Genomic DNA, 72,089 nt, shown 5'->3' with positions numbered 1-72,089 from the left:
CTGCATCACTGGATTTTCCACTTCACTGAGTTACTTTCATGATCATACAACATAAAGTAATACTACCCATGTTAACAAAATCATGGAACAAGCATATTTCTCCATATACCATTAAATCTCTTTGTTAACTTGAAAAAAATAATCAAAAGATATGATTATATTTTTATTTCTAATTCCTCTCCTTCTATGTTGAAACATTACTAACTAGGATTTTGTTCACATCACTACAGGAAAACAGATTTTGTCAAAATCACCAAGGTCTGTTGTAGTAATTATCAATTCTTTATTTTTATTTTTTATTGATTTTTTAAAAAATAATTGACAGCAGAATGCATTACAATTCTTATTACACATATACAGCACATTTTTCATATCTCTGGTTGTATATAAAGTATGTTGACATCAATTCATGTCTTCATACGTGTACTTTGGATAATGATGTCCATCACATTCCACCATCCTTGCTAACCCGCTGCCCCTTCCCTTCCTCTCCCACCCCTCTGCCCTATCTAGAGTTCATCTCTTCCTCCCATGTCTCCCCTCTCTACCCCACTGGGAGTCAGCCTCCTTATATCAGAGAAAACATTTAGCATTTGTTTTTTGGGGGGATTGGCTAACTTCACTTAGCATTATCTTCTCCAATGCCATCCATTTACCTGCACATGGCATAATTTTATTCTCTTTTATTGCTGAGTAAAATTTCATTTTGTATATATATGCCACATTTTTTTTTATACTTTCATCTACTGTAGAGTATCTAGGTTGGCTCCACAGTTTACTTATTGTGAATTGTGCTGCTATAAACATTGATGTGGCTGTGTCACTGTAGTATGCTGATTTTAAGTCCTTTGGGTATAGTCCGAGGAGAGGGATAGCTGGGTCAAATGGTGGTTCCTTTCCCAGATTTCCAATGAATCTCCATACTGCTTTCCATATTGGCTGCACCAATTTGCTTAAATGAATGATCAATTCTCATTTTGTTTAATCTACCGAAGTCACCACTTTCTCCTTTTTAATACAGGGACCTGCCAGGATTCCCTGTTTTCTCTTTTACTTCATTAACCATTTATTTTCATTCTGATTTGTGGGCCTTATCACATCTCTCTGTTTTCCAAATTTTAGCATGCACCAGGGTTCAGTTGCTGATAGTTCCCTGTTACTGTCACTCCCTTGATAATCTCATGATATGATTTTAAATACCCTCTATACCCTAAACTCCTGATTCTAGACCTTTAGCTGAGCAACTCACTGCATTTCCAACCATTCATCCAACTTCTCATTATATATACCTAATCCATATTTCAAACTTAACCAATCTCCAAATAATTTCCTCATTGCATAACTTTTCCCCGCCTGTTCTTTCCACATCTTCTCCATCTCAGTAAATATAACTCCTTTCCTAACAGGTGCTCAGGTAACAAACGTGGGATCCTCCTTAATGCCTCAATTTAAAAAAATACACCAATAAATTTGTTAACAACTCCTACAATTTACACATGTAAGATGCAATACTAGAGTTTTATATTAAAAAGTCATACCATGTTATTTCCTTTCCCCACATTCCCTGATGATTTCCCATTTATATCAGACTAAAAATTGTAGTTTTTAGAATTACCTTCTGGAACTTCTCTGCTCTGTTTCTGATCATCTTCCCCTTATTCATTGCTGTAGCATGCTAGTTTGACTCATCTAACAGGTTCTGAGTTCATTCTATGAGGTCAGCACTTTTGAGATAGTATGGACAAAGTTTTAAAAAAAAAAAACAACTTCTGATGGTCTCCTTGGTTTTCCTCAGACAAAACACACATGCTGATGTAGCCTTCTTGTTTGTTATTTCTGACTATAAAACTCTGCCATCTTATATTCAAGTGGACAGCTCCTTTCTTTCCTCAGGCCTTGGCTGTTGTAATACCTGGATGAGTCTCAGTTCTTCCTTCTCATTGCGTTATAGTATACTTACACCTTTTGTTGTTCTTCATACTATCATTCACCAACACACCCTATATTTCGTTTCTATTGGGTTATTTTATTTCTCTACACATTAAAATATGTAAAAAAAATTGTGGCAATAAAGTACAATAGAAAAGAGAAAGGAGAAATATAAGTTCTTTTTAAAATCAGGGGTATAAATGACACAGATGAAAAATTAGAGCTATCTACATACATTACAGTGTTTTTTCATTTAAGCGTACATTGTTCTGTTCACATGCCATTTTCACCATTATTAAGACAATAGAAAGCTACTGAGTTTCTTTGGGCTCCCTTGTGAACACTAACCCTTCATCAACAAAAAAATGTTTTACCTGACTTTTAGAGACCCATAAGAGAATGGTGCCAAATAAAATCCTCTGATTACTTGATTATCAAAATATTTTCCAAATTCAAGCACAGTACATGGAGCCAAAATCGTGTCTAGGATAAATAAGAATTAGGGTCTTGAGCTGAGAGGGTCCAAGTAGCTCTCTGTTCTGTTCATGGGAAAGAGCCAACGCTAATCTAGTTATTAGCTTAATTAGTCACTCCAAAACATTTACACATGGTCAAATATAGTCAGATAGTAATGGATGAGGCACATCTATACTGAGGCTCATCAGAGCTCCTGCACCATGTATTTTCCCCTCACAGCTAAACAACTTATGTGGATAGAGAAAGTGTACCTAGAGAGAAGCAGGGAACTGGGTCCTTAAGTTGTGCCTAAATGCAATCATTTAAATGTCAGTGTTTGCATAATTATGAAGTGGGTATTTCTTTAAAAATCTAATAATTTGGGACTTCATAGCTATATTATTGAGGGTTCTCTAGAGGAACAGAACTAAGATTGGTTTACACGACACAACCAGAAGCTGGATAGTCCCATAACAGCTGTCTGCAGTTTGGAGGGCTGGAGGAACCAGAAGTCTGAACCAGGAACCAAAACATTTCCACATGGTCAAATGCAATCAGAGGTTTTATTTCAATTTACATTTATATCTTGGTTTACTTATTACAACATGGTATGAGTATCCTCTAGATAATCTTCAGCCTTTATTGTTTAAACATCTTTTCATTTTAGAGCTATCTACATTACAGTGTTTTTCATTTAAGCGTACATTCTTCTGTTCACGTGCCACTTTCAGGAGTAGAAACCATGTTTGGAAATTAGGTTACACATGAGGATAACATCTTGTGAATCTATCCATTTCATTGGAGATCTGTGACTATAATTTGATAAACTATTGCCAACCTGGAAGATGGCTTTAATGTTGTTTTTAAGTAACAGATGGTAGATATTGTTCTATCATAATATTATTTTTAAATATTTTTGATGTTTTAAAAATGCATTCATAAAACAAAGATTGTGCCAGTGTCCTCTAACATAATAATTCGTTCTTTACTGGATTGATAGGGAATTAAAGCTCAAATTCTCATCTTAACAGTGAAATTTTTGAAAACATACTCTTAGTTTATCTACCTTTCCAACCTCCTAATATATCGCTTAACCTAAATTTGACTTAGTACAATGAATTTTACCATTTCATAAGTATTTAACTTCCATATTTCCCAACCCATGTGTTCCTTTACATATTTTTGTTTACTCGTCTTTTAAATTCAAAATCACATTCCTTCTGTAAAACATTTACTGATTTTTGATTCCTTCTTTCTCTCTTTGGAATTATTTTACTGTGATTTTGCAAAATTTTATTGAAATTTTTCTTCTTACACGAATCACAATCTTATTTGAATCAAGGGAACTAAGTTTTTTAGCAAGCCTTTCCTTCCCACCAGATGTTATGCTCCTTAAACAGAATAGTGAGTCCTTATACATTTCAATGTCTAAGCATCTAACATAGTTATTCTTGACTTGAAGACAATTTCTGGGAATCATTGGAGACATTGTTGACTTTCATGACTTGGAGAAATAGAGTAAGACTGGCCTTTAATGAGTAGAGGCCAGAGACACTGATAATCCCTCTACAATGCAGCACAGGATAGCTGCTACAACAAAGAAGCATCTCTCCCAAAATGTTAAAAGTGCAAAGGTTAATAAACCCTGTCCTATCATTTTCCCCATATATAATTTTTACCATTATCTCTACTCACATGAAATAAGTTTGCCAGATATGGGGAATCTGAACAGTTTTGATTAAATGTGAAAATTCCCTTTAGGTTTCTTTTTTTCCTTCTATACACTATTAACTATGACTATCTTCATTTTAATAGAATTTATCAGAACATAGAACCCTAGGCTCACAGCTTTTTTCTTGCTCTTCCACTCTCCTACCAACATAAGAATAGAAAAGAAAGAACGGCAATTAAGGAAAGATGACATGGTTGTACATTATACTATATTAAAAGAAATATATTGTGATAGTCTCTTCTACAATCTGCTGGCCTTCCTGTCTCACCCTATGACTCCCATCACTAGAGACAAACTCCAGCTTGGTTAGCACCTTTCATATGCATAATTGGATTTATTATAGGGCCTTGAAGATTTTCCAGATAGGTTAAAAATTTTAATGTAACATAAAATATCTTGAAATATAAAAAATATAAAATGCCTTAACAGGTTTACCCTATAAAAACAAACCACATAATAAGACTGGAGAAGAAGATTGTGTGTTATAGGGCTTGGGTTTCTGACCTGACAAAGAGCAGGAAAAAGTGGTATGAAAGGTATGGGCACAGGTTCCAGGAGCAAGAACATGGAAGTATCAATCAGGACATTATCTCTTCTTTCTCCTGCATAGTTTTTTTGTTTGTTTGTTTGGAATTAGGGATTGGACCCAGGGATACTGAGTCACATGCTCAGCCCTTTTTATTTTTCATTTTAAGACAGAGTCTCTCTAAGTTGCTGAGAACTTTGCTAAATTGCTGAGGCTGGCCTGAAACTTGCAGTCCTCCTGCTTCAGCCTCCCAAGCCTCTGGCATTACAGGCGTGCGTCACCATGCCCAACTCTCCTGCTTGTTGATCTCTTTCTTGAGGTAAAGTACTATATTTTCTCTTCAGTATCTAAGTAATTACTTTCTGAACAGAAGGACAAAAAAACCCAATAAAGAATAAAAGAAGAATCTAGGTGCAGGGGGTATAAACCTGTAATCCCAAAAGTTCCTGAGGTAGGATAAAAGTTCAAAATCAACCTCAGCAATGTAATGAGGCCCTAAGAAAAACAGTGATACTCTGTCTCAAAAAATAAAAAGTTTGAGGATGTGGCTTAGTGGTAAAGTACCCCTGGGTTCAATCTCTGGTACCAAAATTTGGGAAAAAAAAATAGAAGATTCATAAAATTTATACTTGTCATGTGTTACAGGATTTGTGGGTACTGAAAGTAAAGTCCATGAGGGAGACATCAAGAAGATCTCCTGCCTTTTAGGCCAGTGTATATCCAACAATTGAAAAAAAAATGTAATTATGTATTTTTTTCCATGTGACAACACTTCTTTGTTTACTATGCAACTAAGTTTCTATTTGGAAAAAGTATTACAAAAAATTTAATTACTTAACAAACATGATTTTTTTTTGGAAGAAACAAGACTTATTTTGAATGGCTGAAGACATTTTTAAGAGGAGGAAATGGCTAAATACATACAAAGCAGAGCTGTTTCCAAGATAATACATAGTAATGTTGAAGCAATGTAGCATCAGCAATGGTATCTGACTTCTCCTGAATAGTAAGCAATGTCCGAGACTGAAACCAAGGGAACACAGCAGTGAAGTAGGTAACGAGAAGATCAGTTAACTCCAAAGAGGTTTCTGTTTTTTCTTGGAGTAAAGAAGCAAGGGGGCTGGCATGAGGGATCAGTGCCTTCCCCTGGCCAGTTCTTAAGTACCCAGCAAAGAAACTGTCTCAGGTTCAGTAGTTAGGACAAAAGTGAGAATGGTGGAAGTGTCATAAAGTCACCTGATGCTTTCTGTAAGATAATCATACCTCTTTCTGCATGCTGTCACTCACAAGGCCTCAGAGGCTGGGGAGGTTCAGATAGAGAAGTATCTCCCTTGTGGCAGCAGTGGGATTAGAACTCCGAGAGTAACATGGACCTTCAAAGAGGGTTCCCAGATCAGGGAGAATGGTAGCAGTCATGCATAAAGGAAAGCAAGGTTCTAGCTGAAGAAGTCTACAGTATTGGGAATGAAAGAAAGGCAGCTTGAAATGCAAAAATTTAGGATAAATATTGAGGTTGTTATTTTTTATTTTATTTTTCACACTAAACTTGGATTTAAGGCGACAAAATTACAGTCATGCCTAAATAATGATAACTGTGACTATGTTTCATGATTCTAGTGGCCTGTTTCAACAAACCAGGAGCAAAATCTAGCCAGGGGCAGTGGTGCATGCCTGTAATCCCAGCAGCTCCGGAGATTGAAGCAAGAAAATCAGGAGTTCAAAGCCAGCCTCAGCAAAAGTGAGATGCTAAGCAACTCAGTGAGACCCTGTCTCTAAATAAAATACAAAATAGGGCTGGGAATGGGGCTCTGTGTTTGAGTGCCCCTGGATTCAATCCCTGGTAAGCCCCTCTCCCCCAAAAAAGAAGCACTGGAGCAATATTTCAAAAATAATAACACTTTAAATTGACTTATTCTTGAAAAAGGCAAAGAATGTAAGATTCAGGTTATTGGTTGTTTGCTGTGTGCTTTGTAGTGTATTGAGTCAAAGAATATGGATGGGTGCAGCAAAATGTATCACCCACTTTGGACTCTGTCACATATTTCAGAAATATTGAGTTTAATATAAAATTTGTTTTCCCTTATGGGAAAAGTATGCGAATTTCTTCATAAAACAAATGCTGTTTACTGCCATAAAATACAATATAAATATTTGGCCATGTCTGGTAAAGTCTATAATTTGACCTTAAATTTAAAAAAAAAATTCTAACTGTAAAAAGAATTATTATGTGTTTCAAGCAATGGCCATCTGGAGGTGAGGCTTATCAAATCAAAAACAAAGTTTTCCAGACCAATATGAAGATGAGAGCTTTTTGTGTAACTGAAAGAGACTTATAGTTTCAATTCCAGTATGTCATCAATCTGATCCTTGCAGCAAGAAAATACTACAGTAATTGAACATTCGCAGAATTTCTTGCAATACTTAAAGAATCATGGTTTCAGGGCTAATTGCCCTAAAATCTGGAGGTGAATCAGGAGAATCACCATCAAGATATACTTTTCTACAGCCAAAAGCAGATAGAGCACTTTAATGGCGACTTTAAGAAATTGCTGGATTTGGGGTATGGATTAGAGTGTGAGTTGGAATCTCCTGGGTACCTGAGTTTTAGAGAGTCTCTTGTACTTTCTTGGGCTTTCCTTAAAGGATCTGACAGTGCTATCTTCTTTGTCTCCGCAGGGAAAGGAGAAGAGTAATCACTGTGAAGTATATACAGAGGGTCTTTTGACAAAGGCCTGCTATCTTCTGTGAGTAAGGACCCTAAAAATAAGATGAGGCACACCCAGGTAGTATAGGATAATCTCCTTGCTTCAAATTCACTTGCTTTCCCACTTTTTTTTTCCCACTGTTATGTCTAGATGTTAGGTATTTCCCAAAAATTCATTTGTGAGACAATGCAAGAAATTTTAGAGATAAAATGATTAAGAGGTTTGACTTTATCAGTGCATTAATCCCCTGTTAGGCATTGTGGTAAATATAGGCAGGTAACTGCTGAGAGCCACAGCTGAGTCGGAATGGCCCCTGGCATTTTGCCAATAGTATTGGTTGACAGGCGAGGCATTACTATCCACCTCGGCTGCTACTTTGGAGTCCTCGTGGGGATTCCCAGGAATTCCCGGAGAGTTCCCATTGGTTGGGGAAGTGCAGGAGGAGGGATTTACAGAGGGGATATTTCCGGTGGCTGGTTCCTGGATGAGCCACGTGGCATTTGGGAGAATTCCCCCTGGGAGCCTGTGTGGAGTGTGCTGGTAGAGTTCAGAAATAAAGTTTGTTCCTGCTTCAGTGGCTCGTGATTTGTGCCCAGCCAGACTGAGGCAGGTAACTACAGGCAGGAAGGGTGTGGCTGAAGGAGGATGGTCCCTGGGGGCATGACTTTGGAGTTTATATTTTGCCCTTATTGAGAGCAGCACTCTCTCTCTCTCTCTGTCTCTCTCTCTCTCTCTTTCCTGGTGCCATCCTCCCAGCTGCTTTCCTCTGCCACACTCTTCCACCATGATGTTCTGACTGACCTCAGGCCCCAAGAAATGGATTAACCATCTATAAACTGAGACCTCTGCAACTGTGAATCCCAAATAAACTTTTCCTCCTCAAAAATTGTTCTTGGCAAGTCCTTTGGTCACAGCAGCAAATAAGCTAACTAAAACAAAAATTGGTACTGAGAGTGGGTTGTTGCTGTGACTAAACTTACCATGTGGTTTAGAAGCTTTTAGAACTTTTTTGGAATTTGTGGGAGGAATTTTGGAGAGTTTTGCAATCAAAGCTGGAAAAGCTTTAGAATGTTGTAAGTGGACCTTAATGTGCAATTCTGGTGGAACTCAGAAGACCAGAATGCAGATGAGACGGTACACAGTGAAGATAGGTCTCATGAAGTTTCAGAGGAAAAGGAGGGTTCTGTTAGAAAGTGAACTAGAGGCCATTTATGTTGTGTTCTGGATAAGAAGTTGTTTACATTTTGCCCATGTCTGAGACTTTCTGTGAGACTGAATTGAAAGGTAATGAACTTTTTAATCTGGCAGAAGAAATTTATAGGCAGCACAGTATTCAGGCGGTGGCATGGATATTGCTGTTGGCTTTTTATGATAATTAGGAACAGAAAGCAGAAAGATTTGAAAAGCTTACAGTTTAGCCAGAAAACCTAAATGTAAAATATAAAACTATAAAATTTAATTTTTATTATAAATATTAACTTATATTAAATGTACAAATTAATGTTTTTCACTGTGATGTTTGCAGACATGCAGGTATTCTGCTTAATTATATCCTCCCCTTCTTTCTGCTCTCCATCTTTCCATCCTCTCTCCCCAGGCTGGTGGGGTCAGGGATAGGGGAAGTCCTCCAGCTTTATTCTCAGCCTGAGCAAATTGTTCTTAATTTTATGGGTCCCCCCAATATCAATCTGTTTCAATAAGATATAAATAAGCAAGAGGAGAAGTCTAAAACCTTCCATAGGGTCATGTTGGGATATCAGTATGAGCTCATGTTTCATTTAAAACCTGAAGATATAAATGGTTACATATATAAGTACCCACAGTTGTGTCTACATCCAGGCATACATTGGCATAGTTCCTTGCTCCGTGAGGTGAGTGAGCCAAGAATCATCAACATTTCAGTAGCAGTGAACACAACCTATACCCAGATCTTTCTATATTTCCTTCTCCAATACAAGGAATCAAGATTCTTTGGGAAAATTATTAATTCTGGGACTGGGACAGAAAATATACAAGATGAACTTGAGCCTAAGCATTTCTCAGTTCCAGAAAGTAAGAAAAGTCAACAAACAGAACTGCACAGTGATGGAATACTAGAGTCGATGAGAGTGCTCCCTTTGGCCAAAACTGAAGCAATCTGAGCAACAGAAGTTTTAAAAATAATATTGTATTATAAACCAAAGGGGAAAAAATGTAAGAAACTATGAGTACTTACATAAGTAAAATTTACATACATAAATCAATGCAAGGGAAGAGAGAAATATCTCTGCATAAGAATTTAAAATGATTTATGTACATATTCCTTTTTCAAAGACTCTGAGCATAATTCCCTATCCCTCAAGTGTTTAATAAGCACCTTTCAAAGAAGGCTGCATGGAAATAGGGGAAAAGAATAACTTAAACAGAGAAACTCAACGAATATGACTTTATTTAGGTGATCAAAGTTGGCATTTAAAACGATAAGTCTTGCTGATACCATGTGCCTTTGACATGATGTGGGGAGATTGGCCTTTGCCTATGCAGTCTTCCTCCCCAAAACACAGCTCCAGGTTAATCTTAATTTAAAAAAAAAAATCCAGTTAACTTTAATTTCAAGAGATATTCTACAAAGTTCCTGATTAGTACTTCTCAAAACTGCCAAAATCAATCAACAGAAAAGTCTGAGGAATAGCCTGACAGGAGTCCAAAGAAGATATAGCACATAAATGGAATATGATACCCGGATGGCTTCCCAGAACAGAAAAAGGACAAGAAGTAATCGACATAATTTAATTAAGTATAATAAATGTGTCATCTTAATATAAGATGTTAATAAGACAGGAAATTGACGAGCAGGACATGAAAACGCTCTGTACTATCTTTACAATTTTTCTGTAAAGCTAAACTGCACTAAAATAAAGACATAATAATAGTTCTTTTAAGAAAGTGAATGGTTTGCCTTGGGCCTGTAACCTACACTTTCATCTTAAATCCTTTTTCTCAAAGGCAATTAAAGATAATTGCCTTATTTTTTTCCATAACCCAGTTACTATTTAGGGAATATAAATTCACAATTTCCACCTTTGTTACTTTATTAAATTTGAAAGCTAGGATTGTTATATTTTTTTCTCCTTAGATGCAGTTCCTATTTTATAGTGAAAAAACTTTTCTATTGTTCGTGTTCCAGAAAAATGAACACTAGTCAAAGCTTAGTCTTTATTCTTACCCACTATGTATTTGACTTGGACATAGCATTTAACACTGGAGAAGATATCCCCCAATTGTTTAATGTACGGTTTAATATCTCTTTATTTAAATCCTATTTCATATATATATGTGCATATGTGTATACATTTTAGAATTCTATATACTAAGAATTAAAGTGATAAATACTTGCCTTCACCAGTGTTTATGAAGTCTTTGCAGATGTTTGTGTTATTTTAAATACTGAAAAGAGTGTGGATGTTTTTAGCACTATAGCTGTTAACTTGAATTGTTCACAGACCTCAAACAGGTAAATGTACTACTAAATTACCTCATTTAATAATTCTACTAAATACATAAAATTAGTACTTAATATGAATATTTATTAGTTAACATTTATATTTACTGTGTCTCTGTGTCTGGTGAAGTTTTTTTTTAATTTTTGCTTTTTTGGTTTCTTAGTGTCAGGAATCTATGTAAGTGACATGTTTAGAAGTGGGATTGAAAAAAATTATATTTGGAAATATAAGAAAGCTTCACAAACCAAAGGTCTGCACACATAAAATAAATAAATAAATAAATAAATAAATAAATAAATAAATAAATAAATACACAATGGTTATCAGCTTCCAAAGTCACAGTCCTCTCTGACAATGAGTCTCATAATAAGGTAAGTAGGTAAGTGTTCCATAAATACTGTTTCATAATGGTGAAAAGGATGGTTATTAAACACTTCTTCTGTGTATAATAAATTGAAACATGATCAGAATGTTTATATATCTCAAAGTAGAATTTTCCTTTTGTTATCTGGACTCAGATTACAAATTTCTACTTGTTACTTTTTTCTCTTATTACTTGATCTAATTTTAGATAAATACATAGTTAATGTGTGAAAATTAAGTGCTTTAATTTTTGCAAGATGGTAAAAAGTAAAACATTATTTTCTTTTAAAGAAATTAAATACATTTATTATAATATGTTCCTTTCCACCTGAAAATATTTTGGTGCATCTACAATGTTGCTATATAAAACTGCAACAACACTGTGTTCTAATAATAGGAAGAAGAATGATCACTTTCTAGAGCTTTCTGTTTTTCAAAAATTATATTTTTAAATTAATAGCTTAATAAAATTGCATCTTATTTGGGTTCACAGTTATGACTCATTTTTACTATATAGAAATAATGACTAGTATATTTACACAAGTGGGCAGAATTTTCAAAATATAATTACTTTTATTTTATTCTCATATGGACATTTTATAAAAATATGATTTATTACCCTTTTTATTTTCACTTCTATTTCATATTTCAATTATATATTGCTAGAATAAACATATGTATCAAACATATTAAAGCATAAGTATATGTTATCTCTGATTTCTTAATGTTAATTATTTTTAATATCTTTGTTGTTTATAGATGTTGATAATTTTGGACCATCCTATTGATACCCAGATGGATATTTGAGGAAAATATTATGTAGCCTTAGGAAAGAAGCCATTGGAAGTAAGCATGTTATTACAAGAAGGCCCTTTTCACTTTGCATTAATTTTTATTCTATTTAAATACTTCCCTGGAACCATTCTTTAAATATAAAATACTGAAAGGTTTTGACATTTTTGTTTAAAAAGAGAGACTTAAAATATATTCTGTAAAATCAACTAAAAAGTATCTTTGCATATCTATTACTTGCTTAGATTAAGATTTTTATTTTCTGTTTCACTGGTAGACAGTGTTTTTATGATTACATGTAATATTTGTAAACAAGGGTTCGGGTTGTTCAGAACACATTCTGGGGTTCTCTTTCTTGAACCCCAGCTCCGTGACTCTTGCACTATAATGAGAATGGATTCTGTATGAAGAAATGTGTTTCACCAGTCTTTTACATTGATGCCATCATAAATGTAAGTGATGTCTAACCATGATAAAATGGCATGTCTGGTTTTCTGATTTTCCCATTACTGACGCCAAGGCATTTGGAACAGTCCGTATTGTATCCACACTGCCATATCCCCTAATGTGTACTTTCACACAGAGCTTCTCAAACTTGATGTTCATAAAAATGTGCATCTCCAAATTCAGCAGATCAAGGATGAGATTTGATACACTGTATTTCTCACAAACTCCCATATGATAACTGATACTGCTGGTTGGAGAATCAAATTTAGGATATTAATGTAATTTATTATATTAGAGCCTGAGAAAGCACCATAGTAAGAGCACTGTTCAATTTTCTTTCACCTAAATTTTTTTTTAACCTAGAACTATTATTTTCTTCCTAGAATCCTATTTGGTACCTCTGGGAACTAATGTTCCACAGAACACATTTTATAACTCGTTCCACTCAGTCAGTGACTCTCAATATTTTCAGTGGATTACAGTCATCTGAAGGACTTGTTAAACTAGAGATTTTCTACCCTGCCCTTAAGTTTCTGATCCAGGAGAATGAGGTTAGACCTGAGTAGTCACATTAATAAGATTTCAGGTAATACTAATGCCAGTGTTTGGAGACCACTCCTAGGGAATCATAGCTTTAGTTTCTCTAGGTTCTGCACAAGTGGCAAGTTAGATCAGCAGAAATCTTCACATCTATTCTGTCTCTTTAATATCCTCCACAAAAGCAATTTCTTCAAGGTTATGATATAAGATTATGCTTTTGTTTTTAATATGTTAATGTTAAAACAATCCATATGGAGAACCTGGAATACCACTTTATAAATATCTTTTTGAAAAGACTGTCCAATATATAGGTCAGCTTGCTTTCAATAAAAAGAAATGGGAGATAGTCTTGGTACTATTTTCATCTACAAAGAACATTTTTCTTTCTCAGTAGAGAAGAAAATTGTATTTATAAGACTATTGTGCTATATATAATCTTTTTCTCTTCTCTAAGACTCAATCCTTATCCTATGTCCTTTTTAAAAATTAAATTATTTTATAATCCATTTGTTTTATACCACACTTCTCATATTCTTCTTTTTTAAAAAAAAACTTTGAACAAAATTTTTATTACACAAAGGTTGTCACCTAAGTGGATATTTCTCTATTTTGTACACAATTTTTTTTTTTTTTTTTTTTAAATTTTCCACAGAAAGGCTGCTTGTGAACTTCTCATCTGGTGATAGAAAGTACTAAAATCCTGATTTTAGCAGAATAGTAGTAGAAAGCTTTGGTGATTTAAGTTGAAAGCAGTATGTTGGTACATGGCTTTTGCATGCAGTATCAGGGATGTACAAATGTCTTTTTATTTAAAAATACCAAATATATTATCTGTCAGGGCCGCAGTCTGGCTGGGCACAAATCACCGGGAGCCACTCAAGCAGGAACAAACTTTATTTCTGAACTCCCCCAAATGCCAACCACGTGGCCTTCTCCGGGACACACCACACACCACCGAAACTCCCCAACGAAACTTCACCAACCAATGGGAAGGCGCCGAGGCAGCAGGGGCTGCCCTATTGACACAGCTTAACTTAATTACCATCATCTTAATGACTCCCTCTCAACCATTACTTCTGGCAAAATGCCAGGGGCCATTCCAACTGGCTGTGGCTCTCAACAAGCCCAAGCTGCCTTGGGCTTCCTGTCACAGTGATTAATAATGGTAAAGCACTATTCTGAGAATTAGAACATGCCACCTCCTATACCACTTCCCATTCCACCCATCCTGTCCATTCAGCATCCTTTTCTTCTTTAGGAATTTCTGTGACTGTAACTTCTGCTGTATTTAACAGAGAACGGATCCAGCAACATCCAATAAGGCAATTCTTACACCACCATTGTTGGGTCAATGATTCCTTTTTCCATCATATTCACAAATCTTCAAGCATAGCAGCATAACTAACTTCTGAGGAATTCTGAACTATTTTTTCTTAACTATTAAAGATCCTTCAACACCTGCATTCTTAGCAATGGCCATTGCAGAAATTTTGTGTGTTCTTCTAATGATTTCTATACCAATTTTTTTGATCTTCATTTCCTGGAGTTAGTGAGTCTAAGGCTGGAATGCAATGAAAACAGAACACAATCCCCACCCAGGACAATGCCTTCTTCAATAGCAGATCTTATGGCATTGAGGGCATCTGGAACTCTCTTTTCATTCACTTCAACATCACTTGGCCCACCAACCTTCAGCACTGCTACTCCATCTGAAAGTTCTGCCAGTTGTTTATTGAGTTTTTTCTTTTCATATTCACTAGTCATAGTTTCTAACTGATCCATGATTTCTTGAAAAAGCTTTTCAATTTGACCTTTATCGCCTTTTCCTTTCAAAAGTACAGCATCATCTTTGGTGATAATGAACTTTCCAACTTTTCCTAAGTCATGAAGCTAAACATCTTCAATATTTAGCATCAAACCCTCTTCACCAAACATTACACCACCAGTAGCAATAGACTTATCTTTAAGTTGGTTCTTTCTGTTGTTATCAAAACCTGAGGTTTTGAAGGCCACAACCTGAAGATCAGCTTTTAGCCTATTCAAACAAAACAAGTGTATTTAGAGTTTCTCCATCAATATCTTCAGCAATTATGACCAAGCCTTTACAGTGAGCATTGGCAATTTCAAGAGCAGATGCAATGAACTGAATACTAGAAATTTTCTTTTCACTCAAAAGAACATAAGCATCCTGGAATTCACATTTCTAATCTTTTGATGTATTAATAAAGTATGGAGAAATATAGCCTTGATCAAACTCCATGCCTTCAATAATTTCTAATTCTTCTTCATTGAGTGTTTTTCCATCCTTTACTGTGATCACACCTTTTTTCCAACCTTTTTCATAGCATCAGAACTGATGATACCAATTTTGGGGGTCTTCATTTACATAAATTAGAGAAATGTGAGCAACTTCTTCAGGAGTTGTCACAAGTTTAGACTGCATCTTAAGTTTGGCAATTAGAGCATCAACAGCTAACATCATACCTCTTCTAATTTCCACTGGATTGGCATCTCTACTAATCATCTCAAAGCTTCCATGACAATAGAGTATGCCAGTACAGTAGGAGAGGTGGTGTCTTGCCAAAGACCCATGCAGACGAGACCAACTGAGTTTAAAAGAGCTGGCTGCAACATTAAGCTAAGAAAACAGCAAAAATATCACGCAACACAGACATGAGATTTTCAAATCAAGGGCAGAAAGGCTCTGTGACCTTAAGGGTCAGCTCCCATGTTGAAAAGAGCACTGAAAAGAGAGAAAGTGCACGGGGAATCCCTTTATTTTATACCTGGGACATCATAGGCTGGGATAAAGTTTCAAGGGTGGAGTCTTGGTCTGTGATGGCTTGTGGTCAGCAGATTGATTGACATCTTGGCAAGTCACACCCATCTCAGGTCCTGTGTGGAATCTTAGGCAGAGCTAGAAACGAAGGCACATCTGCATCACGGGATCACTCCCAGACAGGGAGCCCACAATGCTGGACCTATCCCCTCATTTGGCTACTTTGCACAATAGTTCACACACACAGCCCATAGATGGCTCACAACCATGGTGACTTCCCCAGTCTCTTCATTTGTATTGTTTGCAACATCTTGAACAAGTTTAGCTCTAATATTTTTGTATTTATCCTTTAAATCAATTGACTTTGCAATAGTCACACCATCTTTTATTACTTTGAGATTTCCCCAACTCTGTTCAGTAACAACTGGTCTTCCCTTTGGGCCTATTCATAACACCTACAGCATTGGCTAAAAGTTATACACCTGGAAACACTAAGGCTCAGGCATCCGTACCACATTGTACATCTTTGGCATAAGCCAGAGTAAGATGAGGAGCCCGTGCCCTGGATACTAGTCTCATCTGGCCAAGGACTGTGGGTAATGAAAGCAGTTCTGCGCGGCTTTGGCAGGGAGTGCATGCCATTGGTGGTAAGTGAGGAAGGGCCTCATACTCTTTCTAAAACAATAATTGGGTTATAAATTATATCCACCACAACTATCAGACTTACACATGTATTTATTAACTTTATTATTCAAGTAGAACTTCAATTAAAAATCGCATCTAATATGGAATGAGGTATGGGACTCCATACCCCATCTTCCAGAAACCTCATAGTCTCAGAAAATATTTATATATTGAGTTTCTTTTATCTGAAATTTGTGGGAAAAGAAGTGTTCTGGATTTTGGACATTTTTTAGATTTTTGAATAGTTTCACATACATAATAAGATTTGGTATGAAGAAGATCCAAATCTAAACATAAAATGCATTTATGTATTCACATAGGCTGAAGGTAATTTTACAATATATACTTCACACACATAAGCTGAAGATAATTTTATATGATATTTTTGTTGTGCCCATGTATTGACTGCTATCTGTTATATAAGGTCAGGTGAAGCATTTCCCAATTGTGTCAGCACTCATGAGAGTTTCCAATTTGGAACTATTTTAGATTTTGGATTTTCAGATTAGGGATGTTTAAGCAGAGCAAGAAAAAATAATTGTAGCATAATAGAAAATTATAATGAGTTCTGATTTAAACCAGTTTCTATTTATAGAATAAAAATGTCATCCCATGCTGTTTGAAGCAAAAAAAGCATAGATAAGAGGTTTAGTTTAAAAATTCATTCAGGTAATCAATAAATTCATTTAGATAATCAATAAATTCCAAGGTTGCCTGAATTATGTCTGTCCAAAATTCATGTCAAAGCCCTAACCCCCAGTGTGACTGTGTTTAGAGATAGTACTTTAAGGAGCTAGTTAAGGCTAAAAGAAGAATAGGCGTGGAACCCTAACCCAGAAGAGAGAGAATCCTTAAGCAAAGAGAAGGAGACACCAGGAGAATGCACACAGGCTGTAAGGAGAAACCTCACCAGACACCATCTTTACCAGCACCTTGATGTGAGGTTATCAGCCTCGAGAACTATGGGAAAGTGCTCCTATTTAAGCTTCTTGGGGTGTGTGTGTGTGTGTGTGTGTGTGTGTGTGTGTGTGTGTATTCTGTTAAAGCATCCCAAATAGACTAATATATATCCAATCATTTTTGTTTTAGAATAAGTTAATTATGCTCTCTCCCATGATCTTAATCCCAAGAAGTTACTATCATCAAGAAGAGCATGACTACATTATCAGTTCATCTCCCCCAAAGCATCTGCTGCTTGGATTCTTCAGAAATCTTTCCTACTTCTACCAAGAGGTGCAACTTGATCCCCTACCTTTGAATGTTGCCTCTCATTGTTAGCCTGTTAACATAACTGTGGGTTAATTTACAAGTTAAATCAAGGTGACTCCATCTCTGCCCAGACACCTGACCCTACTCCCTTCCCTCCTGCACCCCTGAAAGAGCCCACTCACCCAAATTTTGACACCTGCACCCCCCACCCGCACCCTGACCACAGTGCTCACTGAAGTTAGCCTACTTTCTGAGTATGTACAGGGGCTAACAGTTCCAGGAGCTGGTGGCACTGTGCCTGCTCCTCCTGCCCCCTCCTCTTTGCAGTTCTTGAGGTTTTGAAGCTTTCCACCTGCAATAGCAAGGGCTAAGCCCCTCTGCCCACCCCCACCCCCACCCAGTGCATAATCTGACTTATAAAAGTTTGGTTGAGAGGAAATCTGCTGTTGTTCTCTCTGTGAAGAGGCAATCTGTCATTTCCTGACAATAAACTTGCTTCTGCTTAGCTTCAGTGTGTTTTGAGCGAGTTAGTCCTGTGCCACTTTCCTAACACTCATGACATCCTTAGCCAACAAAATCTGTGGAAGGTAAATTCTGGAAGGGCAGAGACTATGGCATAAAACTTGCAGCTTCCACTTAGTCCTCTTAGAATACTTTCTCTTGGAGTCAAATTTCCAATCTATGAAGCAGCCCAAGCATCCTGACAGAGAAGACCTGGGAGAGAGGAACTGTGTCCTGAGCCAGCAACCACAGCTGAGTCCTCAGCAGCCAGCCAATACCAAGCTGCCAAACATCTGCAGAGCCCCTTGTAAGCAAATCCTCCAGCCTTGCAAGCTTTCCTGGATAAGACCATGTAGAACAGATACTAAATGTCCCCACTGATACCTGATCCAACTGCATATTTATGAGGAAAAGAGCAGTTTACTATTCAGTAATAGATGATCAAAGCATCAACCATAATTACTTAAAAAATGAAATGTCTGTCCTCCTCCAACAACTTCACACTGTTAAGAATACCATACTCAGAGCAACTCACTACATGTAGACACTAGCCCCTGACATATGTGATAAAGACAAAGAAGTCTAAAAGGTATTTAAGGAGTTCTAAAAATTACAGAATTTACACAGGTTATGTAATATAATAAAGAAAAGAAAAAAATGTAAATTTGAGTGCATAAAAGTAGTAATTGAATAAAAATTAAAAAGTTTTCAAAAGTAATATTTCCTATCACAATTTTTTTAAATTGAGGATTGAACTCAGAGGCACTCAACTGCTGAGCCACATCCCCAGCCCTTTTTTTGTATTTTATTTAGAGACTGAGTCTCACTGAATTGCTTACACTGCCTTGCTCAGTTGCTGAGGCTGAGTTTGAGCTCTCCATCTCCCTGCTTCAGTTTCCCGAGCCACTGGGATGATAGGCATGCACCACCTTGCCTGGCCCCCAATCTTATGGTGTACACATAACAGCACCCTATAGGACCTGCTTTAAAATTTTGATGTAACTGAGACCAGTTAATAGTGCAGTATAGGTGCACACACACCTGCACATATGCAGATAGCTTTCAGAATCCATGAGAATTGGTTCTAGGAATCACTGAAGACTCAATTTTCTAATATGAAATGGTAGAGTTTTGCACTTAACTGTGCACATCCTCCTATATGCTTGAAGTCATCTGTAGATTACTTACAACACCTAATGCAATCTATTAAGGCTATGCAAATGTTGTTAAATAAATTATTTAGAGAATAGTAACAGGGAAAAAGTCTGTACATACTCAGTACATATGTAATTTTTTTCAAATGCTTTTTTATCTGTGGTTGTTTGAAGTCATGGATGTGGAATTCATCAATTTTGAGGTCTCATTACCTTGGTTTCTGGAAGATGGTAAAGTAGGAACACCAGAAATCTGTCTCCCCACCCACCCGCCAAGGCAATTGCTTGTACTAGCAGAATTTGTTTAACCATTATGGAACTTTGAGTCTGCTGAAGGCTTATAACTTCCAGGTGAAGGCTTGAAAAGTAAACTGCAGTTAATGTTAGTCAGTTTCCCTACCCCAAGCCCTGTGGTAGGTAGCTGTGCATGAGCTCCTGAAGCATCTTGCACACATCTTGCAGTAGCCTGGGTGTGCAAAAGGAACCATGTCCTCAAAAAAAAAAAAAAAAAAAAAAAAAAAAAAAGATTCTCTGTTGTGACCACTGATGGCTGCTTCTGAACACAGATATGCAAGGGGGTGGCAGCCCACACTGTTGTAAGTACTCCTTTCTCTGCCTGAATGATTCCCAGGAGATGAAAACGGACTGATGCCACATACTGCCTCTCTATTTTCCCTCTTGGGACTCAGACACAAAAAACTAGAACATTAACAAACAAACAAACAAAACTGCATATACTGAGGAATTAGAAAGTCAGTGCAAATCAGGAGAAGGCCTGAGCAGACCTTAAGTTCATACCTCAGGCTGAGCCTCAGCACAGAGACAGCTTTCAACAATTAAAGTCAGAAACAAACAAAAAATAGGAAGGCCCAGGGAAAGAGAATAATCTTATTTCCAGAGTTACCACATTATTACATTCCAATGTCACATTTTCAACTACAACCAAAACAAGATCACAAGGCCAAAAAGCAACAGGGAAGTCAGTTTCCATGCCACAACATCCCCTAAGACCAAGCCTAATTCTGAAAAAGGGCCCAACTCTCTTCAATTCTATGAAGGTTGAGAGAATTGAGGAAGCTACAGAACACAAGTGTGAACCAGACAGAGGTTGAGAACTTCACCCTAGGAAGGAAACTCCGTGACATGAGAGTCTAAAGAGAAACAATATGCACCATGTAGAAGGTGCCACAAGATGTGGCTTAGAGAACGGGTAATGGTCATAACACAAAGTACAGATCTTCGGTGTAGGGGAAACAGCCTCATGTTAGAAGAAGCTGCTACGTAGGATGTTCATAGCTAGAGCAGAGATCATTGCCTGGCTTCAAAGGACAGGCTAGCTCTCTTGTTGGTGACTATAAATTAAAACCAATGTTTATTTACTATTCTGAAAATCCTGGGGACCTTAAGAATTATACTAAATTTATTCTGCCTTTGAACCATAAATGAAACAACTGAGTATGGATGACAGTATATCTGTTTACAACATGATTTACCAAATATTTTAAGTCCACTGTTGAGACTTCGAGCTCAGGGGGGAAAAAAAAAGTTTCTTTTCAAACTATTTATGCTCATTGACATTACCCCTGGTCACCCAAAAGCACTGATAATGGTACACAACAAGATTGATATCTGTCTACACAACATCCATTCTGCAGTTTGTGGGCCCAGCGATAATTTTGAATTTCAAGTCTTATTGTTTAATACATTTCATAAGGCTATCACTGCTACACATAATTACTCCTGTGATGGATCTGAGCAAAGTATAACTTTCTGGAAAAAAATTCATTATTATAGATGCCATTAAGGATAATCATGAGGGGCAGGGGAAATAGCTTAGTGATAGAGTGCTTGCCTAGCAAGTGCAAGGCTGTTGGTTCGATGGGTAGCACACAAAAACAAGCAAAATACACAAAAACAAACAAAAAGGGCAAACTGTACATTAGATAAAAACTATAAAATCTTTGTTGGTGTGGTGGCATGTCCCTGTAATCACAGCAACTCAGGAGGCTGAAGCAGGAGGATTGCAAGTTTGAGGCTAGCTTTAACAACTTAGCGAGGCGCTGTCTAAAAATAAAAACTAAACAGGGTCAGAGATATAGACCCTAGGTTCTATCTCCAGTATCAAAAACATCATCATCATTATCATGATTGTCCTGAATCATCCGAGGAGGTTAAAAAATCAATATTTTAAGGAGTTTGGAAGAAGCTATTTCTAAATCTAATGGATGACTTTTATGGGCTCAAAATTTCAGTGGAGGAAGTACCTACTGTCAGGAGCCGTCCTTGGGTTGCATGTGGCTCACCATACATGAAAACCTCGTGGATAGAGACATCTGGTGTCTGGGAATGACCAGTGGACGTTTCCTCAATTGCCCAGGGACAATGTGAATCTCTATCCTGCTCTACCGAGGCCCGAAAAGCACCTGAGCTGGGTGTGACTTGCCAAGATGTCAATCAACCTGCTGACTACAAGGCGACCTGTAGCAAGACTCTGCCCCTGAAACTTTATCCCTGCCTTTAATGTACCTCCTTAAATAAACCACCAGAGCCATTTTGTCTTTGTCTAGTTCCAGAACCCATATGGACTAGATCTATCAGGGCCTTCGCTTTCTGTAAATATATTTCTGAATATTTGTGCTTTGTTATTTACTTGTTATTTTAGATTATAAACTTTAGGGTGGCTTGGATTATCCTGGGAATGATATATGCTGTTCGTTGACCCCCATCCCATCCCCATAACCTGCAATTGTGGAAATAACAAGAGAACTAGAATTAGAAGGGAAGTCTGAAGATATAAATGTATTGCTACAATTTCATGATAAAGATGTAATAAATGATGAGTTGCTTTTCATGAACAAGAAAAGGGAATTATTTCTTGAAATGATTTCTTCTCCCAGTAATGATGCTATGAACACCTTTTTTCTGAAATGACAACAAATTTTTTTGCAATATTACATAATACTAGTGAAAAAAGTAGTAACAGGGTTTGAGAGGACTGACTCCAATTTTGAAAGAAGTTATACTGTGGGTAAAATATTACAAAATAACATCAAATGCTACTGAAAAATCTTTCATGAATGAAGGGCAGATTCATGTGACAAATTTCATGGTTGTCTTGGCTTAAGAAATTAACCAGTCATCCCAGACTACTTCTTCCTTTTTGTTTGAGGGGGCAAGTGGGGTACCAGGGATTATACTCAAGGGTACTCAATCACTGAGCCACATTCCCAGCCCTATTTTGTATTGTATTTAGAGACAAGGTCTTGCTGAGTTGCTTAGTGTCTCACTTTTGCTGAGGCTGGCTTTGAACTCATGATCCTCCTGCCTCAGCCTCCTAAACTGCTGGGATTACAGGCATGCACAACCTCATCCAGAGTCATCCCAGGCTTCTGCAATGAATAATCAGCAAAAAAGATTGATGCTTGCTGAAGGCTTAATCACTAGTAGGTTTTTAACAATAAAACATTTTATTTTATTGCTAAAATGTTATTGTAAACTTAATGAATTACACTATAGTATTACCATGAGTTCTATATGTGCTGGAAAAGCAAAAAGTTTTGTGTAAGTGCTTTATTGTCCTATTGACTTTATTGAGGTATAATATCTCAGTAGGTATACCTATATTCCTAGCTTCATGCTTTGCATTAATAAAAGATGCAATTGACAGGGAAAATATTTTCCCATTTATTAGACTTCCTCACTGGAAATTATGATAAATAATCCTGTTTTTTTTTCCTCACAGTTTTCAGCTTAGTTTATATTTGATTTTATTACAAACCCAATATATCATGCCTCAACATTTACCTTTAGTCAACAGTTAGATATTAGTCAAAGGCATTGGCATTACCTGTATAGAACAAATATTTTGGTTTTGGCTTTCTCCTAGTTTACAAAAAGGAAAATATTCTATTAAAAATAATGTTATCACCTATAATAAAATTCTATGACATATTCTAACAGATAACTTTGTGTTAGTTTATGTCAAGGGGAAGTTTATCAGCTAAGCAACTAGGTCAGTTTTAAAAGAGACATGGATTTTGTTAACAGGCATTTCTCTTTCTGATTTCTATATATGCTTTACAATTTGCCTCATGAAAATGTTGCTAGTTGGCATCTGTCAATCATTCAGAGGTTTTACAATAGGCATTGAGGTACAGCGTGATGAAAAGAATACATTTTCAACCTTAGTCTTTGGGTGCTGGCATAGCGGAAAGGAGACCTTTCATGAAACAGTGAGAGGTGGTTCTTCAGGGAAAACAGTGTGTGGTGATGCCCGCAGAGGGAAGCCATCTGTCTGAAACTTGAAAGCAGTTTTACAGTCCCTGTTGCACTACTGATTTCTATCTTAGAGCAGTTATTCAAGAAAAAAGAAAAAGGAAAGAAAGAAAGGGAAATAGAGTGATAAGCACAGGGTAGAAAACCGTCAGTATCACAGCAGAACCAGAGGCAGAGAGAAACAGACAGGAATCCTGGGAGGGACTGACAATGACGCTTCAATGTTTATCCAGCTGACTCTAATTAGGCACTTATCTCACTTGTGTAGAATTTAATTTTCTATTTCTTGGGTAATTAACAAAAACAAAAGAACCAACTATTCTTTAAAACCTGCTTAGTGGTCTAGAATACTCAAGATGTGTTTTACAACTTTTTTTTTGATTTGTAGACTATTTCTTGCTTTTTGGACTTCTGTGTTCTCATACTCATTAGGCAAATTTGTGGAAATGAAACTCGGACTATTCCCATTAAAAATGAAAGGAGAAATCACAAAAAAACTGTAAGTGTGTTTTGAGAAATGTAGTTTCCAACTATTAAATCTATAATAATTTATCATACAACTTCATACTTACTGTGCAATCTAAAACTGAATAGGAATGATGTATTTCTAAGTAGTTAAAATATTTCTGTCTTGCTTTCTTGAGAAAATGTACTTTATTTTAATGGAATGTCTACCATAAATTCTAAAACATTACTCAAGTAAAATAGTTTCCAGCAGTTTTGTTCCAAATACATCAAAAATCTTGGTTTGTTTGATAAGTTCTGTGAAGAGGAGAAAAACAGTGCTTAAAAAGACACCAGACCTGAGGAGAGGTAGAGGTAGAAAGGACAACTGACATAACTGAAACAATGCTAGTCATACTAGTAGAAAGAAGAAATATGTGTTTGGAAAAGAAAAATAATTGAGATATGTATTTATCTAAGTGAAATGCAAAAGAAAGACTGGGTGAAAATATTTAATAAACTATTGAAAACATACAGGTGAAACTTAGAAGATGAAGAAATTCAAGCTTTTCACCCAGAAGAAATGAGTAAAGTTAGGGGAGGAGATAAAAAGGGAGGGAAACATAAAAGGAAGAGATAAAGATAACAATGGAGATAATAAAGAACAGGGAGGGGAAGAGGCTGTTGGTTTATAGAAATATTTCAGAGAAAATGACTTATACAGGGAAGTATGCAGGGTATTAGTGAAAAGAGGGTACTCAATAACAATGCATTTCATGGAGATGTCAGAGACATGGAGGTTAAGGGAGATGTTGGATGATATGAGAATCCCCTTTAATAGGGGAGAACTTGACTGCATTCCAAAGTAACAGAGTCAGTCTCTTTATGTAGACCTGATGAGTCTGTGCAGGTAAACCATTCATAAAGAACAAAGCACACATATTTTATTTTATTTTATTTATTTTTTTAATTAATTTTTATTGTTGGTTGTTCACAACATTACATAGTTCTTGATATATCATATTTCACACTTTGTTTCAAGTGGGATATGAACTCCCATTTTTACCCCATATACAGATTGCAGAATCACATCAGTTGCACATCCATTGATTTACATATTGCCATTCTGGTGTCTGTTGTATTCTGCTGCCTTTCCTATCCTCTACTATCCCCCCTCCCCCCTCCCCTCCCCTCTTCTCTCTCTACCCCCTCTACTGTAGTTCATTTCTCCCCCTTATATTTTTCCTCCTTTCCCCTCACTTCCTCTTGTATGTAATTTTGTATATCCCTGAGGGTCTCCTTCCATTTACATGCAATTTCCCTTCTCTCTCCCTTTCCCTCCCACCTCTCATCCCTGTTTAATGTTAATCTTCTTCTCATGCTCTTGTCCCTACTCTGTTCTTAGTTACTCTCCTTATATCAAAGAAGACACTTGGCATTTGTTTTTAAGGGATTGGCTAGCTTCACTTAGCATAAACTGCTCTAATGCCATCCATTTCCCTTCAAATTCTATGATTTTGTCATTTTTTAATGCAGAGTAATACTCCATTGTGTATAAATGCCACATTTTTTTTATCCATTCGTCTATTGAAGGGCATCTAGGTTGGTTCCACAGTCTTGCTATTGTGAATTGTGCTGCTATGAACATGGATGTAGCAGTGTCCCTATAGTAGCACACATATTTTAAATAAGTCTTTACATGTTTGTACTTCAAATAAAATAGAATGCATTTATTAAAGAAGTTGGGGCCTAATCCCACATGATGAAGATTAGGGCCTACCTTTTCTTCTGTTAGATGCAGAGTCTCTGGTTTAATTCCTAGGCCCTTGATCCACTTTGAGTTGAGTTTTATACATGGTGAGAGATAGAGGTTTAATTTCATTTTGTTGCATACGAATTCCCAGTTTTCCCAGCACCATTTGTTGAAGATGCTATCTTTTCTCCAATGCATGTTTTTGGCACCTTTGTCTAATATAAGATAATTGCAAATTGATGGGTTAGTCTGTGTGTCCTCTATTCTGCACCATTGGTCTACCAGTCTGTTTTGGTGCAAATACCATGCTGTTTTGGTTACTATTTGCTCTATAGTATAGTTTTAAGTCTGGTATAGTGATGCAACCTGCTTCACTCTTTCTGCTAAGGATTGCTTTAGCTATTCTGGGTCTCTTATTTTTCCAGATGAATTTCATGATTGATTTTTCTATTTCTATGAGGAGTGCCATTGGGATTTTTATTCGAATTGCATAAAATCTATATAATGCTTTTGAAGTATGATCATTTTGATAATATTAATTCTGCCTATTCAAGAGAAAGGTAGATCTTTCCATCTTCTAAGGTCTTCTTTGATTTCTTTCTTTAGGGTTCTGTATGTTTTCATTGAATGGATCTTTCACCTCTTTTGTTAAGTTGATTCCCAAGTACTTTTTTTTTTTTTTTTTTAGGTTATTGTAAATGGGGTAGTTTTTCTCATTTCCCTTTCTGAGGATTTGTCAGAAATTCTTTTGATTTATTGGTGTAGATTTTATATCCTCCTACTTTTCTGAATTCATTTACTATTTCCAGAAGTTTTCTGGTGGAGCTTTTCGAGTCTTTTAGGTATAGAATCATATAGTAAGCAATAGTGCTAATTTAAGTTCTTCTTTTCCTACACATATCCCTTTAATTTCTTTCTTCTGTCTAAGTGCTCTGGTCATTGTTTCAAGAACTATGTTGTATAGAAGTGTCTTGTTCCAGTTTTTAGAGGGAATGCCTTTAATTTTTCTTCATTTAGAATGATGTTGGTCTGGGGCTTAGTGTAGATAGCCTTTATGATGTTGAGATATGTTCCTGTTACCCCTAGTTTTTCTAATGTTTTGAAAATGAAGCGGTGCTGTATTTTGTCAAATGCTTTTTCTGTGTCTATTGAGATTATCGTATGATTCTTATCTTTGAGTGTAATGATGTGATGAATTACATTTATTGATTTTTGTATGTTGAACCAACCTTGCATCCCTGGGATGAATCCCACTTGATCATGATGCACAATCTTTTTGATATGTTTTTGTATTCGATTTGCCAAAATTTTATTGAGAATTTTTGCATCTATGTTCATTAGAGATATTGGTCTGAAGTTTTCTTTCTTTGATATGTCTTTGCCTGGTTTTGGGATCAGGGTGATATTGGCCTCATAGAATGAGTTTGGAAGTGCTGCCTCTTTTTATATTTCCTGAAATAAATTGAAGAGTATAGGTATTAGTTCTTCTTTAAAGGTCTTGTAGAACTCGGCTGTGTAACTATCTTGTCCTGGGCTTTCTTGGTTGGTAGGCTTCTGATGTCGTCTTCTATTCATTATTTGATATTGGTCTGTTTAAATTGTGTATATCTTCCTGATTCAATCTGGGCAGGTCATATGACTTAAGAAATTTGTTGATGCCTTCAATATCTTCTATTTTATTGGAGTATAAGTTTTCAAAATAATTTCTAATTATCCTCTGTATTTCTTTAGTGTCTGTTGTAATATTACCTTTTTCATCACATATGCTGGTAATTTGAGTTTTCTCTCTCCTTCTCTTCGTTAGCGTAGCTAAGGATCTGTCAATTTTATTTATTTTTTCAAAGAACCAACTTTTTGTTTTGTCAATTTTTTCAATTGTTTCTTTTGTTTCAATTTCATTGATTTCAGCTTTAATTTGAATTATTTCTTGCCTTCTACTGCTTTTGCTGCTGACTTGTTCTTCTTTTTCTAGGGCTTTGAAATGTAGTATGATGTCATTTATTTGTTGACTTTTCTTCTTTTAAGGAATGAACTCCATGCGATGAATTTTCCTCTTAGTAGTGCTTACATAGTGTCCCAGACAGAGATTTAGATATGTTGTGTCTACGTTCTCATTTACCTCTAAGAATTTGTTAATCTCCTCCTTGATGTCTTCTTTAATCCATTGTTCATTCAGTAACATATTATATTTAGTCTCCAGGTGATGGAGAAATTTTTATTTTTTATTTTTTCATTGATTTCCAATTTCATTCCATTATGATCTGATAAAATGCATGGTAGTATCTCTACTTTTCTGTATTTGCTAAGAGTTGCTTTGTGGCATATTATATGGTCTATTTTAGAGAAAGATCCATGTGCTTCTGAGAAAAAAAGTGTATCTGCTTGATGCAGCTTGAAATATTCTATATATGTCCATTAAGTCTAAGTTATTGATTGTATTATTGAGTTCTATAGTTTCTTTATTCAACCTTTGTTTGGAAGATCTATCCAGTGGTGAGAGAGGTATGTTAAAGTCACCCAAGATTATTGTGTTGTGGTCAATTTGACTCTTAAACTTGAGAAGAACTTATTTGATGAACATAGCTGTACCATTGTTTGGGGCGTATATATTTATAATTATTATGTTTTGTTGGTGTATGGTTCCCTTGAGCAGTATATAATTTCCATCTTTATCCTTTTTTATTAACTTTGGCTTGAAGTCTACTTTATTTGATACAAGGATGGAAACCCCTGCTTGCTTCTGCAGTCCATGTGAGTACTTCCCTAATAAGACTCCTATAGTGCAAGAATTAAAACCAAGAATCAACAAATGGGATGGAATCAAACTAAAAAGTTTCTTCTCAGCAAAAGAAACAATCTGTGAGGTTAACAGAGAGCCTACATCCTGGGAGCAAATTTTTATCCCTCACACATCAGATAGAGCACTAATATCTAGGATGATTAAAGAACTCAAAAAGCTAAGCACCAAAAAAACCAAATCACCCAATCAAAAAATGGGCCAAGGACCTGAATATACAATCAATCAAAAAATATATGAATAATGTTCATCATCTATAGCAATTAGAGAAATGCAAATCAAAACTACTCTAAGATATCATCTCACTCCAGTTAGAATGGCAGCTATTATGAAGACAAACAACAATAAGTGTTGGTGAGGATGTGGGGAAAAAGGTACACTCATACATTGCTGGTGGGACTGCAAATTGGTGTGGCCAATATGGAAAGCAGTGAAGATTCCTTGGAAATCTGGGAATGGAACCACTATTTGACCCAGCTATCCCTCTCCTTGGTCTATACCCAAAGGACTTAAAAACAGCATAGTACAAGTCATAGCCACATCAATGTTTAGAGCAGCACAATTCACAATAGCTAAACTGTGGAGCCAACTTAGATGCCCTTCAATAGATGAATGGATAACAAAAAAAAATGTGGCATATATACACAATGGAATTTTACTCAGCAATAAAAAAGAACAAAATCATGGCATTTGAGGTAAATGGATGGCATTGGAGAAGATAATGCTAAGTGAAGTCAGCCAATCCCCCCAAAACAAATGCCGAATGTTTTCTCTGATATAAGGAGGCTGACTCATAGTGGGGTAGGGATGGGGAGCATGAGAGGAATAGATAAATTCTAGATGGGGCCAAGGAATGGGAGGGAAATGGAGGGGGTAGGAGATTAGCAAGGACAGTGGAATGTGATGGACATTATTATCCAAAGTATATGTATGAAGACACAAATTGGTGTCAACATACTTTATATACAACCAGAGATATGAAAAGTTGTGTTGTATATATGTAATAAGAATTGTAATGCATTCTGCTGTCATTTATTTTAAAAAAAATCAACAAAAAAAATAGAATGCATTTTGGTGGTGTTCACTTACCAAATCAGAAAATTGTGAAGTGCCAAATTGTGTAAAATTCAGTATTCAGCATCCAAATATCTAGAAAACTGATTGTGTGCTTGAGTAATGAAAACTTGATTTAGGCCTCAATGAAAATACAACATGGTTATGTAGAAAAGACAACAGAAGACACATTAATGGATTGGGAGACAGGTTTTCAAAAAATAAATGAACAAAGGCACAAATGCCAATGGAGGTATGAGACAAGAAAGTTATAAACCTTATCAAAGATTGGTAAGTATGTGGAGAAGCTCTGAAAATTAATTTGGATGAGACATGTGCTAAAGAATGTAAAAGACTTTGAAAGTATAACTAAAGGTTTTGCATTTTGTAATTATATAAACTAATTCTTATTAGATAGTCACTAGTATAAGAAAGTATATGACTTGAAAGATTACTTGAGAGTTTAAGGAGAGAATGTGGTGGTGTTGGTGGACAAGGAAGGAAGATTCAGGTTGGAAGCCCAGCTAGAAATCAGGGATTGATCAGACCACAGCTGGTGAGGAACTTGTAAGAGGCAGCAGCCATGGGAAGAGAAGGGGGACAACTAACTCTCAGTCTTACAGTCAAAAGATTTAAGCAAACCATTGTACTAGAAGGTAAACAGACTGTGTGATGGTATGCTTGTCCAACGTGTGCATTTCATATTTAATTGCAATTAATAAGTGAATTGTCAATTAAGCACTACATGCTTACATAAAGCATTTCAACCAACAGCTGTTAAGTATGTGCAAAAGACTGAATAAAATATACTGTTTGCCTCAAATGGAATAGAGAAAATCATCTAGGGGATCATGATTCTGGGAATCAAATTATGAGATAGCTTCTCCATTTAAAGACTAGGAATAATAAAACAATTTTAGATACATACTAGGGTTTTTTCTTAGGTATTAATACATTTATTTATTCAGTTATCTACTTATCAGAATTCCAAAGTAAAGATAGGATTAGTGAAAAAAATAGTAATTCTGCTTTCTAATTAATTAGGATTAGTGAAATATTCATAATGGTTTATGTGGCCAAATAAAAATTAAAAAATATAACAAACACTAGCTTTTCTTTCTTCTTTTATACTTCATTTTATTTTTTTAGCAACATGTTGTTAAATATTAAAACCCGTCAACCAACTAAATTGGTGAACTTGAAGAGAATCTACTTTAAATTTTAGAAAAACTATTTTTCAGATTGGATTTACTCCCTTCCTGTTTATCTTACCAACTATACTACCTTTCTTGTAGTACTGACATTTGTGCATACTCCTTTGTGACTCCTGCCTTCAGTTTTTCATCCAATCTGATCCTTAAATACAGTTGTACCTCTCCTGTATACAGGGCCCATGAAGTCCTTCTTGAAAATTTTAAAGAGAAAAGTTTTCTCTAGCTCATTCATTTTTTTATGAAACTTGGTTTAATGTCTTTTTTTAAAAAAATTGTTTATTTAGTTGTTAGAAAAAAATGCCCTGCTCTTAAAATTTTTATCTCTTTTACTTTGCCTTTGACACATTATGCAACTATTTCATTTTGTTTATTTGTAAGCTGAGCCTGTATCTCTTGTACTATACTCCCCTGAAAAGTCAAATGCCACTCAATCTTTTTGTTGTTGTTGTTGTTAGTACTGGAGATTAAACCCAGGGACCCTAAACCACTCAGCCACATCCCTTTCTCCCACCCTTTTTGTAGTTTATTTAGAAACAGGGTCTTCCTGAGTTATTCAGGGCTTCTCCCTAAGTTACTGGGATGGCTTTGAATTCAAGATCCTCCTCCCTCAGCCTTCTGAGCCACTGGGAATACCAGTATGTGCCACCAGGGCCAGCTTCACTCAATATTTAATAATTAGATCAGTATTTGTTTTCTGTACTGTGGAAGTATTTTGGTTTTTCGTTTCAAGCAAATTACATCCATGAAATGATTGCAGAAATTGTGGTGGAGTCTATTTCTTTTTGAGACATATTGAGGGATTTCAGTAAGAAAATAGTCATTGTTTCATTTGCAAAGTGAATTCAGGAACTGTTTAAATTCTTTACAGCAAATAGGAACAAAAGCTTATGAGTAAAACAGACTCAATATGAGCGTCTATAAGAGAGAAAAGTATTCTTCTCCTCCCAAGCAAACATTTTCACTGCTAAGTTTCATTGAAAGCTAGTTTTTTGTGTGTGAAAATGGTAATAATAGAGAGTTATGATCTCAATAGCATGAAACATTGAAGCCAATTTTAATTAAACTTTTTATGAATATGATATTGATTATATGTTTGATTATCTATGAACATTTGTAAAGTTGTAAGAAAACATAATTAATGCATATAATTTAATAATATTTTGGGAATTACAATGAAGTGTCTGTAATTTCAAGAATGGATTTGTGTTATTTTCTTTATATTTTCTCTTTCTGAATATTCTCTTTGTGACTTTTCATGCAACTACTTAGACTAAATATGCAGATCATTCCATCAAATTGAGAGAGGAAATAAGGTTTTACTTTCATCTTAATCTGAGATATGTTTGTTTAATATACTATAAATGGATATCTATTAAAGTTATTTTTTCTCCTAGCATTTAATTTTTTCCAATCTAATTTAATAAAAACTATCCTTGCCACATTTGTCCACAATTCTATTTTGTTCAGTTAATTTTAAATAACTTTCAATGAAACTGATTTCAAATTTCCATTTATCACATAATAATAACATATTTTTTTCCCTGAAAAGTGGAAAGAAATGTACCTACCTATTTGAGTAGCAAATACAGATCTTCAAGGGAATTTTATAGTGCTTAGTTTCTTATTTATGTGTGATTATGCATTTGATAACAGGGAAAAGGGTTTATTTTTCCATAGATCTAGCTCACTTTGCAATAGAAGTTTCCTCTGTTATGCATACATTGATTAATTTTCCCAAATAGTATATAGTAACCTAAACATATCTTCCCCATATATCACTAGGCACATAGCTGACCCTTCCTGAATGAATGTGGATAAATAAAAGAATGGATAGCAATAAAGCAATAAAAACATCCTGAATATAATCTACTAGAAGAAACATAAAAGCAGCAATGGAGAATTGCAAAGCAACTGATAGGAAATATTGTTAGGATTTAAATAAGAATATTAAAATGATGACAGCTTCCTTAAGAAGGGTGTGCAGCATAAATACTTTAGGTACCTAAGAGACTCAAAATCTAAGAATCACAAATTAGTGGCTAATCATCTAGTATAATACCCTTGTTCTTTAGATGATAAAATAACATTCTGGAATGTTAAGGGAAAGAACTTAAGGTCATAAAATTGATGTGTGCCAACCCCGAAATCATGATTCATAACTCCTGTCACCTGACTTAATATTAAATATTAAACCAATAAATTAGTTTATTTTTAAAGTTAGAAAGATGTTTTATACTAAGAAAATACATAATATACATTATCAATATAATCCAAGGGCATCCTAGTTAGTAGCTTCCAACCAACAGTGACAAGAAAGATGCTATCTTAGGTCATTCCATCCCTAGTGAAATTCACTGGTTCTAGCCACATGTGTGAATATAGGAAAGACCAAGGGAAGAACTGCCTATCTCAATATTCCAAATTGCCAAAACACTTAATAATTAGCTAATGAATGGTTTCATTTTCAATCCACTAAATTCAGGTAATTTATTACAGAGTGAAGCATACCTGATTATTAAAAAATAATTGGTTATTTTGGTTCATAATGCATACATATTTGCTTATCATTATACACTTTTAAGTAATAATGTGCAAGAATTTTATTACCTGTTTTTTTCCCCCTTGGCATCATAGGAAATGACAACTGTATATTTTTTTTGCATGGGTAAAAAGTTTGTCTACATTATTTCATATTATTGGACCTTTTTTTTAAAATTTGGATCTTAGCTTTTTAAAAATTTTTATTTATTTATTTTATTTATATATGACTGCAGAATGTATTACAATTCTTACCACACATATAAAACGCAATTTTTCATATCTCTGGTTGTATACAAAGTATATTCACACCAATTTGTGTCTTCATACATGTACTTTGGATAATAATAGCCATCACATTCCACCATCATTTCTAATCCAATGCCCCCTCCCTTCCCCTCCAACCCCTCTGCCCTATCTAGAGTTCACCTATTCCTTTCATGTTCCCTCTCCCTATCCCACTATGAATTAGCCTCCTTATGTAAGAAAAAACATTCAGTATTACATTTTGGGGGGGATTAGCTAATTTCACTTAGCATTATCTTCTCTAACTCCACCCATTTATTTACAAATGCCATGATTTTATTCTCTTTTATTGCTGAGTAAAATTCCATTGTGTATATATGCCACATTTTTTTTAATCCATTCATCTATTGAAGGGCATCTAGGTTAGCTCAACAGTTAAGCTACTGTGAATTGTGCTGCTCTAAACATTGATGTGGCTGTGTCCCTGTAGTATGCTGTTTTTAAGTCCTTCGGGTACAGACCGAGGAGAGGGATAGCTGGGTCAAATGGTGGTTCCATTCCCTATTTTCCAAGAAATCTCTGTACTGCTTTCCATATTGGCTGCACTAATTTGCAGTCCCACCAGCAGTGTATGAGTGTACCTTTTCCCCCAAATCCATACCTTATTGGATCTTTAAGTTGGTTCTAGTTTCAGGATATAAGAACTTGGGGGCACATTGCTGTGCAAAAATATTTATACATGTTTTAGGTAGCCTTTTCACTGCTGTGACTAAAAATAACCACCAGAATTATTGTAGAGGAGGAAAGTTTATTTGAGGGCTCATGGTTTCGGAGGTCTCAGTCCATAGACTGCAGGCGCCATTTCTTGGGGCTAGAGGTGAGGTAGAATATGATGGCAGAAGAGCGTGGCAAAAGGAAGCAGCTCACATAATGATCAGAGAGCAGAAAGAGAGACTCCATTCTCCAGATACAGAATATATAACCCATAGCCACACCCACAATGAACCACTTCCTCCAGCCACACCACACCTGCCTACAGTTACCACTGAGTTAAACCCATCAGGGATTAATTCACTGATTAGGTTAAGTTTAACCCAATCATTTTTCCTCCAAACCTTCTTGCATTGTCTCATATGTAAGATTTTGGGGGACACCACATTTAAACTATAATAATACGAATATCTAATTACTTCTTTATCATAAATTCCTAAAGTTTTGTTTCTAAGTCAAAATGTTAGGCTGGGATTGTGGCTCAGCGGTAGAGCACTCGCCTAGCACTCGCGGAACCACATAAAAATAAAGGCATTGTGTTGTGTCCATCTACAAAAAAGATTCTCTCTCTCTCTCTCTCTCTCTCTCTCTCTCTTTCTCTCTCTCTCTCTCCTTTCTAAAAAAGAAAGAAAGAAAGAACACTAATATTTTTTTAAAAAGTTAGAGGCTGAGTCTGTGGCTCAGTGGTAGAGTGCTTGCCTAGCATGTGTGAGGCACTGGGTTCAGTTCTCAGCACCACATATAAATAAATGAATAAAATAAAGGTCCATAAATCTAAAAATGTTTCAAAAAATGTTAAAATTATTTTAAGGACTTAGACCTTGGTCCATGGTGCTTACCTTCCAGGAACATCCCAGTATATATTTGCAAGTGGTTCATAGAAGTTCCATTTTCACTAAGCTTTCATAAGGAATTTTCGCTATCTGTATAAAACAAAGGAATAAAGTATCTCATTAAAATTTTGTACTGAATTCCTATTGCTGTGCTGACAAACCGCCATAAGTTTAGTAGTATATAACAATGTCTATTATCTTATAGTTCTGGAAGTCAGAAGTCCAAAATGGCTCTTAGAGGGATGAAGTCCAGATTTCTGCAGAGATGCATGTCTACTGGATGTGCTGGGGAGTAATCTGCCCCTGCTTATTCCTGCTTCTAGTAATTGTCGGCATTACTTGGCTTGTAGCTCTGTCACCCTGATTTCTGTTTCTATGGTCAAATTTCCTTTTCTGACTCTTTTGTCTCCACTTTCTATTTTAAAAGCACTGTTTTGATTTCATTGTGCCCATCTGATAAGTCCAGGATAATTGCCATATTTTAGGATCCTTAATTGCATCTGTTGAATTCTTGTTGCTACATAACATATTCATAGGTACTGTTGATTAGGAGATGAACATATTTGTGGGGAGGAGGGTCATTAAGTGGTCTACCACAAAACTTCTCTTTGAATCATATACTTATTGATTATTGGACTTCTATCTGCTTTAAACATTTTATATTAATTATTTATTTAACAACTTCTTATTTCTTATTATAAGAAATTATTTTATGGGGCTGAAGAAAAGGTATGAAATATCATAACATAAAATATTCAATGTTGAAGGATAAGTAAGGGTTTGAGATATAGCTCAGTGATAGTGCACTGGTCTAGCACACACAAGGCCCTGGGTTTGAGCCTCAGCACCAAAGAAGAAAAGGAAAGGAATATGTAAAGTTGAAGTAAGTAAAAGTTAAAAATTGGAGCTACTATGACAACTGGCAAACCAAGAGCTATATTTATGCAAAGCCTCACTGTGCCAAGAGCACAGATACACCAATATTGGCACTTGCAACTAGATCCCACACCTTTTTTAATCCTCACCATCATCAGTGCAAGACCACAGTTGAAAATGTCACCTTAGCTGTTCCCATTGGTTCCACGTATCTCAGTCTTGAGGATGAAGATACCCACGCCATTGCTCCTTCACTAGGCTGCAGCTCAATTGTTGCTCTCCTATCCAGCTACTACTGTACTCTGGAAAGAATTTGTCTTTCTCTAGAATAACACCTAGCATCCTCAAACTGCAAAACCCCACTGTGCCAAACAGTGACTGTAGTCCTACTTCACTGTGTTGAAGCAATATTGAGAAGAAAATGCTTGCTCCTGCCATGTGTCGCCCATTGTCATCTGGGTCCAGACCAGCATCACTTGCACCCCAATTCTCATAAAATTCCTTTAAAAATAGCTTCTAAAGCTTTTTCATGCCACTCGAGAAGGACTTAGAAGGTAAAGTCCAATATGAAGGCTTGCTCTAGGTCATGTCCCATCCTTGTTATGTTTCTTGTTTGCATTTTGCCCTTCACATACCCCAGAGGAGTTCATAGTTCATCATTTTTATCTCTGAAGATTTTAGCAGCCAGAATGAAAAGTAAAACAGTAAGTTATGAGGTTGCCAGGAACCAAAACAAAAACACAAATTTATCTCTTAGGAAAAACACCATTACTTTTGGTATGGAGACAAGTGAAATATTTCTTCTGTTGGTTCATAAAGGACAATAGTACCATGCAATATAATTGATATGACGAAGGTAAATTTCTTACAACAACTTTGGGTGCTGTATGTACAGATCAAAACAAATACATAAACAAATACAGCATTTATAAGAGTGAATTTTAAAAGTATCTCAAAAGATGTTTCCCAAAGCATGGTCTATGGAATATTGGTTTCATATGAAATAATAATAAGTACATTTGTATGCTTTGGTGTTGCAGTGGAAAGAATAACTTTGAATCCTGCATACTTTTGAAAAATTTAAAAAGCAGATTAGTTTGTCCTATAGAAGAGAATTCTGTGTCACGTAGTTGAGCTCAGCTTGTCTCTGACATTTTATCACCAATATTTTTCTGTGTATTTCTCTGTGGCTAATTTTGGGGATATTTATCTTCACATGAACAGAGTTTGAAGAGATGGGAAGGTAGTACATTTTATAGAAAGTCCTCCATAAATATTCTCACAAAGTTTTGAAATTTCTTGCATGGAAGCAAGTTTAAGGTTATGTTCTGGCAAATTCCTTGAATGCAGTTGTTTGCAAACAGGATTGGCTTTCCCTAGGATAACAGGGCACTCAGTACAATACCACCAAATTCCGAGGAGAGGTCTTAACTTCAAACTGGAAAACACATTTTGTATGAGTGTGAAATTCTAGAAGAATATATTTTTCTCTAAACTTTGGTATTCACTGTTGCTCTAATTTTACAAATTTACTCGTGTAGAAGAAAGCCAGAGTTTATTCTGATTTGTGTTTTTCAGTAACCTGGTTTTAGTTTCTTCACTTTTGCCATCAACTGCTCATGGCTCGTAATTTCCCCAAACCCTTCTTGTGTGTTTTGGGGAAATGGAAAACTATTTTGTGCTATAAGTTTGTGTTGTCCACAAAGCAGGATGGTTTCCTTTCTGCTTGATGTTTCACTGGCGCTCTGGGCTGTTTTCTCTCAGGATTGCCCATCAGGATGCTTCTGCTGCATTTCATCAACTCTGGCACCTTCTTGTCATCAGGGCCAACTCTGTGCACCTTCCTGATGAACTTGAGGAGGAAGTGAGCTTCTTCTGCACAACTCCAGGGAAGTCTCCAACTTCTAGAATGAATGGTTTTTCTTGTGACCATTTTGTTCCATTCCACTTCTTTCCCTCTTGGTATCTCTTACCTCATGATGATGAAGAAGAAGAAGATGATGATGATGATGATATTTAAATTCAGCCTCTTCTACCCTTTTCCTTATCTTTTTGTTGTTGTTGTTTAATTGTATTCTTTTTTTCTTTTTTGTTCCTAGAAACTGAGAAATCCTATGATTCTACAAAGGATGCAGATGCTTCTAAATGTTTTATCTTGATTCTTTTTGCAAGTTGTTCTCACGGCTGTAATATTTCATTGAACCTATGATGCCATAAATTAGTCCCAATGTAAGATGCATTGATATTTTTTTGTACAACTAAGAAAAATGTTACTAACAAAATTATAACATAAAATTTCCCAACACATTCATTTTTAGCTGAATCCCAATTTCAGCCATGTTAAAACATATATGCAATCTAATGAAATACAATCCTTCACTCCCCTAAAACTTCAATGTATTATTGCTGAGGTTTCTCTATTTTTTTAAATAAAAGCCATACATTATTTGTGGCTTTTATTTATGGTAAAGAAAATTTATGGGAGACTGTTGTTTCAGATTAAGCTCCTATATAATTGGACACAAAAGACCAGGCCAAACCTGGATAGAGCCACTTATTCTAGGTGCCTGACACATAATCAAACAGAACTTGGAAACAGGGAAAGTTTCTTAAAAGTAGAAGATGCACAGAAGCCAATTAAAGAGACCAGTCAAGGAGGCATGATAATAATGTCCCCTTTACTTTTTATATTAGGAAATTGTTGTGGTTTGGGACTGTTCCCCAGAGGTCCATATGTTAGAGATAGTCACCAGCCTGCAGCGCTACTAGAAACTTAAGAAGTAGAGCCTATTGATAGGTCTGGTCACTGTAGAGATACCCTTGAATGGGATATTGGGATTCAATCCCTTCCTTTTCTTCTTCTTCTTATTTTTTTTGGTTCAAGGCCATGAAGTAAAAGAGTTTTGCTCTACAATATGCTCCTTGCCATTCTGTGCTACCTCAACAAAAGTCCCAAAGTACAGCAACCGTGGGCCAGGGACTGAAACCTTTAAAATTATGAGCCAAAATAAATCTTTCTTCTTTTTAAGTCAATTATCTCAGATATTCTGTTACAGTAATCATAAGCTAACATAGAAAATAGCTTTGAAAGAATTAATCTTTTTCTCGTTTCTTATTTCTGCTTTCATCAGCCTTTTTTGTCTATAAAACTAGCCCTTCATGGATGTGCTTTTCCTTTTAATAGATAGGATGCTGCCCGATGATTAATCAATAATAGTCAATTCGATCATTAAATTCAATTTGTTGAAATTTTATGACACTTATTTTTGAAAAACAAAATTTACTGGACTCTACTTGACAGCAGAAGGACATATAAATCTCCCAGGCCTCTATCACTATACACCTGGGGGCAAGCATTCAGTAATGGAGCACTCATACATGCTACCTCTCAATCTTCCCATGTACTCGTCTTTTGAACTGGAACTAGGGTTTTGTGTTTGTTGTATTTTATAGTATACAAGTCTAATGGTGCTCTATCTCAGCTCCTTCGGACATTATTCAAATATCACATTCTCAATAAAATTTCTATGATATCTTTTCCCAAATGTCTCTAAACAATTTTTCTGCTTATTTTTCTCCATAGCAATTCTTGACCTCTATACATTGTCTGTTTCCTCAAAATAGAATATGTTTCATGTATTTTGTTCTCTGTATTCATTGTTGTATCTCTAGCAAATGGAGAAGCCCAGCTGTTCTCCCCAAGCTGCAGAGTAGTGGGCTGCACCTCAGGCGGTGAGCAAGAGCCCACCAACTGTGATGGTATGGGCTTGAGTCCTGGTAAGTCAGGGTGTGCTGACCTATCAGCTTGTGACTGCCTGGGTCAGACCTGGTATGGAAGCCTGTTCCATACAGCACACAGCCCTGAAACGCTCAGAATCTACAATCTGGTGACTTCAATCTCCTGGGAAGAGCTGGGATTAACCACAAGTGGAGAGAAAACAGAAAGGGGCCAGACCTGAATGGAAATTCAGGCTCAAGGGTTAACTAAAAGCACTAGTACTTTTCCAAACCCTGATTACCATAATTTGGACCAATAACATTGACCCAAGCTCTATATAGACCCATAGACTAGCATACTCAGGTGGCAACTTGCTCTCGGGTCTCCTCTTGCCACTGCAAGAGTTCTGTTTCTATTCTTCACACTTGAAAACATGCTACTCCCTTCACTGTCGCCTTTCATTGTCCCATGAATTCATTCTTGGGATTTGTGAGATAAGGACCTGAAAAAGAAGTTAGTGGTGAGCTGCTGGGGTCTGCTGTGACACTGGAGGGTATAGTCTGCCATTTAGAGCTGCAACACAATGCTTGACAGCAGTGGAGAAGAATCCAGCTTTGCTGGCTGTGACCCTTGGAGAGGTAGGTATCCCTGCTGTGATAAGCTGCCAACAGTGTAAGGGCTTCCTTCCCAGAGGCCTATAGACTGCACAGGCCCCACCTGCCAGCACAAATGGAAAATCAGCTTCCCTCACACTCTGTTTTCAATGGAAAAATGTCTACCACCTAGTAGATGCCCAATAGGTTTTCTTTTCTTTCTTTCTTTCTTTCTTTTTTTTTTTAGAGTAAGTGGAAAATAGGTTCAATTATCATTTTCACCATTTTACAAGTGTGAGAAATGAGGCTGAGAATTATAGACAGTGAATAACAAGGCCGAGATTTCAACACAAGTTAGTTTGATTTTTAAGTTCATGTTCTCAGCTGCCCGTCAGCCTTGTCATAAATAGTGATTTAGATGATCTCTAATATTTCAGTGTGGAATATCAAACAGATCTTGGGGATATTTCTTCCCTCACTTGTGTAAAATTTGAGATACAGATCAATATTCCTGGTGATAAAGGAACTTTTCCCAGAAAATAACCAAAACAGGTAACTGCGGATTCACTCTCTACCCTACTTCTCAAACCAAGTAAAGAACGCCTCTCAACACTTAAACCATCCATTTCAATCAGAAGGGTTTGGAGAAATTAAGTATTTGTGTTACCAGAAAAAAAAATTATTATTTTAAATTGTAGTTGGGAATAACTGGTGCTTAAATGGCCTCAAGTAATTGAAAGATTAAGTCCAGATAGCATTATTTCAGGCTCCATGATAGAAGGAAATAAGGATAATTTGGCACCTGCTTTTTACTTTCATATAAGCGTCAAGCGATCCATTAATGATAAAATCATCTGCATACTTTGAACTTTTACACATGAATGCCTTTGCCATACTAAGTAATCTTTCCTAACTTCTTATTTAAAAATCATTGTCTGCACTAATTAGAGAAGCTATCATTTAAAAAACTGAGTAACACAGATATTTCCTTAAGGGAAAAGGAAGGCAAAAATAAGCATAATCAAAGAAGAGAAAGTAAAAATAAATAAGGTGGACCTAGTTTGACATATTGCTGGCTTTTCAATTTAACTTCTAAATTACTTTCAAAATTTGACTTTTGTGCTGGGAATTTTCTTCTGGAAGTTGTAAAAATGATTGTGTTTAGTACTCTGGATACCACCATTTTAGCAATCTATGTGGGAAATCAAACTGATGTTAGGACTCCAAAGTATAGAAGAACATACATTATTTTCAAAGTATATTTTAAGGATACTTCAAAAGGGTTTTCACTCTCTTAGCTTTGAAAACTTTAATGAAAGAATAATTAAATCTTTAAATAAAGAATGACATACTTTATACTACAACTAAAATAGAATTCCAGAAAAGAGACAAGATTTAATATACTGAAAAATAAGGTGATTTATTTATCAAACTTGCAGATAATTTTCTAATTTTCCTTTCTTAATGAAATGAGTAAATTAAAGAAGGAAGAAGGTAAGCCTCTATCATCTAACATATCAATTGGTAGGGTTGGCTGGACAGTGAACTCTCTTGGGGCTTATGTTTTCTTAGATCATTTTATGGGTGGGGATTTTAGAAATGGCTCGACTGAAAAATTATTCATCTCCATGTGACATTGACTATGATTAATTGCTGGCTTGGTTAGCACCTGCTCTGATCTTGAAAAAACCAGTTGGTCTCACTCACATGCCTAGCACCTTGGTGAGAATGACTGTCCCCCTCTCCCTTCCCATGTAGCCACATATATTCCACAACTGAGTACTCAGATTTCTTACATAGAATATTTTGGGTTTGAACTATGTAGCATTGTAGCCTAGCTGCTTATTGTAATTTGGATCTTAAATGTATCTCCCAAAGGTCCATATGATAAAGCCTTGGTCATCAGCCTGTGGTGAAACCTATAGGAAATAGGGCTTCGTTCAAGTTAAGTCATTGGACTCTCCACGTCTTTCTCTTTTGCTTCACATCTACCCTGAGATGTGCAGCTTTGCTCTACCACAGGCTTCCTATCATGATTTTCTGCCTTGCCATAGGCCCTGAAACAATAGTACAATACACCCATGGACTGAAATCTATGAAACTTTGAGTCAAAATGAACTTTTCTTTCTTTAAGTTACCTAACTGAGGTATTTGGTCAAGTAATGGAAAGCTGACTAATGTATTACTTACCTTTTTCAAACACTGAGTCTCCTCAATTGTAAAGTTGATAAGCGTATCCACCAAATTGTTGTAAGTAGCAGTTTGTCACAACTCCTTGCACACAGGTGATCATACCTATGAGTTTTTATTGCTAAGATAAATTTTAAAACATAGGGTGATTTTGCTACATATAAAGAAGAGAGAACGTTATCATGGATAGAATGAATGCATTGAGCCAAACCATTATAATGGAAGTATGGAAACAATATTGAGCCTCATTTGAAGAAAAGGTATATGGTTTACTGTACTGCTGGATTTGGATATGGTTTGTGTCCTCTAATGGTCCATGTGCTGAAATTTAATTCCCATTGTGAGCTATTAAGAGGGTAAAAACAATATATGGTGTGAATTAGAGGTGGAGTGTTTGAAAAAGTATTACAATTAAATAAAGTTATCAGGGTAGAGCCTCCATGGTTGAAATTCTGAGGCTTTATGAGAAGATGAAGAGAGAGTAGAAGGGAGGAAAGGAGGGAGAGAGAGAGAAGAAGGGTGGGCAGGCCATCAGTCATACACCTACACACACCCATATGCATGGTCCCTCTTCTTGCTCTGTGCTGCCCTGCAGCACCTCAGGAATCTGGCAGCAAGAAGGTCAATAACAGATGTGTTCTGTGACTCTGAATCTTCAGAATCTCCAGAGCCATGAGCCAAAATAAATTTCTTTTCTTTGTAATGTAACCTAGACTTAGATATTTTGTTATAGTAATGAAAAAATGGACTAACACAAGTTTTAAAAAACTATTTGTGAGTTGAGTGAGGATTTAATATAGTAGAACATCTTGAAATTATAGATAGAATATGTATTTTTAGTAATAAAGGCAAATGTTACCTAAAATAAAAACATATTGTACAACTACATAATCATAATCATGTTTTTCTCTAAATATTGACAACAAAATTGAGCTCTTTTAATAATCTAATTTTTCCCAAAGTGTAAGCATGTACTATAACAATTGATATTTTATTTATGTGTCAACAAATAAATTCACACATCACTGAATAATGTTTTAAAACAATTACCAGGCCATTAACATTGGTATTAGTTTTCCAAAATTCAGTTTTTTGAGGAGTGGCCTTTATTGAACACAGAGATTGGTTGGTTATCTTGCTTTAAAATGGAAATGGTTATTAAAACACTTGGTTTCATGAGTCAGTGTGTTGTTCAATATAAATCAAAGGAAATTACTAATATTGACTTTATAATTGGAATTTCATATTCCTGAAAGATGGTTGCAATTTAATCAAAATTATTTTTGAACTTTGGGAAATAAATACAGTAGCTTAGCACTGAACTAACAGTTCACGTCAAATCTTCTTATGAATTCTGTGGTATTACTAATTCTTTTCAGCCAATAAAATAAAACACATTTTGTAATTTTGTTCCTTTCAATGGCTATAAAAATACAGTAGTGCCTTATCTGCTTTTGTGGCTTGAAATAATGCAATTTATTTACCTGTTAACTTATGTATTTATTCAAATCTTCATCGGACTCTCACTACTTAAGCATTACTCATACTACATTCAGTGTTAATGTAACATTTGGCACATATTCAGTGTACTAACAATTAACTGTTATTATTAAGTTAAATACTATTTGGTTCAGGCAAATACCCAACATGCAGTAGTTTCATTAAAATAAAATTAATAAATTTGTAATTATTATTATCTTTACTTTGTTATTAAATAATTATAGACTCATAGGAAGTTGCAAAAGAATGAACAAGCAAGTCACAAGTACAACTTCACCTGGTTTTCACAAAGTATAATTTCAGCATAAGGAAATTGACTGTGGTACAACCCATGAATTTTATGAAGATTCCATCATTTCTGCAGGTGGGAATTAATCAGATACATCTGTGGATCTTCCCACTTGCAGATGTTAGGGTCTCTGTGAAGGCTCAAAAAATAGCATTGTTCTTTCCAGCTTAATTTTAGAACCAATGGAAAAATACAATAAAAAAGTAGCAAACACATCCCAAATACCTTGTTTATTACTTAGGAAAACAAGGTTGGAGAATACAGCTCAGTGTGAACATCAAATGGCTTGCTTAATCAGGAAAAGAAGTAGAATTACCCACCTAGTCATAATAGCAGGCTTCCCTGTTGGATGCGCTCTTTGAAGGGGCAGAGCAGAATCCTTGCCTCCAGGGTCAGCTAGTTTATGTGAGCTTGTGCGAAATGAAAATGGATGGTTGCTTGTTTAAAAAGTTGGAAAAATGGTTAGGTGCTGCGGCATATGCCTATAATCCCAGTGGCTCGAGAGGCTGAGGCAGGAGAATAACAAATTCAAATCTAGCCTCCACAATTTAGCAAGGCCCTAAGCAATTCAGTGAGCCTCTGTCTCTAAATAAAATACAAAAAAAAGGGGTGGGGATGTGGCTCAGCAGTTGAGTGTTGCTGGGTAAAAAGAAAAAGAAAAAAAAAATGGAAAAATACCATTACAGGTCCTGAGACATATTTTTTCCTTTTTTTGCATGATCTTTTTTTCTCAGTTATAGTAGTTTTTGTCATTTAATGCCATTCTAGTTAAAAAGTAAAATTTTAAATTATTAACCTAAATTTGACAATTTATTTTTATATTATAAATGCCAATTATTAGTGAAAAGAGAATTTAATTCAATCATAAAAACTATATGTAATCTGTTTGTACTACAACTGTGTAAATGATGCCTAAAGCTAATTTAGTGGTTTTATTTTGCTTTTTTATAGGTTCACACTCTACCACGCTCTGCGTTTGGCTTACTGATGAATAAGGAATCATTAAGAGAAACACAATCTTAGGGTTACTTTATTTTCTCCCTTGCTTCTGTATCATCATTTTAGTGCAGTGGTTGCCTAATACAGACAGGTAATATGAATAATAAAGGATATGAAAGGCTTCTTCAGTTTTGCCTTTTTTTTTTTTTTGAATGTCTTCTTTCTGAATTCAAAGGAAGCTCTGGTTGTCAAGGAAAACTGGCCCCTGGAGGTGGTCAGCATCTCTCCTTTTCAGTGCAAGATGTTAACAGGCGTACCTTGATCTCACTTTGAATCATGCTGGACTCTTGTGCATGGAAGGTCCACAGGAGTCCTGTGTTCATGGGGTACTGTGAATAGTATAGGCTGACAGGACAGCAACAATGATGGGAATGCAAACTGTGTTTATCTCCTCCGCTCACATGCCGGCTCCATTTTCCCACCAGACTGCACATTCTGAACACAATTTCAAAGAAAATTATCAAGAAATTCCAAGACAACCACAGCAGTGCATTACATCCAGGTGGCTTCTTCTCAGTGATAGGTTTTGTGTGGCACATTCACAAAACCAGTTCTACTTGCTTCTAAGACAAGGGCAGAGTTCCTATTAGCACTTCATTTGTCCAAAATTTTTCAATCAGTGACTCCCTCCATGGAGGAAAAAATAGCAAAGTTGGAAAGAGGCCATGTGTTAACCCAACTGAGTTTTCTTCAGAATATATATGTCCATCTACGTCCAGGAGAGAAATGAAATATTTTCCTCATTCCTCTTCTGACTTGAGCATCATCTGGTAGTAGACCCTAGAGTCTGAGTTTGTACAAATCTTTTAGGTGATGAAACTATTAGATTAGCCTTATTTAAATGTGTTACAAAATTATTATTATTACAATAGCTTTTTAACAATTGCAAAAACATGCCTTAGGAAGTCATCCATAATCCTACTTTTGGAAATGGTGTATCATAGAGTCATTACACACATATACCTGGGAAAGGTCCTACCTTTCTCCTCTCTATGGTAATTAACATACCCATGCTTCTTTTATAAAAATGTTCCTTTCAACATATTACTTCTTTTGTTCTGGGGTGTTTGAATATTCTGTTTTTCATCCAGATGCTGGTTACATACAAAGTTCCGTTCTGTTTGTGAAGACTGAGCAATTGATTTATAACTTGTACTTACAAATTTACTTATAAGTTCTTTATATTATAGTTCAACAAAAGTCTGAAAAAAAGAACAAAAGATGTAGAGAAAAGATTTCATGTTTGGGATGTGGGATGAATGCTTCAAGGAAGGAAGGCAGAGCTTGAGGAGAATAGAGGGGCTTGTTGTCCCAGGGTGCCCTTCAGAGCCCAAGGATACCATCTCACTAACACCAGCACACATGGCTTCCTCTGCTCCACCATGAGCTTTGTCTTTCGCTCTTAGCCATGTGATGACTCCTACAGAACTGATAGCTAACTGCTGTTCAGAGGTTTTTGGTAAAAGGGATATTTCCACTGAAAATAGCACAAACACAAAAATGTTGACCCATTTTCCCCCCTCTGCCCTTCAGCTGTGTTTTTAAAGATGTTTGATTCCTCTGAGAGAGTATGATACAGTCTTTCAGGCTTTGAGTTATAAGTTAACTGTCTCTGAGCATTTCAGCCTACTGACCTGGAGCTTAAAAAGTTGGTGAAGCAATCTGAAAAGTTACAAAATTGAGAAAGGAGCAAAAAAGAAACATTTGGGGCAGAAATAACATTACTGACATCATTACTTGGTATATTCAATTTAGATAATATATATTTTTTAGCACATTTGACAAAGCTTTTTGATGATAAAAACAAAGTCTTGTTAGATTGTCAGGATGAGGGGAATAATCTACCAAAGACTGACGGATGACTCTGTACATGGATGTAATACTTAAACAATGGGTATTTGAAGCTATTTAAAAACCTGTTTTGACCTAAATTATTTCCTTTTATAATCTTTTTCTAAAAGCTCCTATCTATCATGATGAAAGACTAAAGCCCATGACAATGTTTAAATTCTACCTTCAAAGTGTATGGTCCTCGTCATTAAATATACTTTTGTTTATATAAAGATGGTGGAATTAACTTTCATACTTTTGATTGATTCTTCTGATTGTGTCATGCTGTATTAGTTTATTGAACATTATTTTCATTAATATGATATGCTTACAGTAACTTTTTTTTCATAAGGTTTTATTGTCCTTTATGAACTCAGCTAACCTTGTCTGAGTACATATAATCAGATTTCAATGTGCAAGTTTTGATTTTATTTCTAGGACTTACTATTGCTTCCCAATGTAGACATTTTATGATTTTATTAGAAATTTCATTACTTGCTGTGTTTAAATAAACTCATTTGACTTATTCCCAACCTTCCCCCAAACTGTTCACATTTCATTTGTAGAATCTTTTTTCGGTATAAAGAGTAAAGTATAATTTATTCATGATATCAAATTAATTATATGAAAAATCATTTTGTAAATATCTGAGCAGCAAGAACCATTGAATCAGGAATCATAAATAAGGCCTAACATCAGCATCACCTTATAGTTACAGCATTTATTATTCTTTACTTTATATATTGTGCCTCACCACTAGACTTCATATGTGTTTAGAAAGTAATATTCCATAACATACACATATCTCCTAGTGGGCTTGCACATAACCAGATTTCTGTTTGTTTGTTTTTGTTTTGGGCACTGAGGTTTGAACTCAGGGGCACTTAACTACTTAGCCAAATATCCAGCCCCTTTTTATATTTTATTTAGAGACAGGGTCTTACTGAGTTGCTCAGGGCCTTGCTAAGTTGCTGAGCCTGGCTTTGAACTTGTGATCCTCCTGCTTTAGTCTCCTGAGCTGCTGGAAGAACAGACATACACCTTTGTGTCCAGCTGCCAGGTGTTTAAAAATTAAAATTTTATACTTATTTTGCTACATTAGTTATTGGTTACTAAACTAAAGTGTTGAGAACATTGGATATGTGATTTTGTCAGTAAGAAAATAATTTACACAGATCATTGATGAATGGAAATAAAATAGCACCTGGGATGCCAGGGTGGAAGGCCAGAGGTGTGAATAGTATTCACTCAGTAATTGTGAAAATTCAGGTCACATGGGGTTAAGGTCACTAAAAAGTGAAGAGACAGCTGAAGATCTGAGTGGATTATTCTGAGCAGTTAACTACCTGGGCAGTTTAGTTCAGGATTAGACCAGATAGACAAAAGCAAACCTATCAGTGTTGAAAAATATTTGATATTCTATTTCTGTTTTGGAGAATTGAATTTTGATCCCTAATAATTCAAATAGGATAGAATATAATAATGAAGCAAAAGTTAGACCCAGTATATCTTGTTAGTACTTTACTGTACAATACAGAATCAGTTCTGTTATCCCATATATTATAATGCTAAATATCAATATGGCAGCCTAACTGTAAATAAACAATTTAAAATACAATATACAGAAATGAAAGTGCCTTAATAGAATGAACTGGAGTTATACCAGCATTAGGTAAATTAAATTAGTTTGATAACATAATAAAAAATGAATTAAATATATGGCAACACTTTATTATGGTCATTTTAAAAGTTAAGTCAAAATTCAAATGGATTAAGTATTATTACTGTTAATTATAGTTTATTAATATTGACTACATATGAATCAACAAAAACTCAAAATCTTTTTTATTTTGGTACTGGGGATTGAATTCAGGGGCACTTAACCACTGAGCCACATCCCTATCCCTTTTTTGTATTTTATTTAGAGACAGGTCTCACTGAGTTGCTTAGTGCCTGCCTAAATTACTAAGGCACTTGCCATCCTGCTGGCATTACAGGCATGTGCCATTGTGCCCTGCCTAAAAACTCAAAACCTCGTGGCAATCTTTAGATAAGCTGTATATGGTATTTCGCAAATTAATGTTCTTGAAATATCTGAACCTTAGGATTTAATGTTAAGGTTAATTCTGCTTCATTAGACATTACTTGGTAAATATAAGGCTCTTGTATCTAGTTAACCATTTTCACATGATTCCTGTTTAATGTTCTTTATTTGAAAATAGGCCAGAATGAATTTTTAATTGAAATCACATATCTAATTAATACTTCGTAAAAGTTCAGCCAAAATAGAAAATAACCTTCATTTTTATGTATACAGAAGACTTTCTTTTTATCATATCTAAGTTTTATTTTAGCCCTATGTAATTTGGTCCACATTTGAAATGTTATTAACCTACTTGATGCCAAAAGGTCACACATATTAGTGATAATTGGCTTTTATAAATATTGCTCATTATGCAAAGACTTTATTTACAAGTACCATTAGGCCAAAGTGGCTGTATGAAATGAACTCAGGTAATAGGTTTCTCTGCATTCATTATGAGGCAAAATATTTGACAATAGATAAATTAGCAGTTGATCTTGGAGATTAGAGTATGATTTAGAATATGAAAAAAAATGGGATGTTCCCTGATTCTATCTCCAAAAACAGGATTGGTTTGTTAGAATGACAATAGGTCACCAGGCTGAATTCATGAGGCTCAATCATAGCCTCCTAAACTGAGAGTATCTCCTAATGACTAGCCAATCTAATAGACTGCCATATTATACCAACTTGATATCAGCCAATTTTGCTGGAACTAACTCAAAAATACTTTTTCCAGACTCACAAAGTACTGTGATATTATTTACAAGTTTCAGAAACTTGCAACTCTCACTTTTCTTCATATGGTTTGAGAGAGTTAGTTTCTGCCTACGTTGATTAAAAACTCAAACCATGGGAAAAAAGAGCAAACAGACCAGTATTGAAATGGTTAGAAACAAAAACGAAAATTGCTATTGTTTGACTGAATTGTGGCAGTTAATCTTTGATTATTTGTTTTAATTACCACTTATTGAACACTACTACTGATGATGGGGAAAGAAAAAAAATGATTAAGAAGCAATCATTGTCTTATTGAATTTTCAATTATAGTTAAAATGTCCTATTGCAAAATGTACTCTGTTGTAGTTTGGACATAGATGTCCCCCAGAAGCTCAAGTGTGAGAAAATGCAAGAAGTTTTGGAGGAGAAACATTAGATTATAGCATTAACCTAATCAGTGAATTAATCCCTGGTGGGATTAATTGGATGGTGATTGGGGTGGGGTGTGGTTGGAGGAAGTGGTTCATTGGAGGCGTGGCTATGGGGTACATATTTTGTTTCTGGAGAGTGGAGTCTCTCTCTGCCCTCTGCTTTCTGATCACCTTGTGAGCTCCTTTCCTCCCCCACACTCTTCCACCAGGATGTTCTGCCTCACCTCCAGCCCCAAGGCATGAAGCCTGCCTTCTCTGGACTAATACCTCTGAAACCAACCGTGAGCTATCAATAAGCTTTTCCTCCTCTACAATTGTGTTGGTCAGGTCTTTAAGTAACAGCATTGGAAAAAGCTGACTAAAACCTGCTCCTAATTTATATAAACAGCACAAACTATATTACGCTCTAGGAGCAGGACAACAGGGAATGAGTTCTTCCTGGAGGACTGGGGAGTTTGGGAAAGTACTTTGTCCGTTTAGTTCATGACTATAGAGGGGAAAGAACCAAAGCAACTCATAAGCTGTATTTTTTTTTTTTTTCCTGTGCAAAATGACAATAGTATGACTTGCCTTACAAGAAAGTTCATTTCTCAGTTTAAATGTATGTTTTGTATCTTAGCATAGTTTCTGTAGCAGCCTTCTTCCTTACTTCTGTGTCACTTCTAGAAATTCCTGTTCCAGGGCTCAAGCTTCAGGAGAGGTCAAAATAGAAAGAAACATAATGTAGGTTAATTTTGATAATGACAAATAATTATAAGTGGTATGGAGAAAAAAGAATTTCAACAATTAAAATAGCAATATGGTTATATAGGAAAGATGTTTCAATGACTGAGATAAGTTGAGAAGTCTTTTGGGAGCAGGAATCATAAGGAGGATGAAATATATAGATCAGGTGAAAAGCAAAAATAGGATGGGCAAAGAATTTTCCAGCTTAAGGTAACAGTATGCACACAGGCCTTGAAAAATAAAATAACTTCAGGTGTTTGAACAACTAAAGTAAAACGAGGCTCGAATTTAGTATGGGAAGGTAGAATAGAGGAGAAAGAAACAAAGCAACTCATAAGCACTTGTTGGTTTTTTTTTTTGTTGTTGTTGTTGTTGTTGTTTTTTAGTAGGCCAGGGCAATAGACAACAGTAATCAATGTTAAATCTATGCCAGTGGAAATGGAAATATACATTTCTATTGGAGGTTGAAAAGGCCAGAATTAATCATGAATTGATGTGAGAAGAGAATAAAAAAATAACCCTTAAATATGTGCTTTGGAAAATTGAGTAAATATTGGTGCCATTGCTTAAACAAAGAAGAACAAATAATGGGAACAAAATTTGGAAAACAAAATCAAAATTTCCTCTTTGGAAATATTAAGTATAAAACATTCATGAAAAGTTCAAATAAATATCCAGTTGGAATTTACATAATGAATTTGGAAATCAGTTTAATCCCATTTGAAATAAATCTGAAAGACTCTTTCTCATGATATGCAACCACTAATGTCTCTGCTTAATATTTTTTGAACAATCTAATTTTAGCCTGTTTTTCTTGGCTTCCTAGGGGATTTTCCTGGTCTCTACATAAGTTAGTGGTCACACAGTAACTGATCACATGTTATCTTCAAACACAACAAAACAGGATGTAATTATCCTTTTACAGTGTGTTTGGAGCACATTTCAAAGTTCACTCAACTATTCTGCTTTTTACTTTCTGTTGAGTTTGCTTGGGTTTCCTCTGCACATATGTGCAGCTTTGTGATCAGCCTGGCAAGTACAGAGAGATTACCTTGTCTTTCTGTGGCTCTTATATGCAGGATTTCCCTGTTGATTTTTTCTGGCTTTTCCCATTTGCTTCTTGGAGGGAAGAAAATGGGAAAAACATTGTTAGATTTTTCAGCTTCTGTGCTAGATCAAGTATATTGTCTCCACAGGCAAAGCGGCTTGTTTTCAGAGCCAGTTCTACTTATTTATTTATTTATTTATTTATTTTTAATTGTGATGCTGTGGATTGAAGCTAGGACCTCACACAAAGCAAAGCACACGTTCTGAGTCCTGAGCTGTATCCTTAGCCACTCCACTCTTGGAGAGACTTTTTTTTTTCTTCAATATAAAAAAACCAAGGCAGATATTGTGTTAAGTGTGTTCTTTTACATTTTATCAATGTCTGAGATATTTACTGGGACCATCAAAGAGAGGCTTGACATTGAAGTAGGATTGAAAAGGAATTTCTCACCAAATACGATATTATGAAAAGAATAGAGACAGAGAAAACTCATTATGCTAAAGCAATCTTCAGGTACAAATTGACAGACTTTTGAATTACAATGGTAGCAATAGGAACATGATATGATATGGTTTGAAAACGAAGTGTGGAGTGAGTATAATTTTGTTTTGGGTGTGTGTGTGTGTGTGTGTGTGTGTGTGTGTGTGTGTGTGAGATGAAAAAAGGTGAAACCATAAACTAAAAAAGGATTCAAGAAAAAATTTTGTTTCAGAGACAATCTTTTGAGCATGTTAATGTTGAAATACCAGGAAGGACTTTCAGATGGTAAAGTCTATTAGGCAGTTGAAAACTGGGACACAGGTATTCTGGAAAAGGTAAGATCTAGAGGTATAATGTGAAGTGCATTCACATGGGCAAGATAATTTAATCTAAAAGAGGGAATAAATTTTCTAGTTTTATATTTAATATATATGTAACACATATATATTACGTGTATATATTATTTAGTTTTTTAAGTTATATATATTTTTTGTCTCTCCCTGGCCATATTGAGAGAAATGGTGGGTGGAGAGAAATTTTATGGTAAGGGCACCAACTTTACAATGCCTTACAAAAGGTCAAGGGGCTGAGGAAATTCCCTGCTTAAGGCTGGAGAGAAGGAAGTGGTTTTACCAGAAGTCAGAAAAATAGTGGTCAATAAACAAAGGAGATGAATTAATTATAGTCTCCTGGAAATAAAATGTTCACAGGGCTTCCAAAGAGAACACATAACTGAGCTCACTACCACCATACTCTGGGAAACAGGATATCTGAGCAGTTTTGTCACTAGGTTGTCACTGGAGCTCTTGCTTATAACTCTCATACAACCTACATTTACAGTAGACCAGAAAATGGATGTTTTATTCGCTAAAAACTTTATTTTATGAGTATTTAAGTATTTATGACTGGGAAGATATCAAAATCTTATCCACTTCATTTTTCAGTTAACCTACTAAGAAAATGCTGGAATGATATGATAAGCATGTCAATAATCAACCCACTAAACTAGATTGTAAGTTTCTTGATTTTTAAACTTTAAATAGATCCTGAATACTGACTTTAAGACAGGACAAAATCTAATGCTTTGATGTTTTGTGTTGTTTGTTTCTTATGCAATTTTTAATTTGTAGTAATATTATAAGAGGTAGTAGAGCTTCTGTATCAGAATGATGGCCAATCATTCACAAAGACACTCAACTCTCCACAACACTACAGGTAGAATTTGGAGATCATTACCATCACTAATCTTCTCTCCCTATAGCTAAACAAGGGACCAAGTTGCCATTCACAATTTAACAAGAAGATGATAGAATTATTTGTTATTTTCTGATATGAAGGCTAAAATTAACTACATAATATTTTTGTGTTGCAGAGTGCTAACGGGATCATTCAAATCAGCAGTTACTTCATTTCTTTGCCAAAAAAAAAAAAGCCTCATTAAAACAATACACTATGGAGTTAGAACTTTGCAAGTGGTGGTGGGGATTGTATGTGGAGGCTTGAGATGAAGAGAGAACCCATAATACAGAACAGTTGGATCTGTATCTTGTTTGACTTTTAGTTTTAAGGAGGATAATTGGATATGGATAAATTGAATAAAGATAATAGGTAGCTAAAAATACCAAACAAATATTCAAATTGGTGCCATCACTGCATTGAATAAGTATATGACTTTCATGAATACAATTTAAAGACTGAAATATAAAGGTCTAGAAAATTATATTAGGTATTAGCTATATCAATTCCAAATGAATTATATTGCTCAGTTGACATAGGAACCACCTCTATTCCTTCAAATTATTATTTTCTTAGTTTTAAAAATTCTTCAGGATTAGTTATAACAGAGAGGCCAAAGTTTATAATTGTAATTTTACTTTTTACAATGTACCATTCACATAATGTTACCAATTTTCAATTTGTATTGTTTACTATAGATTAATGTTATATAAATATTGTAATTTAAAAAATACAAAGCAATCTCAATATACAAAACTACTTAAGTGATTTCAAGTATGGTCTTAGAAAAATGCTATAAATATTTGTCATTTTGATATAATAATGATGTTAAGGAAGTTATAAAGCATTTTGTTACTTTGAGGAAGTACACATTTTGGTCTTCAGATTTTCAGTTCAGAGTTGTCAACACATTGAAATTTAAATGCCCCAAGCAAGAATCAACATTTAGACTCTTTGGATATCCTTGGCTCCTTTTATCTCTTCTCCATTCCTGTAACCAAGCTTACTTTGCAGAACATGATCAGTTTAAAACAAACATCCCTGGGCATTGAAGGACTACTGTGCATATTACCTTTTAAAAAAATATATATTTATTTTAATTAGCTATACATGACAGTAGCATGAATTTATGCACTTTGACATATCATATGTAGATGGGATACAATTTCTCATTTTTCTGAGTGTACATGTTGTAGAATCATATTGGTCATGTAGTCACATATGTACATACAGTAATAATGTCTGTTTTGTTCTACTACCCTTCCTATCCCCATATCCCCTCCCCTCCCTTCACTTCCCTCTACCTAATCTCAGGTAGTGCTATTCTTCTAGAGTGCCCCCTGCCTTATTATGAATTAGCATCCTCATATTAGAGGAAACATTCAGCCTTTGGTTTTTTGGGATTGGCTTATTTCATTTAGCGTGATATTCTCTAACTCCATCTATTTACTGGCAAATGCCTTAATTTCACTCTTTAAAGCTGAGTAATATTACACTGAATATAAATATATACCACATTTTCTTTATCCATCCATCTACTGAAGAACACCTAGGTTGGTTTCATAGTTTAGCTATTATGAATTGAGCTGCTGTAAACATTGACATGGCTGCATTGATGTAGTATGGTGATTTAAGTCCTTTGGGTATAAACTGAGGAGTGGGATAGCTGGGTCAAATGGTGGTTCCATTCCAAGTTTTCTGAGGAATCTCCATACTGCTTTCCAATTTTCAGTCCCACCAGCAATGTATGAGTGTATCTTTTTCCCCATATCCTTGCCAACATTTATTGTTGGCTGCATTCTTGATGATTGCCATTATAACCAGAGTGAGATGAGATGAAATCTTAGTGTAGTTTTGATTTGCATTTATCTAATTGCTAGAGATATTGAACACTTTTTCATATATTTATTGATCAATTGTATTTCTTCTGTGAAGTATCTTTTCAGTTCTGTAGCCCATTTATTGATTGGGTTATTTTTTTTTTCGTGTTATGTTTTTTGATTTCTTTATATATCCAAGAGATTAATGCTTTATCAGATACACGTCGTAACAATTTTCACCCATTCTGTAGGCTCTCTCCTCACATTGTTTCCTTTGCTAAGAAGAAGCTTTTTTTTTTCATTTCAATCTATCCCATTATTGATTTTTTAATTTATTGAATAGGTATCAATTTATTTCAACAACTATGCTGAGAAAAATATATATTCATCAGTATCATTTTATAATTTCTTTCATTTTTTCTCATGTATGTTTCTTTAAACTCTAATACTTATTGAACATTAGTGGAGAGTAGTGACTTGGATCCTGGTCTCTGATTGCCTAGTGGCTGTGTTTGTTTCAGGAACTTCCTGTGCAAAGAGGTGCAGGTCAAGATTGCCCAGTTGCATTGGTGACAACTGGCCTGAGGAAACTCTCTGCAAAGGCATGGAGTTATGTCAGTCTGGACCTTGAGCTCAGGCACCAGTTCCCAGGGATAGAGAATTCTGAGGATAACAAGATAATTCTAATGTCTCATCAGTGCTGTATCCGTCAGATTGCCTCTGTGCAGAAACTTTCCCACAAATAACCTTTGTTGATAAAACCTATATAATAAATATGCTTAGCTAGCTCTGGGTCACTGTTCCTCCATTAGAGGACAGTGTCCCACCTAGTTTCAGCTTTCTCCTATATATGTGTTTGTTTGTCTCTTCTCAATCCCCCAACACCCCCAATCCCCCATCACCCCTCTCCAGTTTCTGAATTAATAGCTGTGCAGGTTGTGGCAAACAATGTCAGGTTTTCTTTCTTAAATTAAATATAAATAAGTAAGTCTTTTCTTTTTCTTTTTTCTTTTTTTGCTTCTACCCACTACAGAATTACAGAAAACATTACTCCCAAATAGTATTTGGGAAGAAAAATCCAGGTAAATTAGAGTTGACTTTAATAACATCACTTTTGCTCTATTAACCTATATAATTAGTAGCCAAAAACACTGTGTGTATTTGTTTGTTTGTGTGTTTGTGTGTATATATATAGAGAAAAAGAGTGTGAGAGAGAATTTCTCCTTCCAAGCATTACCAGTCCATCAACCCTGATTCAGTTGTGCTGTTTTGATGTTTTTAATGCTGATGACAGAGTGATATGTATGTCAGCACATTTTTACAGCTTATATTAATTAGAGAATTCCTTGAATGACATAGTAGCAAACAACTCAGTACCCAATGTGTAGATAAGTATTGTGTGACTAATGCTTGCTTGTATTATCAATATTTCATGAAATTAATCTGCATATTACTTTCTACATTGCCCATTGATCCATCTTATTTTGGTCAAGAAGATTCTTTTTCATTTGTTTACCAAATTATTGCAAGATAAATGAAGATGAAGAGGAAACAATACAAATGAAAATTGTATTATATACATACAAATTAACATTTAAAGGTGAGGAATTTTTAGAAAGATAGCTCAGGAATCAATGCATTCTGTACTGAATTCTGATAGACATCTTTTGTCCACGGGATGCATGTTCACATTTAGAGCACTCTATATCATCAGGCATATCATTGCAATGTTCTTACTGGAAAAGGCAGCAGCAGTACTGGATGCTAATCATTTAAATATATGAATTAGTTTATTCATGAAAATAAGCATCATCCAAAAATATTATCCTGTATTCATTTTATAGGTGATGAATTTGATATACAACAAGTATTAGAAAAAAAATTCAGAGAATACTACTACATATGGCAAAGTTGGGGTTGGATTCATTTCTGAAATCAGTGGCTCTTCCCCCTCCTATCCTATTATGTAAACAGAGTTTATTTAAGAAAACATTTTCTTTAAAGCACTAGGATAGAGTACAGCACTGATAATAAGAAAAATAAATCATATCTACATAATCAATTACATCATTTCCCTTGAATCTTACAACAATCCTGTGTTTAAATAAAGAAACAAGACATCAATGTTGTGACACATTTATTTTCATGCCACTGGTAAAAAGTGGAGTCAGGACTCAAAATCAGAGGGAATGTTGTCCAGATCTATGCTTTCTCATCTATATCAGAGCTACTCTGAGGTCATCCCTCAGGTAGGACTGGTATTACTGCCTCCATACCATATATGTGACAGTTGACATGTAAAGAGGATCAATGAAAGAGGGGTTTGGCAGGGCCAGAATTAGAATTTATTTCTTTGAATTCAAACTATCAAAAGCATAAAAATCTCATTTCAAATAAAATAATGATTCTTTTCTTGAATTATTCTATTTTCTGTGAAGTTCATATATAATTTATGTACCATTTCCATGTGTTCAAGTTGATACAATAAATCTAAGATTATTATCCATCTTTCATAAGTAGAAAATAAGATAGTATATATTTCTTAGCTTGTGTGTTTGTGTATTTAAAGTCCTAAATCTCAGTGATTTGCAATAAGAAGTATTTTCTTTTCACATTATAGGTTCATGAGTGTATACTAATTGCTTATTTAAGGATTCAGTATGAAGAAGCAGCCCTTATTTCGAACATACAATTCTCATTTCAGAAGGGAAAGAGCAAGTCAGCCATAAAACATAATGACTTTTAAAGCTTCTGTTTGAACATAGCAAATTCCATATCTGCGCACATGCCATTGGTCAAAGCAAATCATATGGTGGAGCCCAATACCAGTGGGGTGGGGATTTATACTTCTTCCACAGCAGGCAACACAACTGTTGGGAATGTAATCCTCTTATTGGAGGGAGGTAAATCATTTAAACAATAATAGATGCACATGGTGTTTAACTCAAATTAATAAGTGATAGAAAAGGACTTTCAATCCAGGTCTTGAGACTTCACAATCACCTTGCCTTTCAAAAATTGTTTATGGGATAAAATAAAATTATAAAATGTGTGCATTATTTATTATTGCCTTATACTTCTTAAGAGATGGAATTTTGATCCATTAGCACAAAAGTCATGCTCATGTTTAATTATTATCCCCAATGTTGATTTTTTTTAACTGAATCATTTGCTTTATTTTTTTCTGTTTTGGCATAAATCGTTATTTGTACATTTCATGTGACATTAAGGAAGATGTTTAGAAAACAATAACTGGTTAATATGACAGCTCTTTTCACAGTTTGCTAATTTAACAAAGGTTCTATTTTTGTCAAAATAGACAACTATGCCTGAGAAAAAATTAAATCAAAACTCTGTTTTCTGCATTGTCATGTCAAAAGCCGTATGCTAGATTTCCTAATGGAAATGCAAAATATAAAGCTTGAAATGATTAACCACCCATTTCAAAAAGCCAATCTCTTGCTGAATCACTAAGTGACCAAGTATAGAAGTCATGAGTTTAGAAATTGGGTATAATGAGTCAGTATAATGATTTTCTTCAGTGTGTCAAGGTCACGTTGTGGACATTGTAAAATATGACTCCACCTTTCAGGTTCTTCCTGTTCATCTCTCTGCAGTTGCAGAGAGATGTAACTGTGAGTAATTAATAATATCCCTCTGCTGTCCCTCCTCTGTCAGTCCTGGCACATGACAACTTATTTGCATTTTGAGAATGGTCTAGATGTTGCTAGGCTAGTTCACAAGTTAGAGACAAGGATGTTAGAAAGGAAACATTCAGCATAGTGAATTTCCTATTGTGTGGAAAGACTCAGAAACCTTGATTTCATTATTCTTTGTAGACAAAGATGTAATACAGTGTAGGTCAATGGTTAAGAACAGGTACTATCAATTTAGTCTTCTTTGGGTTTGAATCTCAGTTCTGATATTTCGTAGCTATGTGACCTTCACACTTTACTCTTTGTGTCCCAGATTCTGCATTTATAAACTGGGGATCATAGTAGGTTTGTACTGATTATTAAATTAGCTTATATTTATATATATAACTGTATACGTTATAATTTAGTACTCTTTAAATAACAATTATAAAGTAATAGCTAACTATAAATTAGAGGGAATTCATATCAGAAGATGAATTATTAACCCACTAATTAATTGCCCTAATTAATTCAAATTACTCTGCAATTTCATGACTTAAAATTATAATATACTTCATTATTTCTCACAATTCTCGTTGAACTTGAGTATGATTCAGCTAAGAGATTCAGGCTTAGGGTCTCTTGTGAAACTGGAGTCCAGTGTCAATTTCTGCTACAGTCATCTGAAGGCCATAGTGGAACTGGCAGATCTTTTTCAAAGTGGTTTATACCCATGGCTGGGAATTTGGTGCTGTCAGCTGAATACTCCTTTCTCTCCATTCAGGTCTCTGTATGGTGCTTCTAGAGAGTCCAGATATTAAAGGAAGTGGTACACAAGACTGGGTGGGTGTTGCAATACCTTTTATAATCTCACCTTGGAGCCAGGTGTGGTGGCACACTCCTGAAATCCCAGCAGTTGGGGAGGCTGATGCAGGAGAATCGAGAATTCAAAGTCAGCCTCAGCAAAAGCAAGGCACTAAGCATCTCAGTGAGAGGCTATCTCTAAATAAAATACAAAATAAGACTAGGGATGTGGCTCCGTGGTCCAGTGCCCCTGAGTTCAATCCCTGGTACCAAAACAAAAACAACAACAAAATCCCCTCATTTTGGAAGCTGTGTGCTGTCACTTTCATTGTCTTATATTGGACCAGCTCTGTGTCAATTTTAGAAGAAATTAAACAAAGAAGATATACTAGGAACAGTATTACTAGGAAACTAGGAATTAGTATTAATAGTGATACTAGGAACTGAGGATCATAGAGGGCCTTTAGGAGGCTGGCTAATACCACAATCAGCTGCACAAAACAGAAAGGCATTAAATGAAGAAGAAAATTAATGTGTAATGAGAATTATAATTGCATTTGGAAAAGAACCAGGATACTCGTGTTAGAGTGATCACTGTATTGTCTTTTTGAGAGCATTTTTAAAGGTGAACTTTAAAAAAAAAACCAATTAGAATTCTGCTTGTTGATTGTACATTTAGAATAAAGAAAATTAGATGGATGAATTGAATATTTGGTTGAATCAGGCAGTAATACCTTAATGCATTCAACTTTGCAGTTGGAGCTCTTATGACCTAGAATGAAATCAGTGAGCCAAAACACTGCCAGGCACTCTGAGACTGTTCCTAGATGGGATTTGTCAATATTTGCTTCTATCATTCCTCTAAAATCTCTTTTTAAGAACGAGTAAGTCTTATATGTGAACAGAGTATCTTTTCTTGGGAGATACTCTGTCCAGTTAATCCCAAGGGAATACCTTTATTCGACCAATTGCCTGTTAATCCTATAGTCCAATGCTTGGACACCAACCTCAACAAAGATGATGGGAGGAATCTCAATGTTCCCTCCAGAGCTGTTTATACAATAAAGATGATATCTGATCCCCACCTAACTTGTTTCTTGTCTTGCTTTCTATGAGGATTGGTTCCAACCTCAGGCAGGAGGGTGTTAATTACTGGGTTGCTAAAATTCCCTGAAGTGTTCTACTGCCTCTATATTTCCTGGGGAACTTGTCAGTGTTGAAATGGTGGAGAAGAATGGACTATGAAGGAAATACAATTGTGTTCTAACAATGTTTTATCATCAAAATGCTTTAATCATGTGTTCCTTTGGCCTCATAAAATCTTTAAACTTGGCTTCATAATCCTTCAATACCTGTTATAGAACATTACTTATTAGTGGATTTTTAAATTATTTATACTTTACCTATATCTGGAAAAAGATATGGTGTTGTTATTTAAATCTCATGCCAAATGGCTCACAAATATCCATTCTTTTTCTTCTGTGTTACCACATAACCCTCTACATAGTTTCAACATCATTAACTGTGCTTTATAGTATTGTGATGTATTATAAATGCAAAGAGATTGGCATTCAGAGACATTGAGTCCCAGTTTCATTCATACATAACTCAAAATATCCATAACTGCATCTATACACCTTTTTGAGACTCAAATAAGATAATATCTGTAAAATGAATTAAAAATTACTATTAAAAACTATGTGTATAATTAAATCATTAATATTATAGAGAATATCTGTTATAATTTTAAGATACTGCCTCAAGTTTTTAATGGTTTACGAAGAAGTTACCAAATATTCCATTCTAAATAATTAATAGCTGTTACTCAAATAGTACGTTAAGCATATACGTAGCATAGAAGAAAGAATTTTAATTCTTATCTACAAACACAATACCTCTCATCAGACTCTTGAGAAAATAGTATATACTTGTCTTTGATTAAAAATATTTTTGTAAGATATAAGATACTATAACCTACTCTTGTGACTTGCTGATACTAAAGAAAATAGTTGCCTATGTAAGAAATTCAAAAATTATAAATGAAAGAAATAGTTACATCAAATGGAACCACAGGAATGAAAATACTAAATATGTTCACTACTGATAGCTATAGCTTATTTGTCATGACATTCTATGCAAGTTATTTGCAGATTCTTGACTCTTTACATCTAGCACTTCTCTTTAATTAGTATTAAGGAATTTTACTCACCTTCTCATTGAATTCTTTCTCTAAATATCTTCTGCCTTACTCTATTTTCATTCCGAAGTAACATACTTAAGGCTCAGAGAAAAATATAGTTCAAAGATATTTGAATCGGTCTGCATAATTTTTAAGTCAGTATTTGAAATCTAGACATTGTACATAAAAATCCATATTAGTGACTCTACCAACAAGTTAAAAGGGAGATGTTATGGTTTGTAAGCTCACGTGTGAGACAGTGCGAGAGAAGGTTCAGAGGAGAAATGTTTGGGTTTTTAAGAGTCTTAACCAAATCAGTGAATTAATCCCCTGATAGGAATTAAATTGAGTGGTAACTGAAGTGGTAGGGTGTGGCTGGAGGAGATAGAAATTAGGGCATGGCTTTGTTGTGTATATTTGTTTCTGGAGAGAGGAGTCTCTCTCTGCTTCTGATCACTTGTGATGTGAGCTGCTTCCCTCTGCCACCCTCTCCCACCATGATATTCAGCCTCAGCTGGAGTCCTGAGGATTGAAGCCAGCCTTCTATAGACTAAGACCTCAGAATCCCTGAGGCCTCAGATAAACCTTGCCTCCTGTATAATTGTGCTGGTCTGTTCCTTTAAACACCACAGTGAAAAAAACTGACTAAAACAGGCAGTCTCTTTTCTGCATGATAAAAATTCACTAATGTTGATTTTCCTGCTTTAAATAAGTTCTTTCAAACTCACTATAATAGGCAGCTTCCTCCCTCTCTCCCCATTTCCTATCATCTCCTTGTGTGTCTCACCTGAGCATTTGCTATCTGAATCCTGGGACATTTGCATTTTGGAATTGATGGCATTTTAAATTCATTGACTCCTTGAAAGTATCTTTCTTTATGACTGTTTCCTATCCTTGGAATACTTCTTATTTTGAAGTAGTCTTTCTATTTCAAATGTTAATTGATAAAATTACAACAGAATTCCCTTTGTTCTAAACATTTAAATTTCTTGTTATTGATATTTTATGGGTTCCATGATAACATACACACACACACACACACACACACACACACGCATGCACGCACGCACACACACACACACTCATGGAAAATGAAACAGAAACATCTATTGGCTTTTCATAACAGGAGGAGTTTTATGTACTGAGAAATTTCTGGAGTGTATATTTGTTTGAAAAACAAATTGAGATCATGACTATGCAGTGCTTACTATTGTGTATAAAATGATTCAAACTTTCACTGTCTTGAGTTTCCTTTTTTGGGGGGGAGGGGTATGGGGAATTGAATTCAGAAGTACTACCACTGAGCCACATCCTCAGCACCCCCCCCCCCTTTTTTTTGTATTTTATTTAGAGACAGGGACTTACTGAGTTGCTTAGTGCCTCACTTTTGCTGAGACTGGCTTTGAACTTTCCATCCTCCTGCCTGAGCATCCTGAGCTGCTGGGATTAGAGGTATGTGCCATTGTGCCTGGCCGGTTTCCCTTTTCAAAGTGGCTGTTCTATCTGTGTCTTTTCCTTGCCAAAGCTAATTTGCAAAAGAGCTGGCTTTTAAAAAAAAAAAAAAGGAAAAAATGAAAAAAGAAAAAAGAAAGAAAAAAAAAGTGATGCAAGATATCAGTGATGAATTAAAAATCAGTTTTGAAGCCACATATTCATTTCCTCACAAAATGGGCTACTTTTTCATGTAGTAGGGCTCTGGTATCTGGGAAGCCTAATAGGTCTTGCTACCCATTAAGAAGACCAGCACTCTAGGTGTGCATATGAGAGATGCCACTTAATGTGAATATTACACCCCCAGATCCCTTTTTTTGTTGGGTTCAGTTAAAAGACACAGGTGGGCTTATTTTAAAGTTAACTAGAAATAGGTTTGGAATTCCTAGATTTTAGTTTGGAATATATGACTCTTCCGTGTGATGAGCACTTCTGGCATAAAAGTCTCTTTGTTGTGCATTTCAGGTAGACCATGTGAGCAGACCAATTCTAACTTAAATTTGTATAGCCTTATCAAAGCATCATTCTTTATCTGTGCTTCCATCTTCTGCCTCAGAACAATACTTACTACCATGAGATCATAAAGAAGCATTTTGTTTTTCTCAAAAATAGAAGCATGGAATAAAAATCTTTTTTATAGTTTGAGATTATATATGTTCAGGCAAATGTCAAAAGGGAAAAGAGCTGACTGCACATGATACGGGCAAAGGTTTTATTTACATATATGAAAGGTAGACATCGTAACTAAGTGTTTCTACTGGCTACTGTTACTTTGTGGGGGAGGGGTAAGAAGCTCATTTCCCTGATAGAAGTAGAACACCACACCGTTATGAAAAATTTCTATGAAAAATCATTTTGGAGTTAGTGATACTGTGACAAATATGTTATTGTATTTAATGTTTTCTGAGACTATTTCTGCTTTCCGTTCCTTACTGTGATACCAAATTAGGACCTAGGACAAGCCATTTCAATGAAATGGTTTTGTTAAGTATTATGTATGATAAGGTGGGGGGGTAGATAAGATTGTACTTCACTTATTGTTAATAATAATAACAGCAACAACAACACGTTATGGGCTAGTACCTGTTTTTCTAAACTTTCAAGAAAGACATTATCAAATATTAATAATCACTTTCCAAAGAAAATGAAATCAGTTGTTGAAAGAACATTTGTACTCCCGTATTTATTTCAGCACTATTCACAATAGCCAAGAAATTAAATGAACTTAAGAATACATCAACTGATGAACAGATAAAGAAAATATGGTCTATATACACAATGGAATACTATTCAGCCATAAAAAATAATGAAATCCTGTCACTTGAGATAACATGAACAGAGCTGAAGGATCATTATAGTAAGTGAAATAAGTTAGGCACAGAAAGACAAGTACCACATGATCTCTTTCATATGGGGTATCTAAAAAAGTGGACTTAATAGAAGGTGAGAGTAAAGTCATGGTGCAGTGGTACACACCTATAAGCCTCACAATTTAGTGAGAACCTGTCTCAAAATAAAAAAAAAAATGATAAAGGACTTGGAATGTAGCTCAGTGGTAAAGCACCCCTGGGTTCAATCACCAGTACCTAAAGAAAAATAGATTGAGAGTAGAAAGGTGGTTACTAGAGACTGGGAAGAGTGGAGAGGAATGGGGAAAGGTTGATGGATACTAAGTTACAGTTAATAGGAGCAAGAACTTCTGTCGATTGACTATAATAATGTACTGCATATTACAGAAAGCTAGGAAGGGATTTTGAATGCTTTCACCATAAAAAAATGTTAAGCATTTGAGGAGGTACATATGTTTATATTGATTTAAACTTTACCCAATGTATAGATATATCAAAGCATCACATGGTATCCCATTAACATGCACAATATTTATGACTTTATGTATCCGTTTAAATTTCATTTAAAAAATTTAAACAACTGCCATTGATTAAATATTCCTATATCCCCCAAATTCATCCTAATGTGATGGTATTAGATGGTGGTGGTTAGGGGAGGTTATTAGGTCATGGGAGCCCAGCTCCGGTAAATGGGTTTCCTCCTTATAAGTGGCCACAGAGACTGGAGTTCACTTTTCACCACGTAAGTGCACAGTAAAAGGTGCCACCAGCATCTATGAACCAGAAAGTGGGCCCTCACCAGAGCCCAGATTTTCCTTGATCTTGGACTTCCCTCTCTCCATAACTGTGACAAATAAATTTCCATCCCTTTACAAGCTACCCAGTCTATGGTGTGGTATTTCATTACAGCAACCTGACCAGACTAAGACATGTAATTTCTCTAACCTATAAAATGACATATTCGCCCACTAAATCTGACCTATTTAGTAATGTATTGACAGAGTGTCATATATTTTTGTAGAACTCTACTTGAAACTATTCTGTTCCTAGTGCATACATGATGCATGTTCATCTGTCCTTTTTTCATCCTCTATAATATACTCTCAAATTTCTAGATAAAGACTTGATTTAATACTACTGGTTTAGAGATATGTACTCTTTGACTTAATCCAGCCTAGCCAGTCCACAGGTATTTTGTCTCTAGTACCAACTGTCAATATCCGAATGCTCTTTCAGACTGCCTGTCACCAGAGTATTACTTGTGTTTTATAACAATTGCTTATAAAAAAGGCCTCCATAGTTCCATTACCTCAGCTGCTTAAATAATTTCTCCCTGATTAATTCATTTTTCCAAGAGCAGTGACGGTCTTCCCTTTTATCTCCAAAATAGGGAAATATTCAAGGTTGTATATCGGGAGATTTACAATATGTTTTATATTAAAACATATTTATTCTTTTTTGTTTGTTTTTTTGTTTTTGGTACTGGAATTAAACCCAAGGGCACTCGACAATTAAGCCACATCTCCAGCCCTATTTTATATTTTATTTAGAGACAGGGTCATACTGAGTTGCTTAGTGCCTCGACATTGGTGAGACTGGCTTTGAACTTGTGTTCCTCCTGCCTCAGCCTCCCGAGCCGTTGGGATTACAGGTGTGTGCCACCGCGCCTGGCCACATATGATACATCATAACATTAAATTAACGATACATCATAACATTAAATTGAACCACAATCAAATATAAACAAATCAAATTTTAAATTTTTTAAATTAAATTTTTAATTTTTTTCATGAAAAAATTACTCCATATGAAACTCTAATAAATTATATTTATTACCTTAAAATCTTTGTTGAGATACTCATACACCCAAACACACACACACACACAAACCATTTGTTTTCCTTTCATTCATACTTTAAATTTTTTAGGGGCCGAGATGTAGCTCAGTGATATAATAGTGGTCTAGTATGTGTGATCCCCTGGCACTGCAAAACCAAACAACATAAATAAAATAATTTTCAGGACTATTCATGGACTTTTCATATATACTCAGAGGCTTTTCTCAGTAATGATGTTGGAATTTTGGTTGTAGATCTAACCTCTTCCTCAACCTCTATGACAAATCTTAACCTTTGGGCACCACCAACTCCATTGCTCTTTGCTGTGGCTCCTGCCTACTCACTAGTGAATTTGGGAGATCCACAACATTTTGCATATACCACTAAATTTGTCAGACAAGCTCTTTGGTCTCCTTCCTTCATTCATTAAACCTCTAGAGACAATGTAGACTCTGAATTGGGATGACTCATAGCTATAAACAACCTTCAGTTTGATCATATAATGTAGTAAAAGAAATGTTACCCTGTGGAATTTCTATCATATAATATCAATAAACTGGTGAGATGTGGTGAATAGATAGTTAAAAGGAGTTAGGAAATAGATGATTATTCAAGTCAGAGGAACAGAAATGGGAAACAGCCAAGAAGATGGAGATGTACTATACTTCAGTTGTGTTTCATTACAATTTTTGGTAGGAGACAGATTTTTTGATGTGTTAGTATCATGGTTTGGATCAGTGTCCCCTAAAGACCCCTGTGGTAAAGTGTGGTTCTCAGACTGTAGGTGGTGGAGACTTTAGAGATGGAGCCTAGTGGGCAGTGTTCTGATTATTGGGGGGCATGCTCTTGAGCAGGATTTTGGTACCTCTGTCACTTCCTGTCTCACAGTATTGCTTTCTACCCTGAGGTGAGGGTTCCTTCATCATTGCTCTTGCTATGATGTGCTTTCTTGCCACAAGCCCCAAACCAAAGGGCAAACTGAGGATGGACTAAAACCTCCCCAAATCTCTTGTCTTTTTAGTTGATTATCTTGGGTATTTTGTTACAGTAATAGAAATCTTTACAACACAGGGTCTTTACAGCAAGCTCTGTTTAACTTTGACAAAGCCATGCACTCATCTAGTGTCTGACAACCTGATCTGCAAGGAAACCTGGAACCACAGTAGGTAGGAAATTAGATTTTCCCTCCAGACATTCTGTGCTTATGCTGCTGCCCTGTGTACCTAGTTTGTTTGTCTTCTTATCTCATAAACATGGCCATGAAGTGCTCCATCTCTCGGTTGTCTGTTCATTTTTAATGCATTCTACAGGAGAGGAACCCATCAGCATTTAGAATAAAAACATGGGATTTTTAATGAAAGAATTTATATTTCCAAATATAATAATACTGGCTCAGCTTATACTTTAAGGGCTTGAGTTTATGAAAACAGTATCAATGACAAGCACTGTTTTCTTCAAAATTCACATGGTCCACTTTAAAACTAAAAATTTGACATTGGGTCAATCTCATCTAAGTAATTCTTTTTCTAGATTGAGTTCTCTCCCTAAAAGTCTAAATTAATTTATACAAAGAGATTTCTGTTGAGCTTTTTCCAGGTATCCCTAAATGTGTCTAGATTGAGTTGTAAATAAATCTTTGGCCATGAGAGGCATCTGCTACATAAAATTATAGTGTATAAACACATTGCATTTATTAATAAAGTTTTTATGACCACAATGTTTACTCAACTTTGGAGTGGTATTTATAAATTTATTTCTTATAAGTGGCCAAAAACTTTAAAAAAATATTTACTTGATACTCTCTCCAAATTGGAATAACTAGAAGAAAAGTTATGAACAGTTTTCTAATACATGCTATGTATTCTTTCTCTCATAAAAAATTATTGTCAATATCAAAATTAAAAGCATTAAAATATGAACTGAATGTACATGTTAAGCATAATAGACATATTTTGATATCTTTATGATGTCAACTACACAAATGTGGGGAAATACTAGAAAATTAGATATACAAATAAAAAATTATAATAATTTATATAATAATATAAAGACCATATAAGGGAGAGTGCTAATTTAGACACGAGACTGTAAAGATTGATCTAAAATTTAGAGCATCTTTCTGTCTGCAAAACAAAAAGCCTAGGGAGAAGTGCTATGGTAGAAGTGCTGGGATGAAGGTGGGTCTGTGTGTCTATAGAAAAGTGAGTTAGGCTGGAGAGGCGTGAAAAGCAGTGGAAGAGGTCGGCAAGAAATAAATCAGGTGTGGGACACTTTCAGACCAGTGTAAGCATTTTAAAAGTTATTCCAAAGTCTAGTGGAAAACAACTGAAAGTTTTAGGTGGGGAGATTGTGGGATAAAATTTTATATTTTTAAATAATATTATTTTGATTTTTGTATGATAACTGGATGATGTAATGGATTAAAGAAATTGGAAAATGGTGAAGCCAATTAGAAGATATCTATCCTGGCCCAGATAGAAGTTGACAGTGATTCTGAGTTAGTGGACAAATGGGTATTGATAAAAGGCACGTATCAGAATGCTATTTTGGAGGTACAATTTAAAGAATCTGGTGTTGCAAGGTATTAAAGCTCTCTTTTGTGTCTGTGACTCCAAAGATTAGAAAATAGGAAAAGTCAATATAGAACTTGATTAATATATTATCTTACTTAAAGCTGAGAATATGTAAGCCCTCTCTGTAGGTTCATTTTTCCATTAGAATATGATTAATCAATTTTGCATTTATTCAAAAGCATTTATTAGCACAACATATGTGCTAGGCATTTTACTAAGGATCAAAGATAAAAATGAGTAAGATATGGTCCTTGTCTGATAAACCATTAATTATTCTGCAAGAAATAGACAAACAATTAAGTCTGAACAAATTTTATTCATGAATATTTATGAAACAGCCTAAACAAATTATTAGCAAAACAAACCCATTGATGTACAAAAATGATAGCACATTGTGACCTAGTTTGTTTTGTCCTAGGATGCACAGGTCAGCTAACATTAGAAAATGTGTAACATACTAAAAGAGAAAACATGCATAATGATTTCAATGGGAGTTTAAAGAGAGTTTGATAAACTGCAAAGCCCTTTCATGTAAAAAAAAAAATCTCTTAATCAAGACAGGAAAAAATTTCTTTCATTTTTTAAGAAATATCTATCAAAACCTACAGCATGTAGGACATTTAGTGGAGGGATTTTAGAAACATTCCCTTTAAGATTATGAAATGTAAAAGGGTGCCCATTGTCCCATTTTTATTTAGCATTGTACTGGAAACCCTAATCAGTACAGGAAGACAAAAATTAACCAAAATCTTCAAGAATAAATAAGAGAGGGAAAATCAAACCAGGATTTAATGTGATTCTGTATCAGGTTGGACCAAGCATTCTGAAATAATATAAAAATCTCCAAATCCCAGTGGCTAACACAAGAAATGTTTATTTTTCCATTAATTGGTACTGGATTCAGTATCTCAAGGACTATCAAGGGTCTGATGTTTTACCTTACTTACAAGCTTTAAATCAGCATGGAATACCACAGATGAAGGGCTATTCTCCTTGGCAGCAAGCAGCATGTACACCATGTTTACTTTGTCCCCATTGCTCTGATTCCCACAAGACAATTTAATTAGGACCAGATGATATTTCAGACTCAGTGGAATGCATTATAGGACATTATAGGAATGCATTATAGACCTGAGTTTAGAGCACCTGAACTTTTATACTAGAGAATAAGCATATAAATTTGGGGATGGGGAGGTAAAATCATAGCAGTGAGTACATAGGCTATTTGAATGGATTGCATTTGCCATAACTTCAAATTAATATCCCATAAAGTTTTGGGGAAACCATTTTAGCTGATTTTAAATATTGATGTAGAAAAGCAAATGCCTAAGAAAAATCAAGATAAATTTTGTATTATAATAAGGAAGGATATTTGCCATATTTTATCAGATGTCACCCCATATTTATATTTATTAAGATCTGAAATAAAAATCAAGGATTATAAGCATAAATAGAACAAAATAGGAACCACAAAAGTAGAAGAAATGGCACAATTCAGGAGGAATATTCTATTTATTAAATGGTGGTGTGAAATTAGCTAAATCATATAGCAAAATAATTTTTCCAAATAATAATTAAAATGAACAAAAGTTTTTGAAATTTAGAAAAGATTTAAATGTAAAAAGAAATTCAAATAGATAGAAAAAATATTGAGGAATAACTTCATGACTGCAGTATGAATAAAATCTCCAAAAAATGCATAAAAGAGGGTTTAGTTAGAACACATTAAATATTTAAATTCTGTAATCCATAGGGCATTATGAAGACACTAAAAACCTAATCCACTAAGCATGAAAAAATACCTGCAATACATAAAATTGATAAATGTTTGGCACAAAGATACACCCAAAACTAATAATTAAATATAATTTAAACAAACTCAGAAAAATTGGCAAAAGACATGAAGAGGCATACTTCAGAAGAGGAGACAACTTCTTAGTGAACATCTGAAAAGATACTTAACTTTATTTAAAAATCAGGTCAATGAAAATTAATCCCACAGGTTCTAGTTTTGCAGAAGTTTAAAAGTCTAAAAATACCAAGTGTTGTTAATGATATAAAGTAATAGAAACTCATTTGGTATATGTGTGAATATAAATTGGGACAATATCATCCGAAAACAGTTAGGATGAAGCTTAACTTGGATGCACCCTAACACTTACTGCCATTAACTCTAGAGAAAAATCTCAAACAGGAGAATCTTCTATCCAGAATATTCTACACCCAAAACATTATGTAGGAATGAGTGAAACTTTCATATTAACAATATTAAGAACAAGCAAGTAATTAAAGAATTCATTGGCAAGAGATGAAATAAATTAAGTGTACTCTACTACCATCCTGGAAAGTACTACAGGAAAAATAAATCAACCATGGTAGAGAAATGTATTATATAAATAACTTGAAATGAAGTAGTACAAAGGAAATGCAGTGGAAATTGAAAAAAAGAAAAAATTTA

At 35.2% G+C, this 72,089-nt stretch overlaps 1 pseudogene; it reads right to left on the bottom strand.

Annotated features, from left to right (window-relative positions):
• Positions 1 to 14,157: 14,157 nt before the first annotated feature.
• Positions 14,158 to 70,650, bottom strand: LOC143394630 (60 kDa heat shock protein, mitochondrial-like; annotated as a pseudogene).
• Positions 70,651 to 72,089: the final 1,439 nt, after the last annotated feature.

This window comes from Callospermophilus lateralis, chromosome 3 (genome assembly GCF_048772815.1).
Source record: "Callospermophilus lateralis isolate mCalLat2 chromosome 3, mCalLat2.hap1, whole genome shotgun sequence".
NCBI classification, from domain to species: Eukaryota; Metazoa; Chordata; class Mammalia; order Rodentia; family Sciuridae; genus Callospermophilus; species Callospermophilus lateralis.
The sequence above is the reverse complement of the archived record's forward strand: the minus strand, read 5'-3'. Positions and strand labels throughout refer to the sequence as shown.